The sequence below is a fragment of the Vulpes vulpes genome, chromosome 8 (genome assembly GCF_048418805.1).
Source record: "Vulpes vulpes isolate BD-2025 chromosome 8, VulVul3, whole genome shotgun sequence".
Classification (NCBI taxonomy): Eukaryota; Metazoa; Chordata; class Mammalia; order Carnivora; family Canidae; genus Vulpes; species Vulpes vulpes.
Window position 1 is genome coordinate 27,892,440 of NC_132787.1, and position 66,553 is coordinate 27,958,992.

The following is a 66,553-nucleotide window of genomic DNA, read 5'->3' on the forward strand; positions in this document are numbered from 1 at the left end:
GTATTCTTATCATGTGTCAGACACTATGAAAGATCTTTCAAATGCAAAACTATACTTCCAACTCAAAGGCGTTTGTAAATTACAGTTTCTAAAAGGTGGAGAATTTGGTGGGATTCATGCTCTTTCTTTTCTTGAACATTTATTTCTTCACCAATCATTTATTGCCCACACTGTAGGTGTAAAACATAATGCTAAGGATGCATTCAACTTTCACTTAGCAAATGGAAAAACTATCAAAGAAGTCATGTATTTTATTTTATTTTGTGTCATTATTTGATGTCACAAAAGTAATAATTGGTAAAATCAAGACTTGAACTTAGATATTCTGATTCAAAGTTTCATAGATTTCTACTGCACTGTATATAAAAGAAACAAAAATCTCTCCTTTTAGTCTATTAAGAAAAACAGAACAAACACATCTGATATTAAATTTAGAGTAGACAAGTACCAAGGCAGAATTAGATAAAATGTGTTCACATTTAGGAAATGTAGCGAGTACTTCTGGTGAAGCTTCTAAGAGAGGGTTCTTGGAAGAAGTGGTTAAGTTTAGCTTATTACATAAGTTTAGCTTACATACAAGGTCCATGGAAGAGAAAGGGGCACTTAGATCATGAGAACCTTGGAACCCTAAGCCAGAAAATGAAATATATCCCCTAGTTAATAGGTATCTTTTAATGGTGTTTGATGAGATTGTAAGTAACAACTGTGAGTAATCAGTTGAGGTTTATGAAAATTAATTTGGCAGAACTTCATAGAATAGATTGGAGATAAAAAAAAAAAGAAAAGAAGGCAAACCTGTTAGAAAACTTGATAAGTGAGAAATAAGAGAGATTATGGATTGAGAGAGGGAATAAATAAGAAAAGTACTTTCAGGGATGGACATAAAAAGATTCAATGACTAATTAAATTTTAGGAAATAGTAAAGAAGTTAAGAATGCCTGAAATTTTGACCTCGAGTTATTGGCAAGATAGTGCTGCTGAGAGCAGGAAAAAGAGACAAGTAGGAAAGAAGCAATGATTTGTTTCTTGAAGGAAAGAGGAGCAGGAAAGAGAGAGGAGAGGAAAGAAACAATGATTTTGACACTATAATGTAGGACTTGTAGATAAAATTGGAAATGAAGCCCAAAGTCAGGTTGATTAGAGTTATCTGTATTATTATTTAGTAGATGCCTTGTTTTCATTTATAGAGCATAGGCAAACTGGGATTGGATGGATGTGGGATGGGAGGGGCAGAGGGAATGGACAGAGGAGAAACATAGAGGAGAAACAGTGCCAACGTGGGATATTCTTGGAGGTCAAAGTAAAACTGGGAGATATGTTTATGCAAAGCCATTCTGGCCGAGTGTGGTCAAGGTTGGCTTTCACAATAAATACAGTGCTTAGTGACAAAAATGAGCAATGAGTTTTGAAGCCAAGAGGGAAGAGAAAAAAAAGATCCATATGCTATTAAAAACACTGTTTGGAAGAACTACTTAGTAATAGGCCATGGATTGTGAGTACTGGAGTTTTCTCCAGTCCTGTTGTACTTGATGAATATTGTGATACATATTGTGAAGAATGGGCTGGTAGCTCAAGATCTTATTGATTGAAGGTGATAATGTGAAAAGAAGAGAATGGAAAACTAAAGTCTGGAGAATTGCTTGTGTTTGTGGGGTACAGTAGAAGAGGAAAAATGAAAGGAATTAGAGGAGGGGGAGACTAAAATGTAAGTACAACTGAGGAATTAAATGTTTTTCTGGATGAAGAAATAGTCATGCTCCCATGATGATAACTGACAAGAGGCAATTGGAATAAACAATTATGATATTGAAAACTTTTGAGAATGGCATTTTCTTAGACTATTAGCCTGGCAGCCAGAAAGTGCAGAGTTAGGGCAGCATGATATGGTATAAAGAGCAGGAGTTTTGAAGTGTGACAGACCTGATTTGGAATCCCAGTTCTGTCCCTTACCAGCTGTGTCAATTTGGCAAAGCTACTTAAGAACATTCTTAGTTTTCTAAGCTGTAAAAAATAATTCCCACTTGTATGATTCTTATAAGAAATCAATGAGGCAGATGAAATTGCCAGTAGAATGCCTAGAGCATAGCAGTCTCTTAATTAAATCCATTCCTTAAGTGGTAAGGATGCAGAAAAAAATTAAGAGTAGGATAATCTTTTGACAAGTTTCATTGTGAAGGGATCTGAGAAACTTATAGGGAAAATTTTTTAGGCTAGTTGGAATTGAGTCTGCTTGCTGGTGGAGGAGAGGAGCCATGATGGGATGGGGAGATTGAGGAACTAAGAACCAAAAAGGTAGCTCAAGAATTAAGAGCCTGGATAACCAAAGATCAAGGATTTAGGATCACATCTACAGGAGAAGAGTTAAGTCTTAGGAAGGAATGTATAGGGATACCTGGGGGGCTCAGCGGTTAAGCCTCTGCCTTCAACTCAGGGTGTGATCCTGGAGTCCTGGGATTGGGTCCCACACTGGGTCCCACATTGGGCTCCCTGCATGGAGCCTGCTTCTCCCTCTGTCTGTGTCTCTGCCTTTCTCTCTCTCTCTGTGTCTCTCATGAATAAATACATAAAATCTTTAATAAAAAAAAGAAAGGAATGTACACTCTGGAAACTACTTGGAAGGAGAAGAAAATAAGTACATTTTTAAGAGTAGAGAAAGGAAGCTGTATAAGCTCTTTTTGAAAGCACATGTCTTCTTAGTAAAGGGACAGAGCCATCTAGTAAGCAAAGGAATGATGCAGAAGCAGAGCTTAAGCAGAGTAGAGAAATTCAAAAGCATGTCAAGAAGGCTATAGGGATTAATAGAAAAGACTAAGTTGACTGCTTTTCAGAAGGGAGGCCAGAGACTGATGTGGAGTTGACATAGTTTTCACTAGAATATAAGAAGTAGTAGACTAAGAACCCATTCCTTAACAATGGTACGATAGCCTAAGAAACTGCTGAAATTATCCAAGTAAAAGGGTCAGGATCTGAGATGTGTCATGATGAGGAGATTGAAGAGAAGGTGAGATAAATCAAAAATTTGTTGGGTGGCAGTGACCTGAGAGTACTTTCCTTTTCTTTTTTTCTTTTAATTAAAGATTTTATTTATTTGAGAGAAGAGAGAGGGAAAGAGCACAAGGGGTTGGGCAGGAGGAGAGGGAGAAGCAGGCTGAGCAGGGAGTCCAACTCAGGGCTCCATCCCAGGACCCTAAGGTCATGACCTGAGCCAAAGGCAACACTTGACTGAGTCACCCAAGCACCTGAAAGTACTTTTCATATTGATCCACTAAACTCTAATCAACTATGGGACCTTCATAAATATGCAGCACCCAGAAGGAACTCTATTTGATTACTGAAGATCTGAATGATAAGGAGAAAGGAGTTGCTGGGTTTTGTATACTGTGATCAAAGTCCCAACAAAAAAATAAAGCTGAAGCCGGCTTTAGTCTCAATGCATGCCTAAGTCTAGGGCATGTCCCAGAATAGCAGAGACTCAGTCTGATGGGGTGGGGAGGTGGGGGGGGGGGGTTGGGGTGGATTTGAAGGATCAATGCCCCTCCTGAATCTCTGTTTGAGTAGAACATGATGTAGCCAATATATCCATTGGGTAGCTCTCTGGACCAGACCCCTAAGAGGAAGAGCACAAAGATCTTTGACAGAGGATCATGTAAAATTGAAAGATACATGACTTTAAAGGATTTGATTTTCTTAAACTTGTTGGAGAAGAAATCTCTGTCCATTTGGACTCGGAAAAGAGCAAAAGTTTTCATCAGAGTCGTAGGCAGCCAATGGCAGCCTCAAAATACAATCACTTGCCTTAGAATGAAGGGTCAAACATCAGCTTGGGGGAAGTCTGCAAAGGAATATACAGTTCCTAAAGGGACAGCAAGAATTGATGTCTTACAAAATCTTAAGGCCAACTAAACTTAGCATGTTTCATGTTTTTGTTACCCTTATTCATTTGTTTATTCATTCATTCATTCATTGAGTGCCTACCAAATAAGAGTCAGTAATGAGCCGGACCCTTGAGATAGACAAGGTCCCCATTCTTAAGGAGCTTATATTCCAGTTGGGAGGGATGGGGAGGAGAAAACACCGGAATATTAAAAAATGATGCATTGAGTCCTCAGGATCTGAAGCATTTTTTGTCTATGTGTGTATATGCCTGGTCATGTGTGTGTATATATGTATACTGCTAGAGAGTAGGTTTAAGTATAGGGGGGTATTTGTGTGTTTGTGTGTGTGTATACATGTGTGATAAAGGTACAGAGAGGAGTAGTAGTAAATTTTTCTGGCTATGCCAGCTCCACACAAAGAAAATCACTACCAAATAAAATCAGTGTGGGGAAGTTTTTGGTATAATATACCATAAGTTAGTGAACACCTTTTTAATTCATTTATTCTTTTAAGGTCTGTTGCCTATCAAAGAAAACATTTGATGTGAGCTAGATATTCTCTTATGATGGGATTATAAATTGTTAAATTTTTCTGGAAAGCAACTTGGCAATATGTATTGAAATCATTAATATGTTCATATCTTTTCAATATGCAATTTTAGAGAATTTATCTTAAGGGACATAATCCACAACGTGGCATAGGTTTATGCATAGAAATGTTCACAATGGCCCAATTAATAACAGATATAAAATGCTAAAAATTTAAATTATGTATGAATAGAGAAATAGTTGTCTTGTTATGGTGCATGAACAGTATGAATATCATGTAAATAATTAAAATTATGTGCTCAAGGAATTTTAATGACATGGGACTATATTTATGATATAGGAGGTCACAGAAAAAGAACAGGATAAAATTTTTTATATGTCATAAATTCTTAATATTTAAAACAATTCCATAAAATTAAATGGGGGGTGGGCGGAGGAAAGGCCAAAAATGCTTTATACCTCAAACATTTTTTATGATTTGTACATGTGACTTTTTATATTCAGACATACAAATAAATATTATTTTAAAAACCCCATGTTTCAGGGGGAGCTAAATGCTTCTGTGATTGTTCCATAAACCATTAAGTCCTATCCTGGAATGTTCTGGCAAATCAACACTTACATATATAACCATAATATCAATTTAAATTTTTGCTAAGTAATTTGTCAGATAGGTATGTTTTAGTACAATGAGAGCAGTACTACAATGAGAGTAGTCTTTGCTACTTTTCTTTAGAAAGGTTTTCCTTAACTTTTATAACAGATGAAGGCATGTCGTTAGTCTGTGCATGGTGAATCCAGTAAAGTAGCAGACATGACCTTCATTTGACAGTAGTTTTATAAGGAATGATTTTAATTAAGTAAATAGAAAGCATAAGATATGCCACTTTATAACTGGACCAATATTTCTTAAAATTTGGTCCTGGGATCCCTTGCAACAGAGTATCTCTGATAATTGCCTAAAATAGAGATTTCTGAACCGACAAAATCCGAATCTGAAGATGGGTACTGGGAAGTTGTATTTTTAAAGATATGTCCTAGGTAATTCTCCTGAGATTCTCCAAGAACCACCAGTTGAGGTAGAAAGGTTTGAGATTTAGGAATTCCAATATTGTCTGCTCCAATGTTTCTAAGGCAGAATAAGATATTTTCTCAACAGCATGGATACAAAATACAGAGTATTTTGCCTACCAGTAAGTCAGAATAAGAGGATGGGGCCTATCTACTGCTCTACCACAATCTTATTGGAGAGGTTTAGATTTGGACTTTGAGACCAGAGGCAAGTGGTCAGTAACCTTGCTAGGAATAGTGATGAGGTAAGTGAATAGTAGTCTTGGCTGGAAAACAGCAGTCCACCCATTTCAGTTCATATGGAAGTGTCTTTTGGGTGAAATACTTGCCTAAATCACTGTAGAGTTCACAATTCTTAATGAAACAAGCCTCCATGGAGAGCAGTCCTACTCTAGAGGTTAAAAGCAGAGTCAGACACACTTGTCACTTACTATGTGCCTAGATGAATTAAACAACTTGAAATCTTAGATTTTTTTTCTCACACAAAATGAACTTACTACTAGTGCCAGCCTAATCATGAAAAATTGTGTGCAAATCACTTAGCACAGGGCCTGGCATGAAATAAACACTCATAAATGTTTATAGTGATGATTTCACAAGATCCTGACTATATAAGCTTGAGAGGTCAGGCTTTTTGAGTTAATTTTTCAAAGATCATGTTAGTTATCAGAAAAGCCCAGAGATTTGAGTAATTCCGATTCTTGGAGGACAGGGAAAGGCATGATGGCAGTGGATTCAAGTTTACTAAAAGTTCTTCATCTGAGGTAGATTTTTGATATCTTTTGGTTTCATGGAATATCCAACACTAACATCACTTAGTGAAATCCACTATCTCAGGGTTGGGGTAGGACTCAATTGAATTATATGAAGTATCACTTGCAGAGTGACTTTCATCTGCATACCTTCTCCAGTTACAATGAAAGTCAAAGGTCCTTCCTACAAATACACACACACACACACACACACACCCCACATACATACCCTAGCCACCTTTATAATACTTCTGAGTGCCACATTCTATCAAGTTATTTTAGGTTCTAGTAAACATCTCTGGCTTTATGATGGTTACTACCATGAAACACATTTAAATCATCCTTTTCTTCCCTTATTGGTTAATATTCCCTGAGTAAAATTATTTGTTACACCTTTCCCTAATTTAAATTTGCATTTGTCATATGATAGGCATCTCCAGTGGCTTTTCAACCTTAGGAAAATCCCAACACCCCTCCCAGAAACACAACTACATCAGGTCAAGACAATTACCAGGAGCAATCCTTTATATTATCCAGTTGCATAACACACTTCTTGAATAAATGACATATCCTAATTTAGGATACATCACCAGATTCAAGTCAGAGAGTATCCTTTGCCAGTCAATAAGAGTGCGGGTCACTGGAAGATCTCTTCGTAGAATTTTTCTCAGGGCTTCGTTCGATAACTCCTGTAATTCTTCTAAGACTGCAGCTTGAAATATATTCTCTTGCTCTTCCACAAGCCTCGCAAAATTTAAAGCCAGTTGAGCTTGGTTAACTACTTCCAAGCTTTCTTTCAGGTCCTTGGAGATTTCAATATGAAGGTTGACAGCCCTGAAGAAATGAGCTTGCACAAAAATTCTTCCTGTTACTTGGGTTAGAAATGGATTTATTTGGAAAATCCACTTAGATTTCCAAAGGCCATTCCAGCAATCTCTTGTTTCATAGCTGTGATCCTCAATGCAGGCTATCAAGAACTCCTTATTTTTCACCGATTTTCTCAGCACGTTGCAATTTCCTGTTGGATAGTGGTCATTCACATACAGCTTTAAGGCGCACAGAACAACATTTCTCAGGTATTCTGTCTCATTCCGAATGATACCGTGACTTTGGATGTCTCTTAGCTGGTTTTGAAGCAGGTCGAATTTGAAAGAAAGTTTGCTTTGATAGTCAAAAAATCGGTAGTCACCCACTACGTTGTGGTGAGATAAGAGTACTGGATTTCCATCGATGCAGAGTGGTAAAGAGTATTTTTGGCAGTGTTGGTGGCCTGCACACTCACCTTGATGGTGCATGAGTTTTTCATCACGGATAAGCAGACAGAGATCATCAAAAGCGTTTACAAATTCCCCTGGAGGAGCTTGTATTAACAGTCTGCGAATTACTCTTTCTTTCTCTTTCCTACTCAGAACACTAAGTGACATGTTTGGTTGCAGCAGAAGCAAGGCTTCTGAAATTAAGAGTGTTCAAAGGATGAGAAAACATTCCATGAGACACCTTTCCCATCAAGGTGTTAAACATTCAAGCTTAAGATTACTATGTCTAACCATGAAAACAGGCTGTCTGGCAAGCTCTGAGTCTCCTGATGAAGTCATAAAGAAGCTTTCTCTATGAAGCATGGAACTTTCGATGATATCACAATGGGTGCTCAGATCCAAAGAAAAACATGACAGTCACCTGACAGCGTGGTACCCAGCCAACCAGCTATACATATTTTGAAGATTTTTAAGAACTTAACCTCCTGAACAGCTTTCTTCAAAAGTGGTGTGTCTCTGTGTGCATTATATGTTGCCAGGGATCTATAGAAGCAGCCCAGAGTTTCTAGAGACTGTTTGGCAGCCCTTTCACCATGGGAAACACAGTGACATTGATTTATTCTCAGGCCCTCAGGGTAGTTGCCCCAAACCCACTGGAAGCACATTATGTTGAAAAATTTCGGCGGGAGGTGAGTCAACAAAATAGTAAAAATAAAACAAGATATGATGGCAGTTGATAGACAAATTCCAAAGAGCAGAGGATGGTGCATTTATAAACATGGAGGGTTTGAAGATGGGCAAAATGTAATAAGAAGCTAGAGATGTTCAAGGGCAGTGAAGTGCAGGGACCAGCCTTGCATATGGTTTCTGTGGGATTGAAGTGTGAGCGATCTCCAAAGAACACAGTCACAAACCACTCTGTATTTTCTGCTTTCTCTCTAGAAAAAGGGCAGAAGCAACAGCTGATGAATATAAAGAAATTCCTTTACAACAAAAGGGCAGATTTAACTATATTTGGAGCCCATGACAACACGTAATGGGAAGAGACTTCTAAGCAAGGAGAAACGGAGCAGGTCATGAAAATATGGAGAACAAATATCCACTCAGAAGTCCTTTCTCTTCCTCTTTCCTCTTCTTTTTCTTGATTTATCCCCTTTGCTTGATTCCCCTCTCATTCTTTTTGAAGAGTTCTGAAGTTAAGCCTCTCTCATTTTAGTATAAACTGCTTCCTTCCATCCATCCTAAGCTTTTCTGAGCTTCCTGTCTTTTTCTTATAAGAACATGAGCTTTGCCATATTAAATCATAGCCATTATATTTAAGGGCTTTTTGTTTTAACAATCTGAATTTGAGTGGGATTTTGAACATTCTTTACCTATACCTTTCATGATTTTATAAACTGTCATATCAATTCTCAACTGTAGTTTTTCAAATTAAATTGTCCTAATTTTTATAGTTTATCTGTATACAAGAAGTAAGCTCCCTTATTTCAGTTTTTGCTTCATACCAAATATACACTCAGCATGGCATTTTTAACCATTTTTGATGGTACTTAAAATGTTGCACTTTTTTTTGGCATGTGCGTAGCTTGACATTTAACTAATGTCATGATGATAATAATTATACCAGACATGATTATTATTTATTGAACACTTAGTAGCAGAATCGCAGAAACTGGGTATGCTAGTATGTTAAGAGCTCATCTGATGCCCCCACCTTCCTAAGTATTAATTTGCCCACTTTTAAGACAAGGGAAGTGAAGCTGAGAGAGGTCAAGAGACAGGCAGATCTGGAAGCCCAGCTGACCCCAGGCCCATTTCTTCAGGAAACAGACTACATTTCCCAAATAACTTGATTTCTCAAATGTTTATTTTTATTCTTTTCCTGTAATTCTTTCATACTTTTAATACAGAATAGTACCTACTTAGTTTTGCTTTAAATATTATTTATCATAGAATTATCTTGTTACTTAAGCACAAGATAGGCTCTCCTTTAAGAATAAAATAAAAATGTTAAACTGAAGAGAAATAAAATACTTCTTTAGGCATTTTAAGTACTTCATGATTTTCTGTGAGAATTTCCTTAACTTCTTTTTTTGTGCTTTATACATGGTTTTTGTCCATGATTCGGGATGAATTTAAAGGTGGAAAAATTAACCTAGAAAAAACTCACAAATTACTTGAAAAATTAGATATTCCGTGCAATTATACTCATGTCAAATCTATTTTCAAGGTGAGATGATATCTGCTCCCTGTCTATCCCACCCTAGAAGGACTTAATTCAATATAGGGAGATGTCAATAGCTACTTCTGGATGCTTTCTGCAGAAAATACATATGAAAAATTAGTCTTTTAAGAATTAAAGCAATTAATTATGCTAAATATATTTATAATCAAGAAGGAGAGAATTTAGGTAGGTGATAAAATGAATTATTAATAAAATTTGAAATAATACCAGATTATCAATTTAACACAATTAGGTAAACATATAGGAATATTCACATAAGATTAGGATTGCTCATATGATTAGATCAGTCATGAATAATGAACTGGTAAATGGATTGGATCTTAGAAATTTAAAGAAGGAATAAGTAATCTTGAGAAAAATGGTATTTTTCTCACATCAAAGTAGAAAATCATGCCCTAAGTTCTCTTTGTTTGAAGAAGAACTAGTAGGTAGGGAACCTGGCTCAATTCTCTCACCTGAGGGCAGAGGGAAAGATCATAAATACATGAGAAAAAGTCAAGAGTTCAGCTGATTTTTGCACTAGGAAGATGGCAAATTTCTTGGCAAATCAGGCAAGAATTGTAGATTGGTCAATCTAGATAGTTAGGAAGATAGAAATCCTGAATATGATAGTGTTTTTAAAAGTGACTACCCAGATAACAATCTATGTTGGTATTGTTACTATTATCACAAACTTCAAAGCTTGTGTTACCTACTTACAAACTAATTAGTTAGCCTGATATAATTTCATGGATGATGGCAGAGGCAGATTTGGGATTCAGGGAAAATAGCTGGTTATTCACAAAAATAGCAGACTGAGAGTATCAGCATTATGATGCCATTTCCTCCAGCCTCAGTTCCCAAAAACATGATATGAAGAGGGCCAGTTGACATATGCATATGCAGTGGGTTGTGTTACCGGAGAGAGACCTCAAACTCAGAGAACCCAAATCTTTTATTATGGGCAGTAAGCCTGTCTGATCTTTGCCTTGGAGAGTGTCATTATCATTATTATCACTCACAGTAAACCTGCTTTTTCCTATGGAAGGAGATACTATCTCTTCATTGTGGTAAACACATATGAAAAGCTAGTTCTGAAGAAAGGGTTGGTGCCTCTTCTCTGAAACTTGCAGACACAGAAGACCATGGAGAGCTGCCCCCATCAAGTACTTCTCTAGTAAGATGTAGTCCCCCACCCCTGTCATGTTCACAAATCACAAAGAGGAAGTCCAAAAAAAAGCTGTACTTCTTAAGAGATTATGGTAAAAGACTAGTTTCAGGTTGTTTTTATGAATGCAAGAAGTATATGCTGTCATAAGCTATCAGAATTTTAATCAACTCATGTCTAATACTTACCTGAAGAGCACAAGTTTTTGTGAAAGATCTTTACGTTTAGAATTCCCCCTAGTGGTGTCACTCAAAGGGAGAAACAATTATGTACTTTCTAGTTTAATAAAACTCACATTTAACACAATATAGAGGTAATGTATTAAATCTGTATCAAATGTGAAATATGACAGTTCTTATTCAGTGATTATCAGGTTGCTTTGAATTATTTGCAAAAATAAAGATATGTGTCTGAAATGCCCTTGAGTAAAATGCATGCCATATTTAAAAGCATAATGTAGAATGTGCAACAGTTATAACAAGTAAAGAGATAGCTCATTAATGGATACTGACTATTATTTGGACAGGGCAGGAAAGAAGGTCTATTTTGTTTAGCAAAACCTTTTTGGAAGGGCTATGAAAACAAAGCGAATTGTAAAAATTAGAGAGACAGAGGTTGCTTAGAATTCTTCAAAAGCCTCTTTTAAATGACCTCAGATAATTTAAAGCATAATTTGCATATAAACAAAGCTGATGATCTGGATAAGCAATTCTTATCTATTAAAATAATTCTCCTAAGCCCTTTAATAGATAATACTCTGCTGTTTTAGGCTAAATTGCCATATATGCCTTAAAATGTTAATTAAATAGAATGTTGGGGAAGGTGTATTGGCTAACTGAATTTTCTGGATAGCTAAAAATTAAGCTTCTTAAACATTGGACTGTTTTGCTTCAACTTTGGTTGTTCATCTTCCACACTTCATGGGTATACCTTATAGTCAGAGTAAATAAAATGAATCATAACGAATCTTATTTTGGTGATCAAAATCTTCCAATGTTTCAAGGCTGTTGTTATTGGCAAGTTCAATGGGCATAGAGATTCTTTACTCCATTAGATCTTAGCCGTGTAGTACTTGGCAAATCAGAAATTTCTCGGGATCCCTGGGTGGCGCAGCGGTTTAGCGCCTGCCTTTGGCCCAGGGCGCGATCCTGGAGACCCAGGATTGAATCCTACGTCGGGATCCTGGTGCATGGAGCCTGCTTCTCCCTCTGCCTGTGTCTCTGCCTCTCTCTCTCTCTCTCTTTCTCCTTGTGACTATCATAAAAAAAAAAATCAGAAATTTCTCTGAGCAAATGTAATCTGCAGAATGAGGATGCTGATATAGTTATCTTGCAGAATTGTGCTGAATACTAAATATTATTTGTGAATGTGTCTAGTATCAGGCTTGGCAAAGAGTAGGCAACTCAATAAATGTTAGTTGAAGCTGTAACAATCATAATTATTAAAAAATATAGAAAATTACATTATATTTATCGATTTCTAAGAAACTAACATAAATTCTGATGTGTATTTATTTCCTTATTGGGAAAATATTTACCATGAAATTTAGGTAAAGAAGATGTATCTTTGTGACCCTGGCAAAATATTCTAAATTTCACTTTACAAATTAAATTATTGAGTCATTACTTGAGGAACAGTGCCCTAAGGTTTTTTATCCCTTTATTAAAAAAATATTTATTGATTTTTATCATTGTCTTTAATTTGTAGCATGCAAGTTATTTTATAGGAAATATCATGTGTCATTTCAATACACTAGTCTGAGATTACCTTCTTGATTGTTGGTTGAATATGAAATAGCATCCTTCTTAATTTTAAGAATTCATATTATTATTAGACTTAAGTTTTCAAATTCTTGAAGTAGTTAAGAACCATGATTAAATCTATTGTATATGCATGGCACTCTGCTAGAAACCGTGAATTGTAAAAAATTAGTAAAGCACTCTTTTTCTCTCATCAGAAGGAAAATAAATACAGAAAATTTATTTAATAAGTAGATTATAATAAATTTCATAGGTAATATATGCAGGGAATCCAAAGAGACAGAGACAAACTTGGGCTTTTATAGAAGATGCCATTATAGAGATAGCATTTTTGTTGGCCTTGAAGAATAGTAAGCGATATGTGTAGAGTACAGTGTGAGAAGTACTTGGGGAGTAAAAGGTAATGAAGCATGACTTGCATGTAGGATGCATGAAGGGAGTGGTGAGAAATGGTTGCAAATGCCAGGCATGGCTAGATGTCAAAAATCCTGAGTAGTAGGCTATGGAATTTGGATTTACTTTTATAGGCAATGGGTAGCCATTTAAATTTTATGAGTAGGGAAATAATGTAAATTATGGGGTAAATTTGACAACAAGCAGCGTAGAGTGGTTTGAGAGAAGGTAGAGGAGGGAGAGTATATCTCTGCTGCTCTGCCCTACACATCTTCCTACCTTAGTTCATCTGCTACAGCCTAAGCTCATTTTTTATCTCAAAAATAAATAGCTCCATATCCTTTTCTAAATGTTACACTCTATCTTTTAGCAAATAAACTGAAATAATCCTTTATATTTCTTTCTTCACTTCTTCAGTGATTCATTGCAATAAATTCTGCCGTTAGTAGATATCTACCTTGAAAACCTCTGTTTTTAAAATGGTAAATAAAGTGGCTAGCCTCTCTGTGCATTTTATTTATTCCTCTTTTCTTAAACTACTCCCCATTCTGACTCCTGTTACATCATTTTCTCTTAGTTTTTTTTTTAATTTCTGATCATTCCTTTTCCATCTGTCCTATTATTTTTTCTTTTGCTCTCTTCTTAAAATTGAGTTCTTAATTTTCTTTCTTTTTATTTTATATGCTATTCCTGAACAATCTAATTATCCTTTATTTTTGTCCAGTTTTATTTTAGGTGTACAGCATGATGATTTGACATATGTATATATTGAAAAATGATTACTACAATAAATTTAGTAAACATCCATCAGTGTGAACTGGTACACATTTCTGTTAGGTACAAATTTCTTTTTCTTGTCATTAGAACTTTTAAGATAACCCTTGTAGCAACTTTTATTTTTTTATTTAAAAAAATTTTTTTTGCAACTTTTAAATATACAATATGGTATTGCTGATTTAGTTACCAGACTGTGTGTTACAACCCTAGAATGTATTATTATATATCCTACATCAGTGTTGGCTATAGTCATCATGTACATTTCATCCTTAGCATTTGTTTAACTTGTAATTGGAAGCTTGTATCTTCACCCATTTCTTTCACCCCTAACCAGCCCTGCCTCTGGCAACCATCAATCTGTTCATCTGTTCTTTGTTTCTATGAGTTCAGTTTTTTAAAGATTCCACATATAAGTGAGATCATATAGTATTGATTTTTCTCTGACTTATTTCACTTGACATAGTTTTAGGTTTATCCATGATGTCACAAATTATTGAAATTCCTTCTTTTCTATGGCAGAATCATATTCATATTTTCTTTATTGACCTGTTGATATACACTTAACTTGCTTCTATGCCTTGGCTGTTGTAAATAATTCTGCAAGAAACATGGAAGTACAAGTATCTTTTCAAAATAGTGGTTTTGTTTCTTTGAATCAATATCAATAAGTGGAATTCTTGTATGATGTAGTAGTTAGTTCTATTTTTAATTTTTTTGAGAAATCTTCATATTGTTCAAAACCATTATTTGAATTCTTTTTCAGGTAAATCACTTATCCCTGTTTCAGTAAAGTCTGTTTCTGTTTATTTTGCCCTTTTATTGGAACATAGTCCTTTGTTTCTTCATTTTCTTTAACTCTCTGTGCTAGCTTCTGTGCATTAGATAGAACAGCCACCTCTGCCAGTTTTGAGGGAGTGGTCTCATTTAGAATTAGCTTTATTGTGCATCTCAGCCTTTGCTTTTGATTGTCTTTCAACCTTTGTGATTATCTAAGCAGCATACTTTATTCTTAGTGGCCCCCAGTCATTGAGGCATTGCTAAGACCTATCAATATTCCAAAGGGTAGGATCCCAGGCAACACCCTGAGATGGGCTGATTAGAAACCCGATCCTCCAGGTGGTAGCATGTAAAATTTACAGGTAAACATCTTCCAGGGAAAGACTGGAAATGGTTTCTCTGTCAACTCCCTCTGCACCAAGCTCCTGGGGGACAAGTAGCCAAGGATTTTCTTTGTTTGCCACAGTTCTGCTGAATCTGTAGGCACAAACCCCATCAGAATCAGGCTGTCAAGGATTTTCATCCCTTGAGTGGCAAAAAGCCAGGGTATCAGATGTGTACACAAACTTTTTTCAGGGAGATACTGGTGATCTGGAGGGAGACAGAGGGAAAGCCCAAATATGGTACCTGCTGGCCTCCCTGGTCTCTGAGGAAGATTGCAGTCTGTCCCTACACCTGTGTTAGATTAGAAGCATGACTTTCAGGCTATAGCTTTTAAGATAACCAAATAGGCCTCTGTTAGAGAAAAACTACTGGTTAGTCTGCTGCCTCTGTGCTGAGCCCCTGGGGGATATCCACCATGAGTCCTTGTAAGCTGTTAAAATCTGTTTACTATAATATACAAAAATAAATAAATAAATACATAAATACATAAATAAATAATAAGAAACTTAAAAAAAAACATGTTTACTATAGCTTTGTGGATCTTATAGACATAAGCCCCAGTTGGCTATCAGAGCTAGATATTTTGAGGGCCTACCTCTCAGGTGGAAGTCTTAAAAATTGGGGCCCTAGAAGTTTGTTCCAAACTCTTCACTCCTCAGGAAGAAGCTGCGAGTTGTGAGTTCTCTCCCAATTATATGTTGCTATGTTGTGGGTGAGTTTTGGGGAAAGATTATGTCTCTGCCTCTCCTGCCCATTTTGATATAGAATTTTTTTTTCATTTACTGGATACACACACACACACACACACACATATATATATATACATATATATATATGTATATATATATATATATATAATTTCTCTCAGCTGGTTTCTGGATTTCTTTCAGAGGGAATTGTCCCATATGTAGCTGTAGATTTTGTATGTCCATAAGAAAGGTGAGTTCTAGAACTTCTCATGTCACTACTTCATTACCTTTCAATGGCTTCAAATTACCACTTTAATGGGAACAAAGCACAGCTTTTAAAAAAATATTTTATGTATTCATGAGAGACACACAGAGAAAGGCAGAGACATAGACAGAGGGAAAAGCAGGCTCCCTGTGGGGAGCCTGATGTGGGACATGATCCCAGGACTCCAGGATCATGACCTGAGCCAAAGGTAGATGCTCAACTACTGAGCCACCTGGGCACCCCGAAGCTCAATTTTTCTAATTTAAATAACAAAGCCATGTACACACTACTATTTGTTCATCACTTGCCATATTCTAAGCAATGTGTTCGGTTTTTGCATGCATTATTTTAACATCCAAGGAAGTTCTTATTAGCCTCTTTTTACACATAGAGATATTGAGGAAAAGAATGTTGACATGATTTGTTTATATCATATTACTGTGGAAACTCATATCTGAGTCTATCTGCCTGCAAAATCCTTGTGTTTTCTCTTGTAATACACCAGTCCTCATTCCTATTCCAAACAATTGTCTCCTGACTGTCTTGGCTTGGATGAAGATACTTCACATTAAATATGTTTAGAATAAACCATCTTTGCCTTCAAAACTGTCTTTCTCTTTTTTCTTGATTATGGCAGCACCACTCTCTGAGTTATCCAAGCCAGAAACTCAGAAGATTCTCAGATGCTTCCTCTTACCTTACCACTACATCAAATTTTCAAATCTTTTAAAGTCTATTTTATTCCTACACAAAGTCAATTGGTCTCCAACTGCTTGCTACTTACAGCATGCTCTAGCATCTCTGGCATTCCCCTGGGAGCTTGATAGAAATGCAGAATCAGACATTATTGAAGCTGACTCTGCATTTTAACAAGCCCCTCAGTGACTTATTTGTCCATTAAAATTTGAATAGCCCTATAAACTGGTTCCTTGCTTTTAATTCTACCTTGTGTACAGCTTCCAGAGTGATCTTTCTAAAACAACATCTACATAATTTCCCTCATTAAAGCTCATCAGTAAGTCACTGGTTGGGAATGGAGTCTGTGAGCCAAAGTGTGGCATCCAAGGGCCTCTAGGCTGCAATTTTGACTTCATCCTTATCTCTCACTGCAGCTTCACTAACATCCTCCCTAATCACACTCCTGTTTTGTACCATCATGTGTTTATTTACTCTGAACAATTAAAATAACCCTTCTCCCACTTTCAACCATTTTACTTCTCATTGAAAGCTCAGCTCCAGGATCACCTCATCTATAAAGACCTTCTTTTATCTCCAAGAATTGCCCAACTTTCTTTGTGTATTGTGTATAATAATACTTTCACCTCTGCTTTCCTTTTCTAGAATATGAGTTCCCAGAGGGCACTGATAATGTGTTTCTTCTATCTTATTACTACCCAGTTTCATTTCTGATTCATATATTTAGTTAGGAAGAAAGGGAAAACAGAAGACAGAATTGCTAAGCAGTTTAAATTAGTATGTCAGAGTTGGGGGGGAAAAGGTGGCAAGTCATGTCGTTTCCTGTGATATATTTTGAATACTTTGTTTTTAGTGTAATTTCAGAGACAAATTTAAAACACCTCAACTTAATTTAAAAGTGAATTCTGTGCTTTGATAGACGAACTTTCTCATGAGGTCAGTTATTTTAAGTGACACCTCATCTTTTTACTAGCAAACTGAGCAATCGTAAATGGTAACATGAAAAAGCTTTATTTCTGTTTTCTGAAAATATACTATCAGAATATCAATAGAATCATTACAATATGTGTTCTTTTATCTTCATGTTTTTTTTTTTATCATTAATTTAAACCTACAGTTGGTTATGTCCTATGCTAGGATAGGTCCAGTACTAGGCATTGGAAATAAAAAGAATACAATATCTCCCTTCCTGCCATTCATGGTCTTAAGATATGTCATATGTTTTTAAATCATACATAAATATCAAATGGGTTGTTTGGTAAGGTTCGTTTTTCAATGCTTTGTAGAAATTAACCACTTAAGGAATTTTTAAAAAAATATTTATTTATTCATGAGAGACACCAACATATAGGCAGAAGGAAAACAGGTCCCTGCAAGGGACCTGATGTGGGACTCCATCCCAGGACCCTGGGAATCACGCCCTGAGTTGAAGGCAGACACTCAACCACTGAGCTACCCAGGCATCCCAATTAATATTTTTTTAAACAAGAGAAAAATGGCTTCGTTACTCTTATTATATGCTGTATTTATAAGTGATTAATATGTAATATTTCTAAAAGCTGTAGTATTCCCTGTAACGAGGTCTGAGATTTTGCATGTTTTCTGTAATATGTATTTAAAAATATCTTTTCCTATTCTTCCTAGGTTTAGGGATATATTGACTCTTTATCCAATTAAATGCACACATTTCACCAGAATCAAAAAATTGTTTAGGTGATAGATCATGTTCTGAATACATTTAGTCAGGCATTCTTTTATTCTTTTTGGTACTAAGAGTACAAGAAACAAATGGCAAACTTCCTGTCCAAGGCAATTCTAGAAGGGATTTAGGAAAAAAGGCTTTCATTTCAGTGTAATAAATTCTATGAGAGAAGAAGATGCATAGTCTTATAAAAACCCAGAGGTGGGCTATCTAATGTGGCTTGTGGGGAGACCCAGAGGTATATTTGGGAAGATTTCTGGAAGAGGATAATTTTTTCAAGACTTAGTAAAAAAAAATTAGTAGGTTAGGAAGTGACAGAAGGGTATTTGAAACAGAAGAAACAACCTCTACAAATAGCAAGATAGTTTGATATTTATACTGTAGCTAATTTAGAGCACCAAAAGTGTGAGGTAAAAGGAAGAAAAGCAGACACCATTAATGACATCTTAAGGGACCGTGGATGCCACATGATAGAGTTTGAGTTTTGTCTTGAAGACCAAAAAGAATCCTGAGCAATTTAAGAGGTAGTTGAAGGCATCAGATTTGTATTTTACACAATTTATTTCTACTTATATATTGTCAGTATGCGTGATGGTATATTGACTTCCTGCTGCTCCTCTGAGTGATTTTGGAGTTAGTTCAAATCCTGGTCTACCATGCCTGTAGTATTGGGGACAGTTGACATAAGACTTCTGAGACCCAGTTTCCTCTTACTGGGGAGATATTGAATTAATATATCAGCCCTTTATCAGTTTTAATAGTTTAATAGTTTAATATATCAGCCCTTTATCAATTTTAATAGTTTAATAGTTTTAATAGTTTAATAGTATCAGTTTTAATAGTCCTTTAATAGTTTTTCTACTATTATGTGTCTCAGTCTTCAGATTTGAATCCTTCTTGATGATCACTTTCCTTCTTCCAGCTTCCCCTGCTGCTGATTTTGTTACCCAGGCTCCATCCTTACTGATTTCTGTTGCTTTTCCTTTTCCTCTCTCTTTCTACTAAAATTAACACTTCCCATCTTCAGTAATACAATTTTCACCTATTCTGTGTGGTGCTTATTTTTCAGTGATTTAATTCATTTTTGACTGTTAACTCCTTTCGGGTTGGATTAATTATAGCAATTATTCAGATTTGTGGCATTTTATTTGAATTTTACATCTCCAGTTCTTTCTAGTATCAGATGACCATTTTGATCTTTTGTGAAAAACAAAACAGATCATGTCAGATGGCTAAGCTTAAGCCTGCTCAATAGTAATAAAACTTTCATCACTTAGTGGATAATCGATTTTATTTTATACTGCTACTTAGTAGGACTGTAATTTTTAATTTACACAATTTTATATAACCAAATTTGCAGGAATTATAGGCATGCTTTGATTTTTATGGGCTTGTTAAAGACCTTATAACAAAATTAGTGGAATGGGGCTAAAATAAAATAAATTTAATTCTATGACATTGACTTATGTGGCCCTCAAAATCCAGAATTTAAAAATAGTAAGTTGAATCTTGTTAGTCTACCAAGATAATGGATAATATGAATTACTTTAAGATTATGCAATTTTAAGGTGCTGTTATTGCTGAATGAGCTCTGGACCTAATTTGACAAGAACAGATCCCAACTTATCTTCATCCCATTCCCACTTAAAGCTTCATCCCAGTCCCTGCTTCTTTAAGTTGCTCCATACACATGGGTTAATCTTTTGTGAACTAACTTGGTGCTCTTCATATTCGATTCCCAGCTCAAATTGTTTCTTGGATCCCTCCTATCAAACTGTCTGGTCTACCACTAAACTTTTGCTGTTGTACTCTAGGGATTCATTTTATGGGCAAAAGTGCAAAGGATGAGACACTAGGCTGGATGATGTGAGGGAAGCAGAACTCGATAAGACATGACAATATATTGATATCTAGAACTACCATTTATTGTATATCTGCAGTCCTCACAGTGACTTGATGACATAGGTGGTGTTAACTATCTCTATTTTTCAGATGAAGAATATGAACCTCAGAGTTTAATTTATATGTCCAAAGTCCCACATACTTTGGAGCTCAGAATATAATGTTTGCTCTATTTGCTTACAAATTGTCAGATTTTACCACAGTACGATGGTCCTTCAGCACATGTTTCAGCACTACAAGCTGTTTACAATGTCATGAGAGAGTTAAAATATAAATAAATAGCCTCATTTGAAATTAAAGGTCCTTATAAGGTGTACTTTTTACACTCCAAAGATTTTTATTTGTAAATGATTCTACTATCTTTTTTAACTCTCTCCAACTCTAGACGTTCCTGACTTCTCTGCTGCACACATATCACATTTTAACACATTGAGTCCTCTGACATCTCTGTTCATAATTTCACTAATAACTGTTCTTTAGTTTCTACTTATTACCCTCCAATCTGGATTGCACTTCTCTGTTCCATCCTGCAGTTCTCTTATCTCTTTCAATTGGTCATGCACAACTCGTCATTCTAAACTTTTACTTCTGCTAGTCATTTTCCTACTTAGAACCTCACAGTGTTTCTGATACTTTTAATAACTGGACACAGCCCATTGTCTTGTTTCTATTGCATGAAGGTCAAGCCTGAACTTTCCAGAAGAACTAGGTGAATCCACTCTTTCCTATCAGAACCTATCTTGTTTGTCCCTGCCCCCAATTCTTCAATGATTATGTACATCCCACTTCCTTAAGATGCTACATAACTACTGCAGTTACTGTAGTACTACTACCACTCCTGCAGCTTCTGTAGCTTACGGTGATCTTGAATGTCTCTGATTTACTCTGATGTTTATGCATATCAAGGAGCATGGGATTACATATCATCTAGGAGGGTTTTAAGAAGATACTGAAGGAGAGTGGAAGAGAAAAAATGAAACATGATTGAAAGACAACCTAGAATCCTTATCCTCTTCCACACCTTTTTCTGTTCCTACAGAGGCCACTGGGTTTTAAGTGGTGATTTTCCACTTATCCTTTTCCAACTTTGGCATCTTTAATGCAATTTTAAATATTTTATTTGAGATAAGAATCTAATGTGAGATTAACTTTATTTCAAGTATTAGTTGTTATGTTTATTATACAAATGCTCTAACCTAATAATTTTGTGTATTTTTTATATTCACAATGTGAGCCCACCAGTCATTTTTTTTTAGTAGGATAATGACAGGCTGAAACAAGGACGAATCACCATAGAAGAATTTAGATCAATTTATCGAATTATTGCACACAGAGAAGAAATTGTTGAGATTTTCAACACATATTCTGGAAACCAGAAATTTCTTTTTGAAAAAAACCTCCTCGAATTTTTGAAACAAGAACAGTATGCCCTTGACATGAGAAAAAATATTGCTTTTGAGATCATTCAAAAATATGAGCCTATTGAAGAAGGTATGCTTACATTTCAAAGTTTTCTCAAATATCTAAATACAAAGTATTTTTTTATGAATTACAGTTATTAAATTCAAATTTTTGGATAGGTCAAATTTCTTTTAGATAATGTAAAATATTGGCAGTTTTATTTCTATATTTTATAGACTTTATGTATACCTTTCAGAAAACTGCACTAAATAAACAATTACATTCTTTCCTACTTCATTGTCCAGTTTCCTTTCCTTTCCTTTTCTTTTCTTTTTTTTTTTTTTACTGCTTTTGTGTATCTCTTAAGTGTTCAGAGAGGAGCTTAGGCATGCAAAGCAAGATGAGCTTCTGTTACATGCACTGTAATGAAAGAAAGTGTCTTCATTTTCATTAATAAGTTAAAAACCAAGTAATACTCTTCTACTTTTATACATTATACTATTGAAAATATATAGAAGTATTACATTAGCTAAGTGAAAACTATTCTAGGAAAAAATAAAATATTACAAAATCACTACCTTCTTCATTGTACACATAATAGTCTATAACATTCCATAAACATTGAACATTATTTGCTTTTACTTATTTTTGAATATAGTCATCTTGTTCATTTGTTTTACTTTTTTAAGATTTTTTTTTACTTTTTTGAGAGAGAAAGAGAGAGGGAGAGAGCAGGACATGGGGCAGGGGCAGAGAGAGAGGGAGAAGTAGATTCCTTGCTGAGCAGGGAGCCTGACATGGGGCTCAATTCCAAGGACCCCAAGGTCACATCCTGAGCCCAGGGCAGAAGCTTAACCAACTGAGCCATCCAAGTGCCCCTAGTCATCTGGTTTACATTAAATGACAATTTAAGCAAATGATATGTCATATAATTTTTGATCTTTGTCTCACTTTTTAATGGTCAAAACATTTTGCATTTTTTCACTTATTCTTAACTTTAAATGAAATCATAAAGACATTATATAATAAAATATTCACATAATTATGGAAAAGTACCACTAAAGCAATGTTTAGCTCTGCACTAATTAATACAATAGCTCAAAATATTTATTTAACAAGGGCAGTATAAAAGTTCAAGTTATGCCTTTGAAATTTGGTTTATGTACCAATGTTTAATATATGATAATATGGGTTTTAACAAAATCAAACATTTCTTCATTGAGTCATATATTCATAATTGATTCAAATATTTATTTGGGGCAACCAGGTTTGCTTCTGGGGGCTGGGGATACAGTGAAGAATAAGGCAAACTAGATTTTATATTAACGATGGGGGTTTGAGGGAAATTGACAATAAATACATGTATAAAAGGATGATTCCACAGAATGCTGTGTACTCTGAGTGTTAGAGAATAAACAACCCAGGAAGACTAGCTCTGGTTGGGAGTTTAGAGTGGTCCACTCTGAGGATGTGACCTTTGAGCTGAGACCAAAATGATGAAAAAGAACTAGTCATGTGACAAAGTGTTAGAAGTTTCTGAAGTCAAGAGAAGTATTGGACTTGAGTTAGAGAATTCAAAGAATAAGAGGAGGACATGGTTAGAACTCAGAAAATGAGGGCAAGAGGAATTTGGGAGATAGGCAAGGATCAAGTCACGCCTGTCTTGCAGGTCATAATTAGGATTTGGGCTCCATGACACGTTCGGTGTCATGAAAAGATTTTGGAGAGTTGTCATGGTAAGACTGAATGCAGTACTAGTAAGAGTTTGGTGTGACCACTATTAAAATTTTTGCAGGTTTGCAACCAGAGAAAGAGCTTGCATCAGCATGTTAAACAACTACATCATTAAACATGCCTGATGAGTTCAGCTGACTACTTCTTTTTTTTTAATAGCAAAAACTTTCTCTAAAGAAGTGGTGAACTGATTTATGTTCTGGATCAACTTTTTTATGTCATTGCAAACTTGAAACAACTAGTCTACAGATGAGCTCTTTGAGTAGCACAGATGCAGTGAATATTAAAAAAAATTACTTTGGCACCATTAACTGCAGGTGGTAAATCAAAAAACACAAAAGGATAATGGCATGGTGGCATTGACATTTTGGAATTGTGTTTGCATTTTAACTATGATACTACAACTGTTCATCCATTTCATCATTTGAGCCTCCCTCAGCCTCAGATACTTTCACACACAGCCAAGACCTTGTGTTTCATTTACATGCTTATTGATCACTTATTAAGTCCAATTAGAATTACAATTAGATAGTCCCAAATGCCAGGGGCTCCTCAATCTCATCCCACTTTGGTACACGATGTGTACCAAATGAGGTTTTTAAATATTCATGAAATTAACTCTCATGTCAATCTGGTAGCTTTTAAGGGCACAAAATTAGTTTGTTTTCTATTCCATTATCAAAGATTTTAACTTAATTATTCAACAATTCAAAAGGGCTATAAACCAGTCACTTCCCTAAAAAAAGAATAAAATCATGCAAATCTTTACTATTACAATATATGATGCATTTACCCCATATGCTCTCATGCTCCTAAATTTGCATGTCTTTGAAACTGAGTTTGCATGCCTATAAACATTTTATATATTCTCTTCTAGCTTTCATTTTTTAAGCCAGAATTGTAATAGCATTTTGAATGCTGATTTTTTAACTTTTATAAAGTCATAAACATTTTCCTTTGTCACTATATATTTTTTTCTGATACATTATTTTAAATTACTTGGTACTGTATCATATTTTGAGATTTAATTTGTTTTCTTCCCTCATTTATTTTGCTTTTATAAATAATGCTAATGTAAGCATTCTTACACATCAATCTTTGTCTGAGTCTCTATTTCTGCAATGTCAATTCCCAGAAACAAAATCCTTTGCCAAGGATCACTTTCTAGTTTATTTTATTTTATTTTATTTTTTTAAGCTTTTATTTATTTTTTCATGACACACACACACACACACACACACACACACACAGATAGGGAGAGAGAGAGAGAGAGAGGCAGAGACACAGGCAGAGGGAGAAGCAGGCTCCATACAGCAAGCCTGAGTAGGACTCGATCCTAGGTCTCCAGGATCACACCCTGGGCCAAAGGTGGTGCTAAACTGCTGAGCCACCAGGTCTGCCCTCACTTTCTAGTTTAAAGGGAATAGTCACATCAGCTGTTATTTTGAGACAAATTGAATTATGAACAACAAAATAATAACAAATAGCATTTATAGAGCTAATTTATTTAACTAATATATTGGGATAAGTGCTACGATTACCATCATTCTAAAGATACGGAGAAGTTAACTAACATGCCTGATGTATAACAAGTAAACAGATTTAACAAAAACTGTCTGATTCTGCAGCCAGTGTTCTGCCGTAATAGGTAATTTTGATAATCTTATGCCAAAAGCATAGAAGTTCAGAGATACTTTACCAAAGATGCTAATATGCAAAAGATCCAGAAATTCCAGGCATAGGCATGTACCCAGCATAAATGTGTACATATTTGCACCAAAAATCATGTACTGGTTAATTATAGCAGCATTCTTTGTAAGTGCCTCAAGTTGGAAATTATCTAACTGCTCAAGAACAGAACTGATAAATAATTATGGTGTACTCACACAATGGAATGCTATACAAAAATGAGAATAAACATCTAACTATATGCAACTATAAGAATAAATCATAGAAACAACGTTGAACAAAATAAATCAGCCACAAAAAGTGCCTACTGTATGAATTCATTCCTAGAAAGCATAAAAAAAAAAAAAACCGAGAAAACTAATCTAGGTGATTAAAAGCCGGACCACTGAATCCACTTGAGTTAGTGGAGAACGAAAAGTTAGCAGAAGGCAGGCTTCTGGGGTGCTGCAATGCTCTGTTCTTTGAGCTGGGTGCTGCTTATCTGGAGGTTTAGTTTATGGAAATTCATTGACCTATGATACATATATTTCTTTATATGTATTTTTAAAACATTTAAAAATCAGAGATTAATTAAATAATATACTCTCTTAGAATGTTGATATAGAAGGACTTAGAGGTACTCATCAGAAAAATTTCATTTCCACAGAAAAATTAGAAATAGTATCAATATTAATTCTAAATGAGTATTTTAGAAACGTCCTCTACTACTGAATAAGTATTAAAGTGAAATGTAATTTTTATATAGTTAATGATATTTCTGCATCCTTTTAACTTACATTTTATAGTTAAGAAAGCACACCAGATGTCATTTGAAGGTTTTACAAGATATATGGGTTCACCTGAATGTCTAGTATTTAAAACTGATTGCACAGAAGTTTATCAAGATATGAATCATCCATTAAATGATTATTTTATTTCAAGTTCACATAATACATACTTGATATCTGACCAGTTACTGGGACCAAGTGACATTTGGGGATATGTAAGGTATTTATTTTTATATTTATATTCATTACATTTTACAACATTTGAAAGTTCCAATAAGTGGTAATTCCGAGTAAAAGCAAACTGCACATTGTGTAAAAACATAGAAAAAGAAATTTTGATTTATGAATATCTTGGAGAGGTAACCTTTGGATGGCTATATAATTATTCTATATTTTAATATCATACATTTTCCTTCTAATTCTTCCTGTTGACCTCCTTTCCTTGGTTATTGGTTATCCCTTCTGAGGTTTCCTAAATAATTTGGATACCTTTTATAGGAAACCATATGAAGAATTTTCTCATCCCCAAAACATTTTAGATTTTAAAAAATATGGTTAAAATTAATTCCCAGTCATCAAGACACCATGCTATAAGTAAATGCAACACATAAGTAGATAAATTATATGCTTTGGCATTTATAGATTAGATAGATAGATAGATAGATAAAGACTTATATGTCAAATAATTTACATAAATTAACTAATCTATGCTACATCTCTAATTTTGCATTCTACAATGTATCACACTGTCAATATCAGGCTTCATCTTAGGTAGTCAGCTGAAAATACATTGGTGAACAAGATTTTCAGAGCGCATATGTTCATGAGAATAGACATAATAAGCAGGTAAACAGATTGATATGTTTTTTTAAAAGATTTTATTTATTTATTCATGAGAGACACAGAGAAAGAGGCAAAGACATAGGCAGAGGGAGAAGGGAGCCTGATGTGGGACTCGATCCCCAGACTGGGATCACACCCTGAGCCAAAGGCAGATGCCCAACCACTGAGCCACCCAGGCATCCCTAGATTGATATTTTCAAGGACAGATGAGTCCTTGAAATAATTTCTACTCATACTTAATTACTTATGAGTACTATGAGTCCACATAGAGAAGGTAAGCTAGGGTAACATGAGAGAAAGTAACTATGGAATGGAGGGTGTTCCTTTAGTTAAAGGGTCAGGAAAGACTTCTCAAGAGGTGACATAGTTTGGTCTGAGTGATGATAAAGAGGAAGCCTCAGAAATATTTGGGCATGCTAAGCAGAAGAAATAATAAATGCTTAGGCATGTTCAAATGAGAGAAAGCAAGTGTGGCTAGAAACAAGAGAATGGAGGATGAAGTCAGGTGAGTTTAAGGAAGTAGATAGGGTCAGTTTATGAGGGTTTCACAGGCCATGGGAAGAAGACTGGATTTTATTTCAGTTGCAGTGGGAAGCCATTGGAAAGATTTTCCATAAAATAATGTCATAATTCAATCTACTTTTTACTGTACAGGAAGGATTGATGCTTAGGTAGAAGATGATTGGAGAAGATATTGTAGCAATATGCTGATGATAGTTATGTAGATGATGAATTTATGAGGTAGCTGTTGAGATCAGTGGTTGAATTTGAAATATATTAAGGAGGCAGAGCCAAGAAGACTTACCAGGTGGTCTGAAGGGAGGTACAAGGGAAAGAGAGAACTATCAAGATTTTTGGCCTGATAACTTAGCATATGATGATCCTATTGACAGAGATAGTGAAGTCTGAGAAGACCAGTGTAGGGTGTGAGGCAAAAGCAAGAGTGTAGTAATTCCCACATTCTGTTGAGTTACCATATCATTGTCAAAGGGCTAGGTCAGACAGTCAGTTAAGTATAACTGCCTGGGACTTAGGAGAAATATCTAGACTGGACAAACAGAATTGGAAGTCATCAATATATAAATAATACTCAAAGCTATGTGGTTGGTTGGTGTTAATTAAGGAAATCATGGGTGTAAAAGATAGCTCTATGAAAATATCAGATTTACAAATAAACATGGCTTCTCCAATATAAAATCTTACATAGGGATCCCTGGGTGGCACAGCGGTTTAGCGCCTGCCTTCGGCCCAGGACGTGATCCTGGAGAACAGGGATCGAATCCCACATCGGGCTCCCGGTGCATGGAGCCTGCTTCTCCCTCTGCCTATGTCTCTGCTTCTCTCTCTCTCTCTCTGTGTGACTATCATAAATAAATAAAAATTAAAAATAAAATAAAATAAAATAAAATCTTACATAAACACATAAATCCATGAGCTCAGAAATATTCTAATTAGAATCCATAAGGATAACCCAATTTATAGCTACACTTTCATTATAGAAATTTCTACTCATACTTAATTACTTATATATTTTTTAAAAAAGAGAAAATACGCATTTTCATAAAGTTGATTTAACAATGCAGAAAATTTACTTTTGAATGAAGAAAATGTTCCACCCAAGTAAACATTTAAATTTTAACTTAATTGAATTGTACTTAAATTTAATTGTATTTCTTCCACCCACTTGTGGAAGATACCCTTTTATAATGCAAATTTTTCAAAATTTCTCTATGCGTGAGAGGTGGTATAATGTAGTGTTGATTGATTAATGCTAAGTTTCTGGTGCTGATCTTTCCTGTCTTTCCCTTCTTTATAAATTATGTGACAGTTACAACCTCTTTGAATCTCAGCTTCCTCATCTCTAATATTAACTACCTTAGAGTATTAAATATTTTAATCCAAGAAAGGCCCTTAAACTTATGTAAGTGGAACAGATTTTTTTTTTTTAATGTGACAGAAATTTCTACTATTCATTTTCAAAAGGGGAATTAGTGTGAAATAGTAGAACGTGGCTTCCCTAACACCACTGGGGGAGACACAACTTTCTTTTATGTGCCTCTGAATTAAGGAGTTGGCCTGACACAGTGAAATCCACTCAAATCATTTTTGCTGGGGACCAAACCATGTAGTTGAAATAGGCAATTTGGTAAAGGTTGGCTTGATCTAAGGATAAAATCAAAACTATCTAGAGAAGTAGCAGGAACCAGTATTAGTTAGGTTGACCTTCATGGAAAGTTTTCTTTCACAAGTCAATAGTTTTTTTGTTTTCCCAGAAAAGCGTTCAAGATTAGTCTCTGCTAACAGCACAGAGGACTGATATTCTGTATAAGAAACGGCAAGACAATTTACTTAGACAATCAACTAAGAGAAAGTAACGCATTTTTTAATGGCAATTAATAAAGTTTACACATAGATATTGCTTCTCCAATTTAAAATCTAAATACATAAATAAATCCACAGATGAGAAATACATTTATTTTGAATTCTACAAATATAACCCAGTTTAGGACTTGTACATAAATTAGATAGTCAGCTTATTCACCCTTGGAAAAATTGATGGGAAAGCAAAATTTTCTTAGAAGAGCATGCTAGGTCATTTCTCCAATACAAGGACAAACAGACTAAAAAAAAACTCTTAAATTTTACATTTTAGTGCATCACTATATACCCAAATAAAGTCATGTGCATTTAAAAGAGGAAAACAAAAATGGTCTTAAAAAAACAAACCTCAGAGAAACTAAATATATATATATATATTTATATTTTGCATTGTTTTGGTGAAGCATCCAAAATAGATGAAATTTTCTTCTTCCCTAATACTCTACCTCCTGGGGTTCCCTCCCCTTTCATTCATATTATTCCCAAAGGAGCATTAGGTCTCCTTGTTTTCAGAATTCAGCACCTGGATTTTGGGATTATAATTGTTTTATCTTTTCTCAGTTAATACCCCTATCTAAATATTGCTTGAGTCATCTTAGAAAGTTGACTAAATTTGATCCCCCAAGAAGTATTAGATCTAAACGGTTTATTTTCTGATATGGTTTCTTTGATATTCTGTGTTTGTTTGGAAGAACTGCTGATTTTCTCTCAAGTACCTGGTGCTGGTACCATGCTCTCTTTTCCTATTATGGCTTAAGGCAGGATTTTTCAAATCTTCACATTTGATGTCAGATCATTCTTTGCCGTGCATGGTAAAATGTTTAGCAGTAACCCTGGCCTCTACCCTCTAGATGCCAGGTGCAAATCTCCTTTCTATTCCCAGTTGTGGCAAACAAAAGTGTCTCCAGACATTGCCGAACGTCCCCCAGGAGGCAAAATTGTGACTAAAAACTACGGGCCTAGAGACAGTGGGATAAGTTGATATACTTCTTGGAAAGCAAATGTTAATTTGGTTTTCTATGGGAAAAATACCTTCAAGTATGGTAGGGGGCTTCTTTGATCTATTCCCTGAAAACATGGCTGTCAATTCTAAGATCCTAATGTCTCAAGTCAGCCCTCTTTTCATTCAGTCTCTCTTCCAAGATTCTATTTCAGGAGATCACATCTGTCTGCCTTCACTTGTTTTCTTACGTCCCTATAACTCCCATTTTTTTCTAATAAAACATAATAAATGTTTATTGATAGTGAATTAAATATAACAAGCATTTTTTATGAGACTGAAATTTTAGTTCCTTCCCTTGTAGAAATTATAGCATAAGGGATAGCGAGAAATTGCAGGATTCAGAGTCCACAGCACTGCACATTGCACTATCTTGGGGATGCTGGAAATGTGGATGGCACAGATTACTTCCATGTCAAGCTGTGCTCAAAGAAAAAAGAAAAGTGTGTTCAGTTCAACACAACAACTTGTCTTCATTATGGATTTGATAATACATTTATTGCAAAATCACAAATAGTCTTTGGGATATTTTGACACTATGGCATATATTTTTAATGATCCAGAAATGACAATTTATTTTGCTTAAATTTTACTAGTGCCCTTGTGAAAGGATGCCGTTGTCTGGAAATTGACTGCTGGGATGGATCACAAAATGAACCTGTCGTATACCATGGTTATACACTCACCAGCAAGCTTCTGTTTAAAACTGTTATCCAAGCAATACACAAATATGCATTCATAGTACGTGCGTATCTTTGTTAAATTATAGTTATTTAAACACAATATAATTTACTTGCTTCAAAATCCTATAATGCTTGGCTTTAGTTTAGATCAGTGATATTTCAAATTGTGTGTTATGATATGTAGGATATAATTAAAGGTAGATTTATCAAAGTTAATCTCAAGTAGTAAGATGAATGTTTCAGGGAACTTTCTGTTTAGTTATATAACATATATAGAATGTGTGTGTGTATTTTGTTACAATGCAAAATATATTTCTTACTGTGAGTTATAGCCAAAAACGTTTAAGAATTACTGGTATATATAGTAGTAAATATTTTAGCAATATTCAACTACTTTACTTTCAAGACATAAAATAAAATATATCAAAGTGTATTATATAGATTGTTGACAGTTTTTATGACTATGATGGCAGCTAGTCATACAACAAAGAATGTTTAGAAGTTTACTTGGATTTTAAAGTTATTGTTGGATTTACTAAAGTCACAGATTCAAAGATCTAGTTCTTTTGAGAGCTTCTAAATTCAGCCTACAAATCCTAGTCTATAAATTGAAAGGATTTTACCATTAAGTTTAGAAAAATACTTGATTCTAGTTACAAATGTGACTTGTAAAGCACTTTTGGACATTTTAAATTGTTTTTGTAAAGTTAGTATGTTTGATTTCTTCAGTATTTCAATCACGGTGGCATTGAAGAGATTTAACAAAATCTCACTGAGTATTTAAACAATGTATATCTAATAAGTTAAACATACAAATTTGATAAACCTAAAGTTCTCCTAAGTAGGTCAATACATTATCTATGAATATAAACATAACTTAAAAAATAACAAATTTAAATAAGCTGCTCTATTATTTGAGAGTGTAAAATACTAAAAATGTATAAAATATACATATAAAATATGAAAAATTTCTTTTAGTATAAAACATTGATATATGGCATTGATTCTCTTAAATATCTAATTTCTGATGATTTCTAAATTTATATCTTGCCCTTGAACTCTATACCAACATAGATAAGGACATATTGGACATCTCCTCTTGCATATTTAACTAGTGTATTTAACTTAACATGTTTAGAACTGAGCTCAAGATACTCCTCTTCCTTGCAGGCCTGCTCTTCCCACGGTCTTCCCCATCTCAGTTATGGGTAACTCCTGTGTTCAAGCTTAAATCGTAGTCAACTTTAACTCTCCTCCCTTTGTTTATCTCCAATCCTTCAAAAAGTTCTTTAGCAAATCCTCTTGGGTCTACTTACAAAATATATGCTGAATTTAACCCCTTCTCTCCATGCTCACTGTCACTGTCCTGGGCAACTACCCTCACTTCTCACTTGGGTTTTTGCAATGGCTTCTTATTCAATGTTCCTGCTTCTCTCCTGGTTCCCCTGCAATTTCATCTCAATGTTTCAGCCAGGGTTACCTTTTGGTAAGTCAAATCATGTCATTCCCCTTCTCAAAACCTTCAGTCCCACTAAAAATACAAACTAAAATCCATGTCTAACCTGTTTTCTGTTACCTCCAACTTCTACTCATCTCTCCATTTTTCACATGGCCATTCTGGCCTCTTTACTGTTTTCAGACGCATCTCAAAGCCCTTGCCCTCCCTATTCTCTTTATCTGAAATACTCTTACCAAGTATTTGCATAGCAAATCCTTTCACATCATTCAGGATGGATAACTGAGAAAATAGAAGCAATCTTAAAATTCAAAAGCCTTGCAAGGATGGAAACCCTTAAAGCTTCTAAGACTTAAAGAGAAAGAGATGGAATGAAAAAAGGTCTTTGAAGCAACAAAGACTCAATGAGACTTCTCAGCCGAACCAGGGGACTCAGTTTTGTAGCAAAGGTTGGACTAAAAGTTGAAATTTCTACTCAAGATAATCACCATTAATTTGGGGAACAGAGCAGTAAAATAAAATAGACATGATAATTATGACTAGGAAAGAACTTTAGATATAGTGACTGGTACATGTAACCTAACTAAAAGGATGCATATAGGGAGTCTAACATTTTAAGGGAATTACATTGCCAAAAACACAACACAATACCAACATAGCAAAATAAAACACAAGCATGACTCTTAACTGAGCCTTAAGACAACCCTTGGTCAAGAAGTGAGCTGCAAAAGTTGCCTAGCATTAAGGAAAGCATGCCACTCAACACCTACTTTAGTGTGGCAGAAGATAAAAGACAAGTGGACTCCTTCCCTGAAGGTGGGGCCAAGGATCACAGAAGACCAAAAAAAAAAGAACTTTCCCTGATGAGTGTCAGGGGCTAATTGAGAAATCTGTATGCTGGCCATCACTTTGTCTAGTCTCAAAATCACTTTTTATATTTGAGAAATATTTTTACGCTGATTTCTTGATATTAGACTGAGTCTATATATATTTATATATTATATATATTAGGTTATTATAGTAGGCTGAATAAGGGCTCAGGAAGGTTCTAATTCCTGGAACCTGTAAATATTACTTTATTTGGAAAAAGAGTCTTTGCAGATGGATGAAATCAAGGACCTTGAGATGAGGAGATTATCCTGGATTAGCTGGGTGAGCCCAAATGCCATACAGAAGAGGAGACAAAATGAAGATGAGGGGTAGAGATTGGAGTGATATGGCCACAATGAATGGCCACAATGAATGGCCACAATGAATGCCACAATGAATGTTGGCAATGACCAGAAGCTGTAAGAGGCAAGGAATAGATTTCCCTTAGAGCCTGCTGCTCCCTTGATTTTAGCCAGTGAAACTGATTTCAAAGTTTGGCCCCTAGAATTATGAAAGAATAAATTTCTGTTGTTTCAAGCAACCAAGTTTGTGGTCAATTGCTTCAGCAGTCACAAGACACTAATATACTTATACATTAAAAAGGCATAATATTGTATCTCCTATTCGAAGGCTGTAATAATGCACCAGACCTTGGTTTGTTTATAAGTTGGTACATTTGTGCCCTGATAAGTATATAGGAAACAAAATAAAGAAAATAATTTTGAATGAGGCCCTAAAATGAGTGTTGTTTTTCTGTTTTGTGGCATATTTCAAATTTACTGTGGTGACAAAGGACAGAGAATATCTTTGTAAAGTCATCTTTACTTAATAGATTCTTTTTATTATTGTATCTTTATCTTTTTTTTCTAATTATAATGCCATGAGTTTTGATTATAGGATTTGGAACTAAAGAATTAGAAAATTAACATCTCCTCTATCTTATCCATGTTAAAGTTTTTCTTTCACATTGAAAAATATCTAAATAAGAATATCTGATAAGCAAATATACATGCTTAAAACATTAAAATGTAGAATTATACTCCTTGGCAACTTGTTTTTTTCCTCATAAGACTATATTATAGATAACTTTCTATAATATAGTAAGATATGTAGCTCTACTTCCTCCTTATCAGGTTTTTATCATTCCTTTAAATGGACAGAATTTACTTAAACAAATATCTACTGTTGGATGCTTCAGTTGTTTCCTATATTTCTAGTATAAATAGTAATAATCTTCCTTTTTATACAGATTTAATGCTCCCTGTTATGTCAAACTCAAAAGTACTTTCAGTTTAAAGAATACTTATTTTGCAAAAGTACAGAAACATTGAATGTAAGTTTTAAAAGAGATTAACTGCTTCTATTAATTGCATTAAAATTATTGAGGAGTTCTGATCAATAACCGTAGTAATGGTTAATTTTTTAGGCATCTGACTATCCAGTGGTGCTCTCTTTAGAAAATCACTGCTCTCCTTCCCAACAAGAAGTGATGGCAGACATTTTGCAGTCTGTTTTTGGAGATACCTTGCTTTCTGATATGCTTGATGATTTTCCAGACAAACTACCTTCACCAGAGGTAACATTTTGTCTGAGAGGCTCAGGTTAATAAAAAAAGAAAAAGCATGTCACTATTATATTGATCCATAAAACTGGGTTACAGATCAATGAAAGTGCTTAGTTTTGATTGTTTATAGAGGTGTATCTTTGCAATGTGTTGCCTGGGAAATGTTCCCATGAGCATTTGGGTAAATATATTTTGATAAAAAAGAATATATAGAGATATATGTAAAAACTTACATTTTTTATTGTGTGTCATAACCTATGAGTCCAAAATTTTAAGTCAGTTAATATTAAGGCACAGGAATTTGATATGTTTTATAGGGAAACCCTAAGAAAGATTGTGTCCAATTCCTTAGCATCTCGGTGGTAGGTTTCCCTTTTTTAAAAAAAAGACTTATTTATTTATCTATTTATTTATTTGAGTGGGAGAGAACTGAAGAGAGGCAGAAGGAGAGGAAGAGAGAATCTTAAGCAGACTGTGTTGAGTAATCTCACAAGCCTGAGTGGAGACCAAGAGTCGGATGCTTAACTAACTGTGTCACCCAGGTGCATCCTCCTCCTTTAAATCTGCTCTTTTTAATTCTTCTATCTCTTATTGGGCCTTCCTCCATCCTCAACTTAACTTCAAGTACTTAGTTTAAAAAAGTGCCTGCACCCTAGCCTCATGATTTTGATCTCTCTTCAGCTATTTCTTTATTATTCTCTGTTTCGACCTAAATTTCCACTTTCTCATCTCACAACCTAATGAGCTTTGTCTTCCAGCTGCTCCTCAGTAAGTGTCTCATTCTCATCAGAGACTTTCCTACTAGTAAATTCTAACAGACTTATTTCAGTCACCATCTGACTTCTTTCCTTCAGAATGTTCAATGCTGGGAAGGCTCCTTCCTTTCCTTGAAACACAGAAATACCACATTTTTTTTAGGTTTTCCTCATTCTTCTTGGGCGAGTCCTTAGATCCCCTGCCAGTCTGTTCTCCTCACCCCAAATTTCGTCAGAGGATAGGCAAACTTTTTTTTTTTTGCATGGCATGATGGCATTGTCTAACAACAAATAGTTTAGTTTTGACGTGTCGTCATTTTGGTATGTAGAGCAGTATTTCTGTAATATTTGAGTATTTTCTTTATCTTATTTAGAAGAGTGGAAAATTTAAAGGTGACAGTTGTAACACTGGCAATAAGTATAGGACTCATGATAGCATTGAAATGTACAAAAAAAAATTGAACAGATGGAAAAACTGTGACTCTTTCACCCCGTAAGAATTCTCACGACTAAATGCTCAATCATGATAGAAAAGAAATATTGAATAAAGACCTAGTGCAAAGTGCTGGAAACATATCAAAGATTTAATCAAATATGTAATCTAAGGTTTAGTCTAATGGTCTAATCCAAGAAATTATGATAATTTTTAGCTTTCTAGGAATAGGACCCGTCCTCCTATTATTTATAAACAACTTTCTAGAATCCAGATATGTAGTTTTCATTAATGTTTTTGTTTCTATACCAAAGTAAGGAGTTGCTTTCCAATGAGTAGAGGAATTAGAGGTAAGGTCATTTTCTCATATCTCACTCAGTCACTGGAGTAAAAAGAATTGCCTAGAATCTTGTTAAAGAGGCATAATTCCAGCTCTACAACTCAAGATTCTGATTCTTTAATTTTGAAGTAGATCCCAAGAACCTATTTCTTAATAAGAACTCCAGGTGATGCTTAAAAAAAAAAGAGTTATTTATTTATTTATTTTGGAAAGAAGGAGAGATAAAGCAAGTTGGGAGGGACAGAGGGAGAGAGAGAGAGAGAGAGAATCTCAAGCAGACTCCCTGCTCAGTGTGGAGCCCAACACAGGTCATGGTCTACTACCCAGAGGTCATGATCTGACCTGAAATCAAGAATCAGATGCTTAACTGATTGAGCCCAGGTGATGCTTTTGATACATATGTTTGCATAGTGCATTTTGGAAAAACTCTGCATTAGAAAGTAATATAAGGACCATAGTAATAGAAGGTCTAAGGTGATGGAGTAACTTGAATGGGTACCTGGGATAGCAAAGTGAAGGGACAACTCAAAGCTCCTTGAAGAAAAGAACTTTTTTTCATAATCAAGATTTCTGCAGCATTATACATAAAACATAGCAGATATTTAATAAGTACATTAATAGGGGCTCTTGGCTGCCTCAATCAGTAGAGGGCATGTATCTCTCCACATTAGGGATGGAGCCTTCTTAAAAACAATATACTGATAAATTAATTTAATAGTTGAAAAGGACAGGGTTAAATAAGGGGAAAAAGGGAACCGGAAATCTTTGGATTTAGAATGACTGACACTGCTGGTGAATTTTGTTATGCTTTAAGTTTTGATGGACAGGAAATATTAATTTGATGATGCTTGTGGCCAATGCAGTTAAAATATGAAGAAGACTTACAAATATTTAATTTAAATTTAGTCCATTTTAGGTGTCAAACATTACAATAGACATTTTTAAATACCTGATCTCATTTAATATTTTTTAATGTTGGATAACAGAGTGATGATCTGAAGCATTTGCTGCCAGAAGTTGTAACATTCTAACTTTTGTAGCATTGCAAGCATTTTTACATATATATAAATGTATAAAAATATATAAATTATATAAAATATGTACAATGTGTGTGTACATATAATTTTCATGTAAGCCAATTTCTTAAAATGGTAGCAATTTGTGGAATGTAAAAGAAATGGAGCCAGGGTAAGTCCCAATCATAACAGGCTTATTTTGGGGTAAATTTTGGTCAATACTATAATATAAGTGGTTTCTATTAAGGTATTATAGGGGTATGGAAAAAGAGTGCGTTCTTACATATTTTACTACGGTGGGCTAACTGAAAACATGGTGAAAGACTTTTCAATGACTGTTAAAATGCAAACTTCCCTGTAAATGTGTAATTGTATCTCTCTTTCAAATCATTTCTGTAGGCATTAAAATTCAAAGTATTAGTTAGAAACAAGAAAATAGGATCCTTAAGGGAAACCCGTGAAAGAAAAGGTTCTGATAAGCATGGTCAGGTAGAGGAATATGAAGAGATAGATCAAGAGGTGGACGAAGAAATCAAAGAATCAGAATCATTGGCCGTTTTAGAAGACGATTCAGAAAAGGAATCAGACACAATAAGTGCAGCTGGATTACCACTCTTCAAGAGAAGGAGGGTGAGATGATACTTTGTGAAAATCTTACAAGTGATTGAAAAGTTGTTTTGTTTTCTTACTGGTGGAGAATTAAACATTTTCTTTTTTTGGAAGGAAAATTCTTTTTCCTCCTTATAAAAATTCTAGTCTATCATTTAAAACTTGTTTGGAAAAAATTAACATGGGAAGAGAAAATTTTAAAGTTATATCTCCTCTTGCATTATCTGTTTTAAAATTCATTAATTTGAGAGAGAGAATGCATGCGTGAATGCAGAAGTTGGGGGAAGGACAGAGTGAGAGAAGAGAGAATCTCCAGCAGCCTCTGGCTGAGCACAGAGCACACAGGTGCTTGATCTCATGACCCAGGAGATCATGACCCAGGAGATGAAATAGAGTCAGACACCTAATTGATTGAAGCACCCAGGTGCCCTTGGCTGTTTATAATGTTTTCTCAATGGTCCAATATTATGTATTTTTATGTAATAGGCATTATGCAATGTTCAAAATACAAACAAAATATTTCTGCCTTCAAGGAGACCATACTAGCAGAGACAAGAAAATAATTGTTACAATATATAGTATTGTAAGTATACAAGTTGGCATGACAAAAGAAGGTTATCTTGAATTACAAGTGACATAAAACTAATTCAACTGGTTTAAGTAAATCGTGAATTAGTTAATTGGCCCACATCAATGAAAAGTTCAGGGAAAGGGATTCAAATTTCAGGAATGACATGGTATAATGTCTCAAGCAAAGTTCCACAGAACTTTCTTTCTCCAACTTTGGATCCACTTTCTCTACATTGGTGCAAGACTTCACAAAGCATTAGCTTTATATGCTTTCAGGCTCACATCCAATGGAAACCTACTTATCTCTCAGATGACCAAGCAAACTTTTATGTGCATTGGCTACAATCCAGGTGTGTGCACATCCCAGAGTCAATTGCTATTGCTAGGGGATTTGCAGTGCAAATCTCTGATTATTGAGGTCCGAGCCATATTATCAATACTTAAGCCCATGGATTGAGCTTGAGCAAGGAATATTTTCCCAAAAACAAAACTTGGGAAGGTGCTAACAGAAGTGTAGAGGATGTAGATGCTGGCATGTGAAAGATCAAATGTATACTATATAGCAGAAATTATTCCCAGATGTTTGACTACCCTGGGCATTTACTTACTCATGACTAAATATCCTAAAGTTATCAAACTCATGAAAATAAATTGATATCTTTGGGAAAAAAGGAATTAGTAATAATTGTCATCTTCAATACTTGTTATATTAGTTGGGATTTTAGATGTATCCTGTCTCATGTTAACATTAAATACTATCATCATGAAAAATCATTACATTAACACCTTCCAAATGGCTTTTGAGGAGACAATATTATGAAAAGACTAATGTAATTGATCTGAAAGCATGTTTTCTTTATTGGAAAAGGAATTTTTCAGATGATTAGTGCAAAAATATGAAATTCCTGCATTTTATTTTTATACCACAAAGGTAAAAGTGGCTATGGCCCTATCTGATCTTGTCATTTATACCAAAGCTGAGAAGTTCAGAAGCTTTCAGCATTCAAGGCTATATCAGCAATTTAATGAAACTAATTCCATTGGGGAGACAGAGGCTCGAAAACTTTCAAAGTTGAAAGGTAAATAATTCTTATGATTCCAACAGATGAAGTGTTTAAAAAACTTTTATGCACTGCTAAGGTGTCAAGATTGGTCAATGACATTTATAAAAACTATATTCTCATAAAATGCCAACATATTTAATGTAATTTTAAAAAAGACAATATGCCTCAGGTCACAACAAATGATTTCACAGAACTTGTTTAACTAATTTCTTTAGGTCATGAAATTTTCTTTGAGAATGTCCAGTGTGGAAACTTGGGTGGGCGGGGCTCTGATGAGCAGTTTATAGAGGAGAGTGGTAAGTGACAAAGGTGAGCAGGATTGAAATCTCAGGAGTCATATCATCCCCTATGTGTTTCTGAAGGTTGCCTTTGATAGTAGTGTAAAGGCGAGGCCCTGTAGGGAAGAGATGATGAAAGCTCATGGTAGAGAGAACGGAGCCATGGTGAACTTTGTGGACTCAGCATGCACCTGAGGTAGACAATTAAATAGACCTAGAGACTAGATCCAAGGTGGGGGAGAAGGAGGACATGACAGCCAGGTCAGGCTGCTACATGGCTGTGCAGAATGCTCACTGTCCCTGCACGTCTGCAGTTGTACCATTTGTCTCCACATCTTTTAACTGTCTTCTGATTCTGAACCTGAGGTGGATTATCCTTTTTGCTAGAATCCAGGATGCAGCTAGGCATCCTGGAAAGAGAATGGGAAACAGACCCAACCCTTTTTTCAAACTTGAATGATGGGGAATAACCTCAACTTTAAAAAAAAGAATGAGTAATTAACTCGGTAGGTAAGGGACTCTCCAAATCCTTCTTTAAAAATGCAACCTACCCCCCCAAAAAGCAACCTACCATCCTGTGTCGAAACACCATGGCAAGGAAATCAGTACCTGCAACTGACAAAAAAGCTGTTGGCTGCTTGGAAATGTGGATTCTGATGTATTTGATGGTTAACCTCTTAGGGTTGGCCACTGGTGCCCAAGGGTTTTGAGGTATACTTCTAATCATTTCTTCAAACCGACTCTAAATATTTTAGGGTCCTTTTGTTTGTTTTTTAAACTCTAGATTATGACAAAAACCAATTCAGTAGGTCTCAACTACAGTTAAAATAATAGAGTAGAATAGAATGGAATAGACTAGACAGGACTAGAATCATAGAGATTCAACTAGAGTATTATATTGTGAAACAAGCATCTGTGTATATTGTGTGTTGGGTGGGATATAAAATATATTTCTTACAGTGAGTATTGTCAGCTGAGTTTGAATTTGGATGACCTACTTTGCTAGCCTCTATTCTTTCAAACTATTGAGTGGTTTTGTTGTTGTTCAAGGTAACAGGACCTCTAGGCACAGCAAAAGTAGTTATAATTCTCTTACTCTGATTGTATTAGACACTTGCTCAAAATTTGTAAAGGGACTGGGCAGTTCTGAGCAGAGGCATAAAATGAAACATCACCATCTCTTTGGAAAGAGTATAGAAATTTTCCTTGCACCAAAAGCCAATAATAAATAATTAATGATGTGGATGAAAGTGTACTCCAAGAATGTCCATCATTATTAAAAACTTAAATGTCACTAAATTTACAATGCATAAAGATCAGAAACGACTTTTCATATGTGTGGATACTTTTCAATCACTTAAAAATAATGTAGTAGGTGAATGTTATTGAAATGGAATGATTTTTTCATGTTATTTTTAAGTAAAAAAAATGGAAGTTTAAAAAAGGAAACAAATTATTCAATTAAAAAAATATACCTATGATAATGGAGTGGAAAGAATATAGCAAGAGGTTACCTGGTTATTGAGTGATGAGATTATATAGTTTTATTTCTTATTTTTTCTTATTTAAATTTCTCATTTATCTAAAATGAACATAAATTGCATTTATAATAATGTAGTGTGTTTAATTTCTAAAGGCCAATTTCAGAAGTAACAAGATCATATTATGTTAAGGGTCTTTAGTAATCATTCATGTTTATCACTTTGTAGATAGGAAAAATTAAGATCCAGAAGAGTATACATTTTACCAAAAGATTAGTGCCTTATTTAGGGCTGGATAAGGAATCATGGTAGTTGGACACACATGGTGCATTTATACATGAGTAGCTTCAAAATAAACTTTCTCTCAAGGAGTGCGTAGCTTCTATACTTGAGAGCTGATAAAGTTAATTATAATTATTAACATCAGTAATTTTAAAGTTTTACTTGACAATGCTTCCTAAAGAATAGTATGTGGGATAAGGGTGGCAGCGATTCCATTCCAGTTTGACCAGCAAATATAGTGGGCGACAGGCATTAACCATTTCTCCCAATACTGGTCACCATAGTAGCAGGAGTAATTGTGGGAACAGGATCTGCTTAGTGAAGGAATAAAAGCCTTGGAAAAACATGAAATCTATGTTCAAAAATCTGAAGGGTGTCCAGTGGTAAAGGATATAAATTAGTTTTGAATCTCAAGCAACTTAAATAGAACATATATAAATAGAAACTTATAAAAATATGTAAGTAGAAACATAAAAAAATAAAAACAGAATCTGTGTAAGTGTATGTGTAGTATAAGTACAGACCTTATCTCAGTAAAGAAAATATTTGAAATACTCAGAACTACAGTAGTCCTCCTTATCCAGAGGAGATACATTCCAAGACCCCCAGTGGATGCCTGACACTGTGGAGTGCTGAACCCTATATATGCTCTGTTTTTCACTATACATACATATCTGTGATAAAGTTGAATTTATAAATTAGGCACAAAGATTCACAACACTAACTAATAATGAGACAGAACAATAATAACAAGATGTTGTAATGAAAGTTATGTGAATATAGTCTCTCTCAACATCTTATTGTACTGTACGTACCCTTCTTCTTGTGATGAGGGGAGATGATAAAATGCCTACGTGATGAGATGAGATGAGGTGAATGATACACGCATTGCAATGCACTGTTAAGGTACTAGATACCTTCTGGTGATTTGTCAGAAGTAGGATCATCTGCTTTAGATCCTGGTTGACTGTAGGTCACTTAGATCACTAGGAGCAAAATCACAGATCAGGGGGGACTGTTGTTCTGGGAGTTTGCAAGTTCTCTTTCAATGGAGAGATGCAGAGATTGAAGGAACTTTGAGGGAAGATGCTATGGTAGTTAGGAAGTTAGGCAGCTGAACTGAATGTTTTTAAGGTTGCTTTTCAACCCTGAGAATCTGTTGGCTATTCACTGGGTTAATTTGGATGGCATTATATATCTTTATATGACTTACATATGATTCTGCCCTAATACGAAAACCAAAGTAAAAAAAAAAGACAAAGTGGAGAAAGATACAATTTTTGTTTTAAAAAATGGATGCATTTTATTTTGGAATTTTATATATTCCCAAATATATATTTTTACATATTCCCATATATATTTATGTCAAAGTGAGATTAATTGGGGTGTGAAAAACAGAAATATATTATTTAACCTTTTTTTACATCAACTGAATGTTTGGTATACATTAAATTGTGTAATAAAAAATTATTTGCTTCTCAATAACAGCATATTATACTGTCAAAGGCATGGATTTATTTTGATTACCATTAATTACAAATATTTTTGCTAAAACATATGTATCAAAAGTATTGAGATGATTATTGAATAATATATAGAAGCATAGCAGTTTATTTAATTTATTTGAAATCTTTTGCAGTGTTCTAATATATATATATATTTTTAGCCCACGAGTTTATTCTTCACACCATGAAGTTCATTACCAGAATTTATCCCAAAGCAACAAGAGCAGACTCCTCTAATTTCAATCCTCAAGAATTTTGGAATATAGGTTGTCAAATGGGTATGTTTTATAGAATGTCGAGTTTCTGCAAAAATAAGATAAAATAGGTTCATTTTGTGAATTAATGAAAGATTTATGAAAAGAGCTTCCCAAGTAGATTATTTGGAGGGACCTAGGTGTTTTGGGGTCAAGCAATGATGAATTATTGGTTTCAAGATCTGAAGTTATTCCTAAATGGGTCACAGAGGGTAAATCTAAGGGAGGGTAAGGAGCATGGAGCTTAGGTTCATGAAGAGTTAACATAAGAAATGTAGGAAGGGAAAAAAGAAATCAAAATGGATTTACAATGACAGTGAATATCAATTCCTTTGCTTAAAAGATTTGCTAAGAGCTTCTTTAAATCAAGTGACCTCTACCTTTTGTACTTTACACCAGTTTCTGCATTCACAGTATTGAAAAGTGAATGAGAATGCATAGCACTGTTATTTGCCTTTACTAGACTCTCCCTATTCCAAATTGATTAGTTTTTCACAGAACAGACACTGACCGGTCAGCAGGTACCAGGTGTGAACCCCTCTGTCCCTGGATTGTGACCAGGCCCCTTGGAGGGAGGGAGAGAGTGGGGTTAGGATAGGTGGGTGAGGGGATGAGGGGGGAGTGGAGGATATAGTGTCTATTTACCAACCTATATGGAGGGACTTCTATATTTTAAAAGCAATTATTGCTCTGTTTGTCACTTTCAAGTGATAACAATATCTCTTTGGACCTGAAAGTTTGAAATATACTCAGTGTCTTTTCTTCTGGCATTTTGTGTACTGATTTTCTCTATTCTCATGTTTCCGGAAAGTCATCTGACCGGTACATTGCTATTTTGTAATGTATACTGTGTGTCATTTTGATTTTTAACTCAACTTTAAATTACAAAATAATTTAAAAGTTAGACTTTGAGACTCACCTTCATACAGTAATTTACACATGGCAGGAAGGAATGTCTAAAAATCAGGAATTATTGGCTAATGATACTTGCTCTTAAAATGCTTGGACATATAAAATCCATGGTTATATTTCAGTAAATCTTTGAATTGTGTTTCTTTAGCTGTACCCTCTCTTTCCTGACAATACCAAAATACTTTTTTTCTCACAGTGGCCTTAAATTTCCAGACCCCCGGTCTACCCATGGATCTTCAAAATGGGAAATTTTTGGATAATGGTAGTTCTGGATATATTTTGAAACCACAGTTCCTAAGAGATAGTACAACACCGTTTAGTCCAAATAAAACACCAAGATACAGTAATCCAGTGACACTTACAATAAGGGTAAGATGAGTATTTTTTTCTTTTCTTTTTTTTTGGTTATTATATAAGCTAGAGAGTCAGCATTAATATTGCTGAATATGAGTTCCACTGATCTCCTGTAATGTCCTTTAAATTTCTGCTATTCTTATAGGTGGGTGGTATTTCAGTACCTCTCCATATCTGAAAAATCTTTCTGTTTACTTTTGCATGATTACCTGCTTATGAATAGAAATATTGAGGATGAAAGCTTCTCTTTCTGAAGTCTATATTTTTCCATTGTCTTTAGGCCTTTAGTATGTGATAGAAAAAGCCAGAGTTCAGTCCACTTGTTACCCTGTGGATATGCTACTCTCTTCCTCCTTAACTTTACAGAATTTTACTAGGAAATTTTAGGAGCTCTTGGATTTTCATCAATCTACAGAATTAGACTTTCACAGTTCAGGACTTTTGCTCCTTGTCTCTGAATATTCTTTGATTAGTACTGAGAAACAAAAAGTTATCCATGTGCTTTTCTTGAGTATCTGCCTGCATGTTTACTAGTTCCTATCAGCTTTATCACTTTCTTTTTTTCCTTGCCATTGGTTTTCCTCTGTATTTAATTTTATTCTTCACTGATTCTAATGTAGATGTGAATTTTTCTCCTGCATTATCAGTTTCTCTTCTCCAGTTTTTATTTACCTCATACTGTTTCCTTTGTACTTCTGTCTCTATCCTACCTTGCACCCTGCCCCTGCCACCACCACCCTCCCTCCCATCTTATTACATCCTGTGTATTTTTATTAGGATCAAAAGTAGTTGTCTAAAATTTATTGTTTCCCATAGTATGGATGTTATGAAAATAAAAGAGATTGGTTCCAATAATATAGATTTTTTTGAAAACTTTCTTATTCTTCTATAACCCACGTGCTATATTTATTTCTTTTTTAGAATGCCCCTGAATCTTCTGAAGAGCCTCTGGCTTTTTCTCTCCACTTAGCTATAAGTAATTGTATTTTAGATTGTGTCTGTACCTGTGGTTTGGAATAAATTGGGTAGGTAGGACTCTTTGGTCCCTCTCTTTATTTAGCTCATTGCCCCTAGAACCATATGAACCAACTCAGATTCTACTCTGGAATTTTGATACTTGTATGGCTGCCCCTGGTGAAGACTTTTGTGTCTCCTGTTCTGACTAAGGGGAGTGCTGCTGCCTTGCTGGCTGATGAGAGCTCCCCTGCTCTGGTGCCCTGGCTATCAGGGTGCAGGAAATGCTACAACCCAGAGTGCACACCCCATAAGTCTTCCTCTCTCAGCTCCTTCCTCTGCTGTGCCGAGGTCATAGGACTTGGGGACCACTTTCATCCTGTACAGGTCCTAGCCTTTTTGTCCCAGCTGAGGATGGAGATTTCAGAGATGTTGCTGTTTTCCAGAGATTAATATGGAGAGGGTAGAACAAAGTTGAATGAGACAGAAATGTTCCAGGCCACTGCAGAAAATAGTATCAGTGAAATATGTAGCTGACTTTTTTCTTGGTTATTAGGGGTTTTGTGACTCTAAAGTTGTTGTTGTTTTTTTTTTTTTTTTTTTAGATTTTACTTATTTGTTTGAGAGAGATAGAGAGCGCAAGCCAGGGAGTGGGGAGGAAGAGGGAAAAGCAGACTCTATGCTAAGCATAAAGCCCCAGTTGGAGCTTCACGCCACAAACCGGAGATTGTGACCTAGTGCTAAGTCTACTTAATGTTTCTTCAGGCTTCCTGCTTGGTTTCTTAGTTGAGGTTTAGCCTAATTCTCTAGGCCTATCTCTCACCCCTTCCAGTCTGACATCTTGTACTGCTACCATATGACATCTCCATGCAATACATAAACTTTTTCCTTTGACTGGATTATTCTTCCATCCTCCACCTGCCTGTTGCACTCAGACTCATTTTTCAAGATTTAAGGGTCACTTCTTTTTGGAACGTTTTTTCCTAAACTAAATTGGTTATGCTTCTTTTAGTAGTTTTGTTTTTCCGTAACATACATACACTGCGCCACTATATTATGCAGGCGTATGTCAGACAAATTGCAAGTTTGGTTTCAGACCACCACAATAAAGTGCATCTCACAATAAAACAAATCAAATGAATTTTTTGGTTTGCCAGAATATATGAAAGTTATGTTTATACTATACTGTGGTCTATTTAGTGTGCAATAGTATTATGTCTAAAAAAAAAACAATGTACATACCTTAATTAAAAATACTTTGTTGCTAAAAAATGCTAACCATCATCTGGGCTTTCAGCAAGTCATAATCTCTCTTTATTGGTGGAGGGTCTTGCCTAGATATTGATGGCTTCTGACTGATCAGGGTGGGTTGCTGAAGGTTGGGGTGGCTGTGGTATTGTTTTGTCAACTAAGTTGATGTAATATTCTAAATCCTTTGTTGTCATTTCAATAATTGTCACAGCCTCTTCACCAGGAGTAGATTCCATCTCAAGAAACTGTTTTCTTTGCTTATCCACCAGAAGCAGTTCCTCATCTGTTCAAGTTTTATCATGAGACTGGAGTAATTCAGTCACATCTTCAGTCTCTACTTCTGATTGTAGTTCTCTTGCTGTCTCCACCACATCTGCAGTCAAAACACATATATGTCTTAGTTTGCTGTCTTTATATGGGAAAGGTTCATTGCACCCCCAGAAATTACAGCAATAACATTAAAAATCACTGATCACAGATCACCATAATAAATATAATAATAATGAAAAAGTTCTAAATATTGTGAGAGTTATCAAAATGTGACACAGAAACACAAAGTAAGCAACTGCTGTTGAAAAAATGATGCCCACAGACTTGCTTAATGCAGAATTGCCACAAACCTTCACTTTGTAAAAAATGCAATATCTGCAAAGTGGAATAAAACAAAGCTCCATCACATGAACATGCCTGTAATGGTTTATCTACTTGTTCTTGTCTTCCTCCCCCCATTGTCTGAAGGCCCTGTGAGGATAGGACTGTTTTTTGTTCAGGTCTTATCCACAGTGCCTGACACAAAGTATATGATCAATATATGTCAGTTAATTGAATGCTACATCTGTATCTTTGGGGTAAATACCAAATAATGCAATTGCTGAGTCATAGGGTAGTTATATTTTTAACTTCTTGAGGAACCTCCATACTGTTTTCCAGAGTGGCTGCACCAGTTTGCAGTCCCAACAGTGTAAGAGGGTTCCCAATCCTCATCAACATCTGTGCTTCCTGAATTGTTAATTTTAGCCATTCTGACTCGTGTGAGGTGGTACCCCATTGTAGTTTTGATTTGTATTTCCCTGATGACAAGTGATATTGAGCATTTTTCACATGTCTGTTGGCCATTTGTGTGTCAAACAAAGGGGCACCTGTACTCCAATGTTCATAGCAACAGTGTCCACAATAGCCAAACTATAGAAAAAGCCAAGATGTCTTTGAAAGATGAATGGATAAAGAAGATATGGTATGTATGTATAATGGAATATTACTCAGCCATCAGAAAGGATGAATACCATTTACATCGATGTGAATGGGACTGGAGGGTATTATGCTAAGTGAAATAAGTCAATCAGAGAAACACAATTATCATATGGTTTCATTCATATGCTGAATGTAAGAAATAGTGTAGAGGACCATAAGGGAAGGGAGGGAAAACTGAATGGGAAAAAAATCAGAGAGGGAGATAAACCATGAGAGACTTTTAACTCTGGGAAACAAAATGAGGTTTGCTGAAGGGGAGGGATGGGGTAACTGGGTGATAGAAATTAAGGGGGGTATGTGATGTGATGAGCAGTGAGTGTTTTACACAACTGATGGTTTATTGAAAAGTACATCTGAAACTAATTATGTGCTATATGTTAGCTACTTGAATTTAAATTAAAAAGAAAAAAGTTGAACGAATGATTTCTTTTTCAAGTTAAAAATAGTAAAGACAACATCTGTGCTCTTTTATTGAGGAAGCAAAGATGGAAGATAGTATGCACACATGGTTACAAATGCCACCTGTTTGTTTCTGAAGGGTCTCATATAGAGATGTAAGGGGTATGATATAAAACAGGCAGGATTAATGATTTTCCCAGGAAACTGCTGCCATAGCCATGTGGGTCCTTCTCTCTTGCTTTGATCATCCCAGAGAGTTTTGATTACAACTTGTACAAATTATGGAAGGCATGCCTTGAGAATCAAAAGACCTAGTTTTGCCCTTAGCTTTATGTCCTTGATGAAGACATTTCAACATTTCTGGTTTAATGTTTGTCATCTGCAAATTGAGAGTTTTGGAATATGTCAGTCATTTTCAAACTTATAAAATCTATACGACCATTTTCTAAGTTCAAAATCTTATGCATACAGCCAATAGAGAAAAGCATAGGTACTCTAGTTGACCACTAAGGGTTTTCTTTCTGACATCTATTTTCTGTAGTGGCCCTTGGAAGGGCTCTGTGAATCAGAGTGTAAAGATTGTTTGAATAATAGCCTCTAAATTCTCTTTCAGTTCTCATATTCAACTATGATTATTTTTAGTCAGAATTTTTTTTTTTGACATGAGGTGTGCCAAAGCTGAACCTCATATCAGTAAGGATCTATTACCTGAGGAGGAGATTTTCAACTGGTAGGCTCTGGTAGCAGTGTACTTGTCTATGGCCAATATTCTGTATAACTAACCTTATAATTTCAGACCCTTAAGTCTAATTAGGTGATTGATCAATGCCCATTCCATAGTAGCTGTTAAATATTTGCATAGTCACTCGGTTTCCAGCTAATGTTATAATGTAGAAAAGGAAAAATTATACATTGGCACTTTTCTGTTTCTTTATCTTTTTCCCTCTTGCTTTCTTCTTTCCTTCCTCCTTTCTTTTTAAGAAATTAATTATTTATTTGTTCCTCTTTATTTTATTCTTCAGAAATTGAACTTATGCTTCACTTTTTACATTAGTACATTTTACAAACTAGTACACTTGGAATATTGTTTTTTGTTTGGACTTTGTTCCCCATAGTAAGACTAAACTTTGCTTCAGCAGTTAGTTTGACGAATAAAAGTGGAAATAAAACTATTGTTAATTACTTTAAGTGGTTGTAAATTAATTTAAGTGTCCCATATGTATATTAGGGACTGATACATATGAAATCATTAATTTTGTCAGACGCACATTGCTTATGATAATATTGACAACAATAAATAATATAAAATTTTGTCATAAATTATCCAAATATATAAATTATACTATCAAAAATGCTAATTAGGAAATTATGCAGTGTTTTTTCTCACATTTCAAAAGTAATATTAATATTCTTTAATTTTGGGCTGTTTATATACAATATGAATTTCAAAATAGTTCATGTTATCAGAGTAATTCAGCCTGAGTTACAGTAGACTGTGATTATAACAATACTTGTAAGCAATGTTTTACAACAACTCTAACAAAGACTTTAAAAATAAGAAAATATTTATCCTGAACTATAAATTCAGACAATATGAATTTTTCTATAATTATATATTGGTGAAATAGAATAATGTAGATATATTCCTAGTATTCTGCTACTGATACTTGAAGGTAAAAGGGTTAAATTTTAAAATTTGTGTATATTACACTTTTAACATCTTTGTGGGAATTGAGAGTCTATATTTTTGGGGAATATTTATTTTATTTTGAAATTGTGTGATTATGGAGTTTGATATCCTGCTAAATTTCTGCATTCAAAAATTTTTGTGCAGCTCATCAGTGGCATTCAGTTACCTCCCAGTAACCATTCATCATCTAACAAAGCTGACACATTAGTGATTCTAGAAACTTTTGGTGTTCCAAATGATCAAATGAAGCAGCAGACTCGTGTAATTAAAAAAAATGGTGAGTTCCTAATATATTTTTTATTGAACTTCTACTAGACTTCTTTCTGGAAATCCTAAAATTTATCTACTGATAGAATTTTGATACATCTTTATTATTCGTAAGGCAAGGGCTTTGCATGAGGTTTAAGATGACCAAAGTGTTATATGCAGCAAAAACAATTTGATAATGATTCAATGTGTTGTTTAAATATATTTTCAGATTACAGAAAAAAAAATTTATCTGACCTAAAAAATTACTACTTTTTTTCACTTTGACCTCCTTTTTTGTGTCTCTTCCCATATTGCTGAATTAAAGGGGCATTTTGATGGCTGCAAATCTATTTAGCTTCTACCCTTTGTGTAAAATAAAGAACGTACAATTGTTCTGATACAATATGTTATCCATTTTTATTTCACTCTTTGAATTATTTTAGATCAAATGTCTGTGGCTTTTGGCTTTGACTAAGGATGCCACAGAAACCTACTCATAATTCAGTCATTTTTTTTCCAGAAGGGAAATGTAGAAATGGAAGAAATGACTTGGGTAAGATTTTCAGTTCCAGCATACCATGATATTTTATGAAATACACTACTGACATCATCACATCTTCATTGAGGTTGAAATAATTAAGGACATTAAAGTATAGATTCCTAGGATTGACCTGTAGTCAGGATCACTTTGGAGAAAACCTTGGAACTGATTTTTGAGTCTAGAGTCTTCTCTAAGTGGATATTCCAAAGTATAGTGGGTTTCATTTCAGAGTCTGGAAGTATGTGCCAGGTTAAATGGCACCAACAGAAAAACAGGTGCAGTTTTAGTAGTCTTTTTTTTCTCTTGGGTGATAATCTTCAATAATATCCACCATCTGCCCCTTGCATTGATACCCCGATACTCCTCTGTTTTCCCCCTAGTGCAAAGGGTATGGAAAAAATGTGGGGAATTTTGGCTATTTCACCCTAGGTTATCTATGGGAAGGGATATTGGTGATGATTTACTGCCTTATTTGCCATGCCTTAGAGGCATACTACAAGGGCAAAGTCATGAAATGGTAACTGCTTAGGTCGGGAAGCTTGTAGTAACCTATCTCTTGTTCTCTTCATCTCCTTACTTGAATCTTCATGACAAAATGCACAGAACATTTATTTATTCAGTGTACCTCTTATTATATGATTCTAGCTCCCATTAGAATTTAGATTATATCCATGGGTTTTATGGAAGTATCCCTGCTGAAATTAAATTTGGTTTATCTAATAATACTGAGCCTGTTATTAGAAGCCTGGTGATAAGTATCAAAAAACTTAAAATCTCTGTTTATTAAATATATTATTATGTATGCCTCAATGAACTCTATTGTAGATAGTTTTCAATTTGCTATGGGTGATGAGATACAATAAAACTATTATGATAGAGTCAGTGTTTTAAGGAAAGTACAGAGAATTATAGTGGAAGGTGCAAATTTGGAGATGGTTCCTGGAGAATGAATAGAATTTTTTACAGATATTGAGGATGAACGCATTGAAGCCAAAAGGAATAACATGAGTTCTAAAACCTGGAGAAGACTACATTCAAGCATGCTAGGAAAAAGTACAGAGGTTTGAGATGGGTGACATACAGGGTACTTAAGAAAGATCAGTGTGAGATAAAAGGAGAACATTACATTGGGGATGGTCATGGAAAATTGTGAGAGCCATGGTAAGATGTTAGGTACTTTCTTTTCTGTAGAAAATGAATAAAATTAAAACTCTTAAACAGGAATATATCATTAACATATTTGGGCTTTAGAGAGGTTGTTTCTGCAGATTTGGTAGGAAGACGTGTATGTGAGGGAAATGGGAAATACAAAGTAGAGTCAAGATATGATTTCATGGCTAGAGGTATGGGGAATTCCCGTCAAAGGAGTCCCGTGGCAACAGAAAAGGAGTGGGGGACATTTGTGAGGAAGACTAGCAGGAATAAAAGTCTAGGTAGCTGGATAACAGGGATTCTTTTTTTTAAAAAAAAGATTTTATTTGTTTATTCATGAAAGACAGAGAGAGGCAGAGACACAGGCAGAGGGAGATGCAGGCTCCCTGCAGGGAGCCATATGTAGAACTCGATCCCGGGACCCTGAAATGATGACTGAGCTGAAGGCAGATGCTCAACCATTGAGCCACCTGGGTGCCCCATCAAGAGGGATTCTAAGATGGCTTAGCTGCTATCATAATTGTGGCCTAATAAGAGAAATGAGAGTTCGGAAGGAAAAAGATCACATTTAGATAAGGTGTTAAAGTAATTCTTCAGTTTTGGTCATGCCAGAGAAAAACTGTAACTAACAAATTTGGTATCCTGGTTTCCTTCCCTCTTTCCTTCTTTCCTTACCTTCATTTCTTTCTATCATAACTAAAAGGGCTTTCTCATATAATACATATTATCTATGTGTGTGTGTGTGTGTGTGTGTGTGTGCATGTGAGAAAGAGAGTTTATAGTGAATTAGAGTTAGAAGAGGAAGATAAAACAGTATTAAAATTTTGTGCAGACATTTTAAAGCGTCCATAAAGAATTGACTCTTAGACCTGCCCCTGTACTCCATGGAATTATTTCTTTTCTTAAGGTAAGGTCATACATTAATTATACCAGCATCAAGTCAATTGGTTTAATATTTTCATGGGCATAGACTGCATCCTGGATTACTATCTGGTAAATGCGTGCTTGTGACCACTGACACACCACAGAAAACATAAACTATAATGAGTCACAAATTCTTTAATGCTCTGGAAAGGTAACTGAAAGAATAAAACCTATCGACATAGCAAGCATTACCTTTGTACATGAAAACAATACACATTATACATATTATTTCTCTCTGAACCTAAGTAGATTTGATCTGGATGTGAATTTCTTGATTCCATTACATTACGCTTAAGTATTGGATTAAGTATTGGATGATTTCAGTCATATTGTGACACAATCTGGATTTCTTATTTAACAAAATTCCTGTTTGGGATGATTATTTTTGCTAAGAACTAAATGACTCATCAACTTGGGACTTTAAAATGAGCACTTATTCAAAAGAAGAAGGATCAAAGGCTAGCTTTGGAGCACTGAGCTCTCAGGCCAACAACTGTCTATGGAACTCTTCCCATAATAGGAGCTGGTAGAGAAAAATGCTATCATTTAATTCCTTTGTTAGGAATCTGCCTAAACATAGAGTCATATTGCCTAATGATTAAATGTTTCTGCTCTGAAATTGGATTCCATTTGCTGGAATTCCTGTCCTGCCCCTTAATGGCTGTGTACGTGAAACCCTGAGGAAGTTACATAACATCTTTCTGGCTCAGTTTTCTCATCTGTAAATGTGGATAGCAATAACCCTGATGGGTTTGTTCTAAGGACGAAATGAGATTAACTGCTTGAAGTTCTTGTCATATTGCCCAGCAATACTAAACACCCAATAATTATTGTTACTGTCATTATTATCCTTTCTCATTGGATACGTGAAAAATTCAAGAGCTCTAAAGCATAAACTATTAATATTACTAAGTGTTGAAAAGAAAAATTTCAGAGAACAGGTACTATGCTTTATTCCCTAGAGACAGTGTTTATGATTCATTGATGATATCTTCCTTTATATTTCAGCTTTTAGTCCAAAATGGAATGAAACATTCACGTTTATTATTCATGTGCCAGAATTGGCGCTGATGCGTTTTGTTGTTGAAAATCAAGGTTTAATAGCCGGAAATGAATTTCTTGGTCAATATACATTACCAGTTCTGTGCATGAACAAAGGTAATATTCCTAAAAGTAAGATGATTGTGCTAACAATTATAACTTATATTTACCAAAGACACACATTAATATGCTAAATAGCTCTATCCATGACAATCAGATGTACAGGAAATTTTAAGCATTGACACATATTTTCTCTCACTGGTATTATAGAAATGTGTTCTCATATAGAAGGTGGGGTTGTTTTTTGGGATTGCTAGGAAGATAAATTAGACAAACTTGGCATGTATGAGCATTTCTTTACATGGATCATCGCTCTTTTGTTTCAATTAAGAGTAGTCATGACTACCACAGAAGAATAAAGCATGAGAATCAAAGAGAAGGGAGAAGCAGTGACTCATTCTTCCGGCCCAAGAAGAGCCTGGGAGCCCAAGGCAATCCTTTCTTGACTCTTTTCAGGGCTGCCTTTTTGTTGCAGTCACCTGGCTGAGGTGATTTATAATATGCCAATTACCTTGTCTCAATGTGTTTACTTCTCTAACACCATCTGAGCTGTACCTCGGAAACACAGTCTTTCTGAAGCAGGAGGGTGGTGGCTAATTTAGCACACTGCACTTTGAGGGAGGAGAAGTGTGAGCTGTAGGCTCAGTGTTAGGCAGTAAGAAGTCAGAATAGAAACTTCAGATATTTTATTTTTTGTAGGAAATTAATATACAAGAAGAATTTAACCGTGCAGCCCTGGTTTTTACTTATGCTTGGTAAAGATAAGAGTCTTAGTAGCACTATGGAGAACACTGCTGATTTATTTTTATTGTCCTAATTAGATATGATTCCTTTTGCAGGTTACCGTCGTGTTCCTCTGTTTTCTAAAATGGGCGAGAGTCTTGAGCCTGCTGCACTGTTTATTTATGTGTGGTACATCAGATAGCAACTAATGGTCCCTGACACATCGTTAGCTACACATCGTAATAAAACAGCCAAAATGAATGTCTGTACCTTTTTTCTTTTCTTTTAAACATAAAGCATAAACAATTATTTACAAAAACAATATAGAGCAAGTTCCCCTTTAATATGCAATATAGAACAGTGGGAAAAAAAGAAAGCAAAAACAGTTCAGAGGATCCCCACAATGTTTCATTCTTATAGCCAAGTTCTCTTGCCCCTCTGCTGCTCAGGCTGCTCTTGCAAGTTGCTTGTATCATTTTAAATTACTAGGACTTACAAGCTCCTAAAATATGTCTGATTATGTAAGATATGTTGGAAAATATTTATCAGTAAGAAGAACTGTGAAATCTAAGAGGGTTTTAACTTCTAGACACCCACTGCTGCATGTTGTAGAGAAATGGAATTAGATTCCCAGGTGTTTTGTGCCCTGTTATATCCTAGACAGTAATTAGCCCCTGCCTTCTCGAGCCAGTTCTTAGATGCTGGGCATTGGATTTGATACCCTATAATTACACAGACATTTTTATGAGGTCCTGTGAAATTGATTTGTAGTCAAACGGTATTCAACGTCCATATCTGTAAAAGAGATCTACTATGCAGACTTCTATGCTTGGATCTCTGAATTCACACTATTTCTGAGTCTCTGCTAACTGTGCTTTGATAATTGTCTTCGGTCAGAGATGAGATTCCTGTGCTATTTCAGATGATGGGCTCCTCACCATGAGCAGCTCTTTGATATACTAAATGTTATTATGTAGAATAATATGGTTCCTTATTAACTCTTCTTAAAAAATCCACACCTATTAATACTTATTCTAGCACATTGTTGCATGGTAGTGAGACAAATTTTACAGCACCATTGTTTTTGACTAATTAGGGGACCCTCATAAGTACTTGTTGAAATTAAATCTGAACTTGTAACTAACACGACAAAAATGACTGAGATGTTTACTAATGCATTCTCTCTTGATGGCCAGGAAAATACAAAATAACCCATTTAACATATTTTACCTCTATGATTTACCCTCAGAACCAAATGTTTAAAACAAAGATGCCACTGGGAATTCAAATACCTAAGCTATAGTAAGAAATGTCCCAATGCATCATCATCCAGATATTACCTCCTGGCCATTCTAGATTTAAGAGTGAGGTCCACTCTTTCTAGTGCAGAGCCACAGCCAGTTCACGGAAGGATATTTTTATTTTGCCAGATAATAGAAAGATCTTATTTAAATCCGCTATCGTTCAATCTAATCGCAGGTGGGGTTTTCAGCCCATTGACTTGAGGCTTTAACCTTTCTAAATTCCTAAAGTGTTCTGAAGATCTGGCATTTCATGAGATTTAAAGACTCTGATCAGGTGAGTTTTGCAAGAGTTCACTAATTCTATAGCAGGATAAACTATTTCTTGTTGATACCACCAAGATTTAAAATGAGGGAAAAAGGGATATATATAATTTTTTTTCTCACTTTTTCTTCAGGTACTAATCAAATTCAGCTCACTAGCTTTGAAGATCAAATCTTTCAGTTTTCAATATCCCACTCTACATCAGAAATGCACTTTTGAAAGGAAACATTAGATTATTTTATTTCTTGTCCAATTTTATAATGTCTTTAAACATCTCTGGTTCTATTTATTTGTATGCATTATTTGTCATTTACTTTCCTTTAGAATTGAACTGACATATTACTACTACTTTACTATTATTGTTATTAATTTTCACACGATAGAAACTACTTTAGAAATTCCACAGCCAGGGAATGTTCTCATTTAGAGAAGGTTGGGAATGATGTAAGAAGGCAGCTTTGATTCATGCTGTCTAGGTATAATTGTTTTTTTTTTTTTTTTAAGATTTTATTTATTTATTTGAGAGAGAGTGAGAGCAAGCCTGAACACAGTGAAGGGAGGGGCAGAGAGGGAGGGAGAAGGAGAGAATCTCAAACAGGCTCCACACTGAGCAGAGCCCAAGGCGGGACTCCATCTAATGATCCTGAGATCTTAGATCATGACCTGAGCTGAAATCAAGAATTGGCTTCTTAACTGACTGAGCCACCAAGGCGCCCCTAGGCATAATTCACTTGCAGGAAAAAATAGCATTGGTGAGTGGAAAAAAACTGAAAAAAGAGCTCAATGAACCCCTGGGCTGTGACAGCAAAAGACTTTTTTACCTTTTTGATTCCTAGTTGAAATGTCAGTTCCTGGGGGAGGCCATCCATCATTCCTTAGACCAGGCCATGTTCCTTGGTGTATGTTTCCATACAACTAACAAAATGACAGCTAGGAATTGACATTGCACTACCAGGTGGGCCCTGTCATTGTTAGGAGCTGGTCTGACAGTTGCAGTTAGACCATGGTGTCCTGTTGTACATGGCCGGCTTCAGAGAACAACACTAGACAAGACCACTCTGACCGTGACTGAACACATGGGTATTGTCCAAACACAGAAGTGCAAAACATTCTCCCATCTTGGCTGACATGAATGACTGTTGATTCTTTACGAATTATACCTTTTATCCTGATTCATTCTTTTTATCTTATGGGTGAGATTTATTTCAATCATAGAATTGCCCCTACTCTTGATATCATCCAATGCAGAGAAGAACCCTACTTCCTTGAACTTCCTCCCACCCCCCGCAATCATCCAACACAAGCCTAAATCCAATATAAGTGCTTTTCAACATCCTTTTACGGACGTTCCATTCTGTGTTATGTATATAGTTCCCTGCTTATGTATCTCCTTATTGCAATGAGTCATAAACCCAACTCTGTGTGTTCCTGGGGGTCTTTGGCTGGAGAGCATTGACCTAAACTTGGCTTTGCTTCTGTAACATGTGTTACCTAATAGTGATCTGTGTAATAGGAAACTTTTGTTATGTTGTTAACATTGATCTTTTTTTTCTGCTTGTGGTTGTTTAGGGCCTCAGGAAACATAAAGAGCACTATCTCCCCATTTAGATTTATTCTGACTTTCATTTGGGGGATGGTGACCACTGGAGGCCACTGATGCTGGTTGCTGAGGAACAAAGTTGCCCCATCTCTGAAAGAAGTGTGGAGAAACTCCCTGTAGTCACAAAAAAAGAAGTTGTTATTTTAATTTTAGGTGTGGGGAATGTATAGTGATTTTGAGGGGTGTAGACAATGCACCCAAGATAGTGCCTCCAAGGGTTGCAGTTAAAACCTTTATGCAAATTTCAAGGGATATTTGGGAACCACATGGTAAGAAGCTCATGCTGTGGACTGGTATAGAGAGAATGGAATCACTCTCAGTGAAGCCCCTATGATCTTGGACAATGAACATTTTATTGGGGGAATATGTGAGTTTCATTTTTCAGGAGTTGTTAAGACTCCAGAGTTTAGGTGCTACATAAACATTTATTAAATTGCATTTATTTAAAAATAATAACCCTCTGGCAATATTGGTACCAACAATGGATTCTTATGATGCATTTTGGATTCTTAGGCCATACTTTTGAGCTCTCTGTATAATCAGAGCAAGCATTTTTACCAGCCCCTAGAAATTTCCATTTCACACATCAAAGAGGTGGATTAAAGTGGAATTTGAACTTGATTAGAGGTTGGAATCCATGTGTCTTGTATAGTTACACACCAGCCCAACACCTGGTGGTAGTGAGGGGAGAGTTGATGTTAAATGCTTTACAAACCTACACATTTTCAGCAACCAGTGCTCTCTTTGTACTTTCCATGTATATACAGTTTAACTTTCACACTTTCAGTCATCTCTCCTGTTTTTCTCCCAGGGCAGTTACTTTTCTAATGTGATACATATCTGCAGCGTTAGCAGTACCTAACGTGCTGAATATTAACCTAACTCCTTTCAGCAATCGTCTATTTTATTGTTAATGAGATAGCCCCAGAAACATTGAGTTGCCTAAGATCTACAATAAATGCCAGAATCTAGGTTACTGATCCAGGGCAGTCTGGGAAAAAAAAAAAATGCTTTGATTACATCACACAATATACAAAACTTAGCTCAGAATGGATTATAGACCCAAGAGTCAAAATATGAAATTAAAACAAAAACTATAAAATTTTTAGAAGAAAGCATATAGAATATCTTTGTAACTTTGGGGTAGGCAAAGGTTTGTTGGAACATTAAAGCATGACATACATAAAGGAGATGGAAGGTGGTACTTCATTTAAAAAAACGTTTGTTTTTTGAAATATGAAAATGAAAAAGCAATCTTCAGAATGGGGGAAAGTATTTTTAACATATCAAAAGATTTGTATATACACTATATAAAGAATACTCACAAGTCAATAAGACAACTCAATAAAAATAAGCAAAATATTTGAACATTCACTTCCCAAAGGAAAATATGTAAGTGCCCAATAAATGTATAAAAAGATGCTTAACATTCATCCTAGTCATTAGGGAAATGGAAATTAAAAATACCATGAGTTACCAATAGAATGGCTAAAATAGAATAAAAAGGGCCATACAGATGTTGGGAAGGATGTAGAAACTGGATTTTTTATATATTGCTGATGGGAATGTAAAATGGTACAATCATTTTGGAAACAGTTTGGTAGTGTCTTGTAAAATGAAACATATACTTACACATGACTCAGTTACTCCCTGAGTATATAAACATAGACCCACACATGACTCCTAGATATTTACCCAAGAGAAATGAAAACATATGTCCACACAATACTTTATATGACTGTTGATAGGAGTTTTATTTATAATAGCTACATATTGGAAACTACCCAAAGGTCCATTAACAGGTGAATGGAGAGACAGATTGTGTTAGATCCATACGACAGGATACAATTTAACACCACAAAAAGGACTAAACTATTGAAATATGCATAAGTATCAATGAATCTCAAAGTCATTATGATGAATAAAAGAATATAGACAAAATAAGTACATATTGTGTGGTTCTATTTACAATGACAGAAAGTGCAAACTAGAACGACAGCAAACAAATCAGTGAAGGGGGTTTGGGATGGAAGTAAGGCTGGATTAAAAGTCCCAAGGAAATTTTTGCTGATGATGTATATGTTTTTCTTGATTGTGGCGATGCTTTAATAAAAGTATATATATATATATATATATATATATATATATATACACACACACATATATGTATACATATACATATATACATATATGTCAAAACTGCTGAAATTGTACACTCAAAACATGTGAGGTTTATTGAACAAAAAAGTCGAAAAAAATATAGACTCTAGGAAAATCATAGTATCACCACTAATCTGCACCAGTGGTACATAGAAGGTTTACCTGACTCATCTGTGACACTATGTTCTAACAGTAAAGTTAGCCAATCCTGTAATCAGATTGGGTGATATAAGCTTCCTGAGATTGGGGGACACTAGATGGAGTGGAGTGCTAAGCAGAGAGTGCTATTCTAGACTCTGGGGTGCTGGATGTGAGAGAAGCTTGCATGGAGTTGCTTGTACAATGTTTGTGGCCAGCTCACATACACTGAACACCACTCTTTTAACCAATGAACACTATTTCTAATATCCCTTATGCTAATTGACATCCACTAGGTACAGGCAGGGATATTTGAAGCCTATAAAATAGTCACCTTTGGAATGTATATTCCTCATTAGAGCTTTTAAAATGTTAACTAATCTCTTCAGGAGGTCTATTAAAACTAATTTATGCACACACAAATATACACATGCACCACATATATAAGCACACATACATGTGCACACACATACTCATATGTATGTATTATGTTTTTTATTCTGAGGTTAATGAATTATGGATATTTAAAACAAAACAAAGGATAGACTTGTGCTTGGATTTTTTAGATCTATTTGAAATACCCGAATAATTACTTTTGTTCTTAGTCTAGACTAGTGGTTTTCAACCTTATCTGCACACTGGAGTCCTTCAGAACATTAACAAAATATTTTCAGAGATTCTGATAAAATTGGTGTGGCATTGCTTGAGCACTGAGATTTAAAAAAGCTCTTCAGTTTACCTGAATGCAGGGCTTTCTAAGTATGGTCCTCAAACTAGTTCAATAGCATAATCTGAGGACTACTTAGAAATGCAAAGGCTGTGAGGAGAAGTGTGCCAGGGGATTGAAGAGAGAGAAATGAGTTCAGTGTATGTCCTTCTCTGGTTCTTCCCAATGAGGTCACCTTGGAGTGGTGGCAGTCCTCAGTGAGACTTGCTTCTCTGGGTTTCTGGTCTGTAAGGGAGTCAGAGTCAGAAAATAAAATGTCAAAGAATGAAAAGAAATATTCTGATTTTCTTTTATATTCATTCAAGTGTGGAGCATTGTAGGAATAGAAATCAGCCTCCAGCATAGGGAATGTTAAAAGTAAATTAAATGCTACAACATATTTTTTATATAGTCAGTTTACTCGGGATTTATATGTTTCCCTCTTTGTCAAGGTATTTGACCTGATTCCAAATTCTGTATTAAAACTTACATGATCAGAGATAACTTATTAAATGATCCATTGAGAAATGAGGGAGCTAGCACACAGCAATAATGAGTAGAAAAGCAAGAGACAATCAACTGAAAGCCTAACTTAATTCAACAAAGTTTTTGGCTAGATGGACAATGAAGATTGAGCCTCTGAACTAGAAATGGATTGTTACAGGAGAGACAGTAAGTAACAGACGTGCTGAGAACTAAAAACAAGATGACAGCATTATTTTCTCATTAAAAGACAGTGAATGAAGTGACAGTTGTATTTTCTTATTAAAAGATTGTGACGCAAAAACAGTTTTTTGAAGTGATATATGTTAATTATGTAAAAACTATAAATTTATAAATCATGATACACCATGGTATCAAATAATCACTTTTATTCTTTTTTGTAATTTGAAAAATAATCAAAATCTCCTTTCCCTCATTTCTTGAGAGCTGTGCTGTCTCATAGGATTGCTGTGAGAGAATTGTTCTGTACCCCTTGCTACGTAGGGAAGCCACCAAATGAATGGGCTTATTTGTCACTGGTGATGAGGCTAGTGTCACAGGGGAACTGAATTTGTAGTTTTGTTCTATTTTAATTAATTTAAATTGATGTAACCTTATGGGTTGGGTCCTACCCCAACCCACGGGTATAGCTCTAGAATGCTAGCCTCACTTCTGCGTTTCTTGGTTTCAACCTTCCTCCATTATGCTGACTCATACACCATCCGTTATTCCACAGAAAGGACATGATGTTAATTATTATGTCATCTTCTCTTATGTGTCTCTTCCCAGCCCTCCTCATTCTATCGTGGTCCAATCCAATAAGACGATGCATATCTTATTTGGATGGCACTTAGCAGTTTATAAAATGTTTTCACACACGTTGTTTAATTTTATCCTTACATATATGTATCTATATAACTATAAAATGTGTTTTTTTAAAGTGATTTTCCCATGCGAGAGCTTCCTGATTTGACCAAGTAAAAGAGTACATTTAAAAGAATGTTTGACTGATGATATAAACCTTGGTATTTTGGAGTATTACAGAAAAATATACTTAAAATTGGTCAGTGATAATGTAAAAGAATAGTGGATTGGATGTCAGGAGATCATGTCTACCACCATTGATGAGGATGATAATAATGGTGATGATAATAGTAGCAATAAAGACATATATTGTGTACTAACAATACTCCAAGTGTTGTGCTAAATGTTTCATATGCATTAACTAGTTTAACCTTGGTAGCAATCCCGGGAGATTTTGTAGATAAAGACACTAAAAGTTAAAGAGGTTAAGAAATGTGTTCAAAATAATATTTTGAAGTCTTTGGTAGGCCCTTTCTCTCATTGCTAATTTACTCCTTTTTAAAAGGAGGTTTCTGGACCAAATAATCTTTAAGTTCACTTCCAGTTCTCAGTAACAAAGACAACTGACCTTTCCAAATCAATAATTTGATTTTTTGGGAGTGTCCATTCTTTGTGTTGAGTGTGTGTGTTTTGTGTGTAAGTTTTGTAATTGTGGAAATGTAGCAATCAGGCATAGGATAACTTTTGAAAAATGTTATTTCCCAAAACACTTTCTTTTTATGTTGATTTTGTTTTAAAGTAGCATATCTCTATTTATTGATCTGTTATGGACTGAATGTTTGCATCCCTCCCAAAATTCCCATGTTGAGACTCTAGCCCCCACTGTGATCGTATTAGGAGGTAGGCCTATGGTAGGTAATGAAGATTAGATGAGGTCATGAGGTCAGAGCCACCCTGATGGGATTTGTGCTCTTATAAGAGGAGGAGGGGGTCACAAGAGCTTTTCTCTCCACCACATAAGGTTGTAATGAGAAGGTAGTATTTCTCAAGCCAGGAAGAGAGCTCTCACCAGGAATCGAATCTATTGGCACCTTGACCATGGACTTCCCAGCCTCTAGAATTGTGAGAAACAAATGTCTGTTTAAGTCATTCAGTCTGTGCTATTTTATTCTAGCAGCCTGAGCTAAGACAATATCCTCTAGGTCTTGCTTAGAGTATCAGTTATATCTGTGTGTGTGTGTTTGTATGTGTGCACCAACCCAGTCTGACCCCCTTTATTTTAATTTTTAAACATTATTTCTATTGAAGTGTAGTAGAAATACAATATTATAGTAAGTTCAGGTGTGCGATGACATAGTGAATCAACATTTATATACATTAAGCGGTGATCACTGTGATCTGTCACCATACCGACTTGTTACAATATTATTACTACATTTCCTATGCTATATATTGTTTATTTTATAACTAGAAGTTTGTACCTTTTAATTCCCTTTCCCTATTTTGCCCATTCTGCTACCTCTCCCCATGAATTAGATTTTTAGAAAATGAGGATAACTTCTACCAAACAGATTTATTATAAAGATTAAATAAAATATGTATCATGTTTACTACTGTCCCTGACACATAATAAGGATGAAAAAAATAGCTGTAAGCATAATTGAAAGGGAATATAGCCCAGTGATTAAGAGGATAAATTCTGGCACTTGGTTTATTAGGTTTATAGCCTCTGCTACCTACTTGCTGTGGGACCTTGGGCAAATAACTCAATTTTTTTTTTTTTTTTTTTTTTTTTGCTTTTTAGTTTTCACATCAGGGGAATCAAGATGATGATCATTGTTAGAAGGATTAAATTAACAGATGTATGTGAAGAATTTGAGACAGTGCCTGAAACATAAGTGCCGTATATTTATTGGCTATTGTCACTGTGATCATCATGTTTGCATTAGCTTTTTTTTCAAAGGAAGAAGTTGCTCTGATTACTCCCCTGGAGTTTCTCTATTATTATTTTTCTCCTGTGTCAAATGATTTTTTTTTTTGTTTCTGTTGTTCACATTTGTAATTGAAAATCTATGAAAAAGATTAGTCAGAATTTCTTGCTCGGCCTCCCTCTGCACTTGTGTATTCTGATGAGTGAGTAGACGTGGATCAGAGCAGGGACAGGCCTTCAACACTTGTCTGCCGGCAGCATCCCTGGACAGCAAGCATAGCCTTGGGGTTTGAGCACTTCTACCCAGAGAGTCACAAATCTCCCTCTGTGGGCTGGTAACAAGTTAATCTGCAGCGAGAAGAGCCTCGCAGAAGGGAGATGACTTACACTAACTACATCTGTGGGCTTCCCCAGCATGTAGGTCTTGTCTTCAGTGTTTTGGAAGATGGTGGTCCAGTACTCCTGGCTTCCTTGAGGAAGGCTGCAGCCCTGATGTTCCACGAGTGGCAAGTGCTAGTGCTGCTCCTGTCCTGTCCCCCCTGGAGTAATTTTGACGCTGTAAGTATGTAGGTCAGGCTCCAACTAGCTCCCAAGAGATGAGCAAGGTTTTCCTCTCAAAAATGTTCTTCATTTAAATCACCTCAGTTGGTGCTTAGTAAACTGGTAAAGTGGCGAAGATGTTTTCTTAGATTCTCCAACTTTCCAAGGAATTATTATCAGTGGAGAACTCTTTCGTGAATAGAAATCTATTATAGAAACATTTTATGTGTCTTTCTTCTTAAGAAATAACATCTTTAAGGTGATGTTCTGTAGAGGACATTATTGAAGGGTATGGTTGTTGTTCTCTCAAATACCACTACGCACTAGTCCGTGGGAGACATAGGAGGTTACGATAATGAGGAGGTGGAGGGGAAAGTTTCTGATAAAACAGCTTGAGACTGAGAGACAGGACTTTTTGTTGATTTTTTAAAAGCAAAATTACCAGTAAAAGATGCTCGATATTAATTTTGATGACATCAGAAATCTGATTCTCTCTTGGGTGTTATCTCCTAAAGGTAGACCTTAGCTAAATACTTTTTCCATCCCTTCTATTCCTCCTCAGGATCCAAGTGCATCCCAGATCCCCACCCAACTCCCCACCATGCACTGTTGGCTAGGACTGTACTGTTCCTTCCTAGGAAAGGAATCTGGTAGACTTGAGGGTGAGTCCCTCATCTTCAAGCAAACTGGGATGGTAGAAATTGCATGGACTTGAATTCAAGCCAGAACTGGATTTGACTACTGGGTTCAAAAATATGTCTTAGCTTTCTTGAGATTTCTTTCTCTCTTTTTTAATGGAGATACCATTGCTTATCATGAGTTTTTTGAAGACTAAATCATGTACTATGGTAGAGTAGAGTGCCTCATGCATACAGATCTTCAACAAATGTTAATTCGTTTCCCCGTTTCTCACTACAGGAGTTTGTGAATAAGGAGGTTGGCAAAAGCAAAGGCAAAGCAAGGCAAAGGCAACAATGTCTGAAGATTAAAAAAAAAAAAAAAAAGCAAACCCTGCCAAATCCCGGTTGTCTGTTTCGTATTATCTCTTTATTGATATTCTTTATTTAGTGAGGTATCCTCCGTATGGTTTCCTTTAGTTCTTTGTATGTGATATCCTTCAGCAACTTGAGCATATTTAAAAAGTTTTTTTTTTAAGTCTGTCTACTAACTCCAATGACTAGGATTTCTCATGGACAATTTCTATTACTTTTTTTTCTCCCCCTGTGTATAGCACATACTTTCTTGTTTATTTGCATGCCTTAGAATATTTTGCTGAAGTTTGGACATCTTGGATATTATAATGTGACAACTCTGGAAACCAGATTTCCCCTTTTCTTTGAAGTTTGTTGCTGCTGCTTCTTGCAGTAGCTGTTTGTTTAGTGAATTTTCTGAACTAGTGTTTAGTAGTTTGTATTCTTTATTATGTGTCTTTACTGAAGTCCCTGTTCTGTCTACTTGGTGGTCAACTAATGATTTGCCAGAAATTTCCTCAAACTACTGGGATCCATTTTTTTTAAGTTTAAAAAATCCTTCTGGTCTTGGTATATGGGCTCTGTGTATGTGTTAGGAGATGCCTTCAACGCTTAGCAAGAAAGCTTGCAACTTTGCCTTTGCCTTCACTTCTTGTTGCGTGGAGCCTGGAGGTCAGCCAGGGGTGAGACCTTTGTGCCTTTCAGTGTTCTTATCTGAACGCGCTTCTGCTCTGGGCATGTGTGTGGTCTTAGAGGTTTCTAGGGATCTATGAAAGCTTTTAAACGCCCTTGTTCCCCAAATTATTTCATTCCCTAGCCTTTCTTTCTAGGCATTTCAGTTTGTCTACTATTTGCCCAATTATTATATCTTATCCCCAGCAGCAGAGCTAAGACATTTGCTCTTGAATGTTTTCAACAAATGTTCCCTGGACAGCCACCTC

General features: G+C 35.3%; 2 protein-coding genes across 2 annotated transcripts; one reads left to right on the forward strand and one right to left on the reverse strand.

Moving 5' to 3' along the window:
- Nucleotides 1-6,771: 6,771 nt before the first annotated feature.
- Nucleotides 6,772-7,671, reverse strand: CAPZA3 (capping actin protein of muscle Z-line subunit alpha 3). Its single transcript, XM_025995580.1, has one exon. It carries the CDS (start codon nt 7,669-7,671, stop codon nt 6,772-6,774), a length of 900 nt encoding a protein of 299 aa, XP_025851365.1.
- Nucleotides 7,672-21,676: 14,005 nt separating this feature from the next.
- PLCZ1 (phospholipase C zeta 1) lies at nt 21,677-54,916 on the forward strand. The gene is made up of 12 exons (XM_025995581.2): nt 21,677-21,731; nt 25,850-26,051; nt 30,650-30,794; nt 34,489-34,638; nt 37,570-37,654; nt 37,733-37,805; nt 39,277-39,428; nt 43,121-43,237; nt 44,322-44,494; nt 50,169-50,301; nt 53,899-54,048; nt 54,831-54,916. Exons 1-12 carry the CDS (start codon nt 21,677-21,679, stop codon nt 54,914-54,916), a joined length of 1,521 nt encoding a protein of 506 aa, XP_025851366.2.
- The last annotated feature ends 11,637 nt before the right edge of the window (nt 54,917-66,553 follow it).

Excerpts from the sequence above, each read along its gene's own strand:
- PLCZ1 (XM_025995581.2), top strand. The coding sequence starts at position 21,677 with ATGAGAAAAAATATTGCTTTTGAGATCATTCAAAAATATGAGCCTATT. Across the intron at positions 37,655-37,732 it reads AAAAGGTTCTGATAAGCATG|AAGACGATTCAGAAAAGGAA; the intron begins GTCAGGTAGAGG and ends TGGCCGTTTTAG. Across the intron at positions 43,238-44,321 it reads GAATATAGGTTGTCAAATGG|TGGCCTTAAATTTCCAGACC; the intron begins GTATGTTTTATA and ends TTTTTCTCACAG.
- CAPZA3 (XM_025995580.1), bottom strand. The coding sequence starts at position 7,671 with ATGTCACTTAGTGTTCTGAGTAGGAAAGAGAAAGAAAGAGTAATTCGC.